Source organism: Triticum urartu, chromosome 2A (assembly GCF_056163025.1).
Source record: "Triticum urartu cultivar PI428250 chromosome 2A, HENAU_Tu73, whole genome shotgun sequence".
Taxonomy (NCBI): Eukaryota; Viridiplantae; Streptophyta; class Magnoliopsida; order Poales; family Poaceae; genus Triticum; species Triticum urartu.
Window position 1 is genome coordinate 670,509,908 of NC_141874.1, and position 72,089 is coordinate 670,581,996.

General features: G+C 48.5%; 2 protein-coding genes across 4 annotated transcripts; one reads left to right on the forward strand and one right to left on the reverse strand.

Moving 5' to 3' along the window:
• Nucleotides 1-26,581: 26,581 nt before the first annotated feature.
• On the forward strand, nucleotides 26,582-29,127 carry LOC125539617 (late embryogenesis abundant protein At5g17165). Its single transcript, XM_048703113.2, has 2 exons — nucleotides 26,582-26,793; nucleotides 28,585-29,127. Exons 1-2 carry the CDS (start codon nucleotides 26,705-26,707, stop codon nucleotides 28,853-28,855), a joined length of 360 nt encoding a protein of 119 aa, XP_048559070.2. The 5' UTR covers nucleotides 26,582-26,704; the 3' UTR covers nucleotides 28,856-29,127.
• Nucleotides 29,128-35,612: 6,485 nt separating this feature from the next.
• Nucleotides 35,613-42,335, reverse strand: LOC125539618 (uncharacterized). Of its 3 annotated transcripts, none has more exons than XM_087544829.1 (12): nucleotides 42,084-42,335; nucleotides 41,219-41,993; nucleotides 41,005-41,106; nucleotides 40,572-40,901; nucleotides 40,027-40,482; nucleotides 39,799-39,945; nucleotides 39,417-39,689; nucleotides 39,010-39,297; nucleotides 38,763-38,903; nucleotides 38,502-38,651; nucleotides 36,114-38,413; nucleotides 35,613-36,014 (listed from the first exon to the last, which is right to left on the reverse strand). In XM_087544829.1, exons 1-12 carry the CDS (start codon nucleotides 42,195-42,197, stop codon nucleotides 35,832-35,834), a joined length of 5,259 nt encoding a protein of 1,752 aa, XP_087400955.1. In that variant the 5' UTR covers nucleotides 42,198-42,335; the 3' UTR covers nucleotides 35,613-35,831. The 3 variants fall into 3 exon arrangements, with proteins under 3 accessions (XP_087400955.1, XP_048559071.2, XP_087400954.1); XM_048703114.2 differs by having other exon boundaries at nucleotides 39,010-39,294; nucleotides 39,799-39,948; nucleotides 42,084-42,333; XM_087544828.1 differs by having other exon boundaries at nucleotides 39,799-39,948; nucleotides 42,084-42,333.
• Nucleotides 42,336-72,089: the final 29,754 nt, after the last annotated feature.

Below are 72,089 nucleotides of genomic sequence, written 5' to 3' on the forward strand. Positions count from 1 at the left end.
GTGTTAAGCGCTCGACACTAAAGCAGTCTAGATCGTTGGATTGACATGATTTGATGGCCGAGATTAATTGGATTTGCCCCTTTGGGTCTTTTTATATTGGTATAGATATAGATGAGGCAATATTGTCTCAACTTTTAAAAACTGTTTTTGCCTTTCAAGAAACTGTATTTGACATTTTAAAAAATGTTCAGAGGTTTCATAAAAATATACATTTAATATTCATGTAATCTAAAATGAATATAGCATTAAAAAATATAGCATTAAATATGTATATTAGATGTTAGAAAATATTTTGAGATCTAAAAAAATATTCATGTAATTTGTAAAATTGTAGCAATCTAAAAATGTAAGTTACATTTTACAAAATGTTCACACGTTTCAAAGTAATGTTGAGACATTTTTTAAAATTTGTATATGATGTAAAAAATGTTTAACATGTATTTTAAAACACGTATTTACAAAATGTTAATAATATATTAAAAAATGTCAAGCATATATAAAAAGTAGATGTATGCATATGAAAAGAGTAGACGTCAGAACATGTATTGTAAAATATTAATCATGTTTTTGAAGTATTTTAAACATGTATTCTAAAAAAATGCTAAACATGTACTAAAAAGATTTCTGATGTACATAAAAAATGTACAATATATATTACAAAAAAGAAACAAGTAAACTCAATAAAAAAGAAAAGAACAAAGAAAACAGTGAAAATGCGATAAAAAGCACAGGAAAATAAGACACGCGCTCAGTTACAGTATTGGGCGGGCCTAATAACTCCGCTGTGTAAGGGAGACGTATTACATCTCGCTGTGAGCGATATATAGCGCAAGTACTGGGCGCATTAAGCGCCGAATAGTGATTTGCGTGTAATCTTGAATCGTTTTTTTGAAAGAAAGCTCCAGCCGAAGAACCTGGCAAGAAGTTCTAGAAAAATAACTAGAAATGTTTTCTCCACTAGAAAGAATTCTTTTTTTCCGGGCACACTAAAAAGATTTCAAATATGCATGCATGCAATCTTGAGCCCTTTTTTCGTAAGAAAAAATTTCACGGCTAGACGTGCAAGGCCTGGTCATGGACGGTGGCACCGTGGTGGCAGTAGTTGATCTTACCGTCCACACTCCAAGCCAGTAGTGGGTGGTCTTTCCTGCCTTCGTTTTCTTCGTGCGACCCAGAGCGTGGACAAAAGTGTCACCGATGACAGAGCGACAACTCACTCCCGTCGCCCATCTTTATCTTCTTCTCCGGGCCGCACTAGCTAGCTACACGATGCCTTGTGCTGGAGGCATCATCTACAACGATCCACGATGACAATGACGCATCGCCGTGAACCGTGCGTGGAATGGGACGGCACGGCGCGGCAGGACCGGCGGATTTTGCACTCCCCCGGCTGCGCACGGATGGAACGGGACTGGCCAGCGTCGTACGCTCGTGCTCCACTCGTAGGCTAGGCTAGGGTAGCCGTCGCGTTTTTACTTTCTGGTGGTCGGCCGAGCGCGCGATGGCTCCCATCGGAGATCGGAGGAACTCGATTCCCGCGAGCGGCGAAGGGCGTCCGCTTCCCGTCTCGCTTTCCACTGCAAGATCGAATCCGTTCTCGCGGACGGCCAAGGACGCTCGTACGTCCCGGGACAGGTTGTGCCGTACCGGATCAACGGTCCAATAATTCAGATTCGCTACGCCCGTGCCTTTTCTCTGTCGGCTCATTTGCCCTGTGGGCTGTGGTTCTTTGCTACACAAATTTCACTGGAGGGGCTGATGCACGTGTAAAGCGATCCGTGTTGCTGGTGTTTATTTTTGTTCGCTCGGAAAACCTCACTATGGGGAGATGCACGTTTATGTATTACGACACGAAACTGTTGATACAAAAACTTGTGATCAACTGTACGGGAGAAATGACTCTTAGAGGATGACTGTTGGGGGGAAGATTTCTCCTCAACACTCATTCATCATGTATATAAGTGGATCTATTACATTGCAATAAAATTAGAGAATTGTTGCGTATCCTAATTTGTCTTCTTTCTTTTCACCTATATTGCTATAACGCGTTATCAGCACGCTTGTAACCAAGAGTGACTTGGCCGCACAGGAAAAAAAATGGGCGTCTACAGTCTTATTGAGCCATCGGGCTCATTAGACTTTGCGGTTTATCCGCCAGCCTAGTTGTTTCCAGCAATTTAACCGTACAATTATCATCATTTGCATTTTGTGCCCTGGGTTTCATAGCAGATTGTGGAACAAATTATTGTCCATGTAAAATGGTCATGTTTATTTTGTATTACACCGGTACTGCTATTGCAAAGCAATATGTTACATCCATTGTTCACGCTGAATATCAAATTTGTTTTCAAATTTGGAAAACATAAGGTAGTGAAGTGTATGGCATTCTCTGACTATGCCGGACTATGGTTTCTCATATAAGGTTTTTAGTGAGACAATATAAATACAAGTGTGGATGTATGACATGTTGATTTCTCCTCCTTTTTTCCTGGTATATGATTTTTAATATGCGGTGAACATTTTCTAGACAGACATTGATATTTTTGAAATGTCATAAATATTTTTTAATGCACAAACATTCTTATAGCATTATGATTATGATGGAATTATACATATAATATATATTAATTAATTATATTTTTTTAACATTGTTTGGACATTTTGAAAAATATCATGAACACATTTTAAAATATGTGAACATTTCTTTATATGTCATGATTTTTTAAAATGTATGATCTTTTTTTATTAAACCACGAGATAATCCCTACTGAAGTCCGGTCTACGGTCAAGGAAATTACACATGGAAATCTGAACGGAAGGCGTCTGTCAGCGGGGGAACGGTGGACCGATCAGATGTTCTCTGAAGAAACTTGACCATCCATCAGTCATGGCCGGTGGCGCCGTGCCGATGGCTCCTCTTGCCGTCCAAACCCAGCCCGGTAGTCCATCTCTTCCTCTTGGTGCGACTCGGAGCGTGGCAAAATGGTCGCGGATGACAGTGCGACAACTCACTTATCTCTGTTCTCTGGGCCGCACTCCACAGTGCATCGTGCTGGGGGCAGCACCTACAACTAGTGCAAGGACAAGGACGCGTCGTCGTGAACCGAGCGTGGCACGGCAGGACCGCTGGTGGATGGACGCCCCGGCTGCGCACGGATGGAACGGGACTGGCCAGCGTCGTACCCTCTCTCTCGTATGGTAGCCGTCGTGTTTCCACCGGGATTTTCCAGTGGTCGGCTGAGCCTGAACGCGCCATGGTGACGCCGACGGCAGGAATCTGATTCTCGTGATGAGCGGCGGCGAAGGGTGTCCGCGTCCAGCCTTCCTTTCCACTAGAACTAGGAGGAGATCGAATCCGTTGTGGTGGACGGCCAAGGACGCTCGTACGCCCCGGAACGGGGCGGCCGTACCGGATCAACGGCCCAATAATTCAGATTCGCCCCTGCCCTGTGGTTCTTTGCTACAGAGATTTCACTGGAGAGACTGATGCACGTGTAAAGCGCTCCGTTCTTGTCGGTGTTTTTTTCTTGATCGCCTCATTGGCCCTGTGGTTCTTAGCTACGTACTACTGCTGTGATGCACGTGTAAAGGTTTTGTGTTTTACCACCCGAACCTAACGCGTCGACAGCCCTCTCCGGTCGTGGCGGATTAATTACTCATTTCCGGGAGGTGGCGTTCCATTCGCACCGGCCAGAAGCGACCTCTTCCAGCCCAGGCCTCGATCCGTCGTCAGCCGTGACCGACGATACGTTTAAACTAGTAAGCACGACCGGTCGACGGGCGGCCGGGCCGCATCCCGCACACGCCGCATCTGGTTCCGCTCCCATCATCATCTACCACATCGCACCGCACGCGGACACGTCGAGCGCGACCACGTCCGATCGGGCAAAGGCAACGAAACCCAACCAGAGAGCCAACCACCCAAACCGATTCGCTTCCATCATTCCTTCCTTCCTTCCCGTCAGAAAAACAGACCAGGCATGGGGCGCACGGCGAAGGTGTCACGCTGCAACATCTTTACTCCAGAGAGAGCATTTCTCGGGGTCGACACGACACGCCGTTGCGCCTGGAGCTTGCCCGGGACGCGTCGTCTCTCTGCACGAAAGAGACGACGCCTCCGTTTCCAACTGCTCCTGGCCTGACGCGACGAGGGAAATGGGCGTGTGCGTACTACGTACGTGACTCGCCCGGTGCCGGCGCGTATCATCTTTGGTCTTTGTTTTTTTTTTTGAAATCATCTTTGGTCTTTGTTTTGGGTGATGAAAGAAGCGTATGTATGCATCTTATCTTGGGTGGCATCACATCAGATGATCAGATTTGACGCGTCCGTGCAACCGGGGCAAAGTATGCGCGGACGAATTTCCAACCGAACCATGCCATAGGAACGAACGGCTGCTGCAGTTTCTTTCTTTATGGAATGGCTGCTACAGATAGAGATAGGGTGACGATGCCTCTCAAAGTCGCAAGGAGGCCTTACCCGCAGAAAAAAAAATCGCAAGGAGGCCAACGGGTGCCCTTTTGGCCCCCTTCTTCTTCATCACCAAAGCATCGGCAGACTCGCATGAAATGGGCCGGATGCGTACGTAAGTGACTTGCACCGGACGGGTGCCCGGTGTCGGCGCGTAGGCGTATCCATCTACTCCACTATTTGGTGCCATCATCCGCACCGCACTCGCAAAAGTAATGCCCAGACGCATCCCCACCGAGCCATACGGCCATACGAAGGGAACGTCTGCTGCAGATAGGGTGAGGATGCCTCGGGGGATACTTGGAGGCCAACACTTGACCATCATTTGGCCCTTTTCCTTGCCAAAACCACGTACGCCGGCCCCCAGGATACAACATCAGACGGTTGTTTGCAAGTTTGATCCAATCAATCAACTTGCTTAGGGCACGGAAACAAGAATATATATTCAGAAGAAGATCAAGTCCACCTGTCCATGAACGTGCCAGCAGACCGATCCGTTCTGTTCTTCATCCCCACTTCACGTGCCCCACGTTACACATGCACGCGTGTCGCTGTTATCCATGTCACCATGTGGCACGTCTCCCTTCCACACGCACCGGTGTCACTGTTATCCATGGCGCTCCGTACGCGCGCGCACGAGGGTTGGACCGGCGGCAGGTGAGGTACTGTACGTACCGACTGCAGTCTGCAAAAATACAGGCGGGATCGCACCTCGCATGCCGCAAGCATCAGATGGTTGATCCCATCCGGCGGTGCTTGCTCGATCCTAATCCGCATCTTGGCTCTTGGGAGACGGCATATTCCGATGCCAGCAGTATTATGCTGCCAGTGGGTGCCCCCACATAGGGCGTACAGGTACAACCCCAAGTACTGTTCGAGACAGCGGAGGAGACCAGATCTAGGGAAGGCTACTTGTCAGCTTGCCCATGTTGCTTGTTTTTCTAGAGAGACTTTGGCCTGGTCGTGGCATAAATAATACGTAGGGTTTATGGTTCTTAACAACCAATGCGAAAGGGACATTTGGAATAGCTAAAGTCTGTGCAAGCAGCAGTCAAGAAGAATAAGATGAATATACACGAGCAACTTGCTTAAACCGGTTTGCTTGCCTTGAGGAAAAAACTCCCTCGTGTCGCTCGAGGGCGACAACCCTAGGCTCCGCCTCCTCCTCCATGCCTCACCTCCTTTCTCGCAGCCACCAGCGGCATCCGTCAGGCAAGCCCGAGACGTTGCCAAGGAAGGCGGCGATTGGCCTCTGGCGCTTTGCCTCTCTTGCGAGGAGTACCGGTCTATGGGGTGGTGGCCTCGGCTAGTGAGGTGCCACCATTTCTTGCGGCGGGAGGTAGTGCCGGGCATGGTCTGGCGATCCTGGTTGCGCGCGCAACAAGCTCTCCGATGGATGAGGTCCATGATGCAGCAGCTGGCTGCATTTCCCCCCTTTGCCTCTCAGCGTGCTCCACCCATCCGGATCTAGGTAGGGTCGACGTGTGTTACTGGTTCCTAAGTTGGGTGGGGTGGAGCCATGACCGAAAGAAATCGTTGGCAGCGACGCCGATGGGCGCCGCTTCCCTCCTTGGACGCGTCATTCATGTACGTTTCTACCACTCGTGTCCCCCTAGCCTCACGGGTGAAAATGGAAGTTGTGTGGATTGGGCATTGCGGTGGTGTGATAGGATGGAGCAACAACAATAGCATGTCTCTTGCGGCGGCCCTGGCTTTGCAGGACCGATGGTTTTGGGTGCTCTACATGAAAGATGGCGTGAGTCTAGTCCGGCGTCTGCGCCTGGATGAGTGGGGATAGGGTTCCCCTTCTATGGAGGATACACGAGTGCTTGTAGTGAGGGAGTGAGCTTCATCCTTTGGCCCTGGCTCTGTCTCCTCATTTCTCGAAGCTTTCCCAGGGCTCTCTATTTCTGTATAGACGACAACTTTCATCTCTTTCATGGTTGTGTCCATGGGTAGCGGCAGTGCATCGCTTCTGGAGAAGTGTCTGCTTCATGAAGGGTTTGCTCTGATCCTTTCCCGTGGTTGCCTTTCAGTGACGTTCATCAATATTCTAGGGTGAACATCTGAAGTTGTCGATGGTGCGGTACCTTTCAAGCCATGCGAGGAGGAAATGGCCTTCTTTAGTGGTTGTAGTTGACGGTGTCGTCGTTCCAGGGCCATGGTGGTTTGGAGATGACATGCCCTCTCTTCGATGTTGGGCTCTTTCACGTGAGCCAGCATTCTCCTCTTTCTTGGTGGTCCTTTCATGGAAGAAGGCCTCAGCGTTGCTCTGGTTGTTCATGTTTTGTTTATCTTGTTAGCTTGTAATGTTCATGTCTTGTTTATCTTGATAGCGTGTAATGTTCGAGGTTTGTCTTGTTTATCTTGTTAACTTATCGTGTTTTCTTTTTCTTTGTTTGCTCGAGGTTGCAATGGTGTGCTGTAATCCTGGCCGGTTGATGACTCCGTTAGTTCAAAGTCGAGCTCTTCTCAAGCCTTCATTTTAAAACAATGATAATAATAGGGTCTTGTGCAATACGAGGTGCTTAATTAAGGGAAGTGCTTGAGTAGACGCTTAATTATAGGCACCCCTCTTGTATATATTTTTTGAGTTGGAGGTAGCCTTCTTATTCTGTTTTTGAGTTGGAGGCAGCCCTTGTATAGAGATAAGCATTAATGCTTAAGAAAAGATTATTTGTTTTACGTAGAGTTTTGGTGCTTTTTGCGTAGTTCCAATGATGTCTTTGCTGTTTGCTTTTGTTCATATTTTCGAGTTTTGTATCTATTGCAATTGCATTTTTAATGGCGCAACACCAACATAACCAAAAATTCCATAATGTAAAATTACTTGCACCATATAGAAAACATGACATTCTGCATGTAGGTTGTATGCCTTTTTTTCTTACACTTTCATGCAAAACTTTAATTGTTCAGTTTGATATCTTAGTCGTTGTGTAATTCTTTTCATTTTTTTTTTTTGGTTTGGTAAGGAAGCCAAACTCTAAAGGACCACTGAAAATGGAAACACAAATATCTTAAAATTAAGCAATGATGTGGTCTCATGAGAAGTCAGGAAAATTAGATAGTGGAGGGCTTCTATCTAGATATAGTAGATGCAACATTGTTAGGTTAAAACAACCGTTTCTTTTGACTACATTTTTGGAATTTGTAGCATTTTACTAACAGTCAAATCATATATTGTTGGATCACATGGTACATATGGTAAGATATCTCAAATAATACAAATATAGTTTAGGAAAAGATCATATATAGTTGGTGTCGGATTTCGGGTTCCGGCAAAACCCTTAAAGTTCAAACACTGGGGTGCGCGCGAAGATCTCTCCCTCGCCGATCACGCCCTCACACACTTCGCGATTTCTAGACTAGGCACACGAACTCACAACACGCGAGACACAAGATTTATACTGGTTCGGGTCACCGTTGGGGTGTAATACCCTACTCCAGTGTGGTGGTGGTGGATTGCCTTTTGGGCTGAGGATGAACAATACAAGGGGAAGAACAGCCTCCTGAGAGGAGGTGCTCTTGTGCTTGGTGAACTTGTGGTTGTGAGGATTTGGCTCCGATCCTAGATGAGGTCGATCCCCTAGCTATGGTGGTGGCTAGTCCTATTTATAGAGGCCCGGGTCCTCTCCCCAAATATTGAGCGGGAAGGGAGCCAACAACGGTCAAATTGAAAGGGGACAACTAGTACAACTTATCCTGACAAAAGTAGTCTTCGCCTGCCAAAGGCTCTGGTGGTGACGCCGCCTTGGGCTCCACGGTGACCTTCGTCCTGCCGTCCTGCTGGTCTTGGTCTCGTTGCACCGATATGGAAACCTTTGCTTGACGCCTCAGTACTCTTCGTCTGCGCTTGCCTCCTTAACACCAAAGAGAAAACAAGGACGCTGTGCGCGCTGGCGCCCACCTGGCCTTGGTCGTCATGGCTCACGTCACTGAAACCTCGCGAGGTTTGTCTTGCCTTGATCTCTCCGCCCCTCGCGAGCCAGCCTGGTGAGGCCGCTCCCGAGGAAGTCTTGTGTCGTCCGCCTCGCAAGGCTTGACCCCTCGCGAGGGTCTTGAGTCCTTGCTGTTGAAGATGGCCCGCACGGGCCCGCTCGCAGAGCCACGCCGTGGGAGTTGGGGATCGTAGCAGAAATTTAAAATTTTCTACGCATCACCAAGATCAATCTATGGAGTAATCTAGCAACGAGGGGAAGGAGAGTGCATCTACATACCCTTGTAGATCGCTAAGCGGAAGCGTTGCAAGAACGCGGATGAAGGAGTCGTACTCGCAGCGATTCAGATCGCGGTTGATTCCGATCTAGTGCCGAACGGACGGCGCCTCCGCGTTCAACACACGTACAGCCCGGGGACGTCTCCTCCTTCTTGATCCAGCAAGGGGAGAGGAGAAGTTGAGGGAGAACTCCAGCAGCACGACGACATGGTGGCAATGGAGCTCGTGGTTCTCCAGCAGGGCTTCGCCAAGCACTATGGAGGAGGAGGAGGTGTAGGAGGAGGGAGGGCTGCGCCAGGGAAGAGGTCACGGTTGCCCTCCCACCCCTCCACTATATATAGGGGCAAGGGGAGAGGGGGAGGCGTCCTAGGGTTTCCCCTAGGGGGCGGCGGCTAGGCAGATTGGATCTCCCTAGGGAAAATCTTAGGGAGACTTGCCCCCCAAGCCAAGCAGGTGGAGGCTTGCCTCCCAAGCCAGGTGGAGGCGCCCCAACCCCCCAAGTAACATGGGAAAGGATGTGGGGGGCGCACCACCCCTTAGTGGGCTGGTTCGCCCCTTCCCCTTTGGCCCATGAGGCCCTCCCACACTTGCCGGGGCTCCCGAAACACCTTTCGGTCATGCTGGCCATAGCATGATACCCCCGGAACACTTCCAGACTCCAATACCCTTTGTCCAATATACTGATCTTCACCTCCGGACCATTCCGGAGCTCCTCGTCATGTCCGGGATCTCATCCGGGACTCCGAACAACCTTCGGTAACCACATACTATTTCCCATAACAACTCTAGCGTCACCGAACCTTAAGTGTGTAGACCCTACGGGTTCGGGAACCATGCAGACATGACCGAGACAACTCTCCGGCCAATAACCAACAGCGGGATCTGGATACCCATGTTGGCTCCCACATGTTCCACGATGATCTCATCGGATGAACCACGATGTCGAGGATTCAATCAATCCCGTATACAATTCCCTTTGTCCAGCGGTATTGTACTTGCCCGAGATTCGATCGTCGGTATCCCGATACCTTGTTCAATCTCGTTACCGGCAAGTCTCTTTACTCGTTCCGTAACACATCATCCCATGATCAACTCCTTGGTCACATTGTGCACATTATGATGATGTCCTACCGAGTGGGCCCAGAGATACCTCTCCGTTTACACAGAGTGACAAATCCCAGTCTCGATTCGTGCCAACCCAACAGACACTTTCGGAGATACCTGTAGTGTACCTTTATAGCCACCCAGTTACGTTGTGACATTTGGCACACCCAAAGCACTCCTACGGTATCCGGGAGTTACACAATCTCATGGTCTAAGGAAATGATACTTGCCATTAGAAAAGCTTTAGCATACGAACTACACGATCTTTGTGCTAGGCTTAGGATTGGGTCTTATCCATCACATCATTCTCCTAATGATGTGATCCCGTTATCAACAACATCCAATGTCCATGGTCAGGAAACCGTAACCATCTATTGATCAACGAGCTAGTCAACTAGAGGCTTACTAGGGACATGGTGTTGTCTATGTATCCACACATGTATCTGAGTTTCCTATCAATACAATTCTAGCATGGATAATAAACGATTATCATGAACAAGGAAATATAATAATAACCAATTTATTATTGCCTCTAGGGCATATTTCCAACAGTGGGCCGCAGGCAGGCAAGTCTGGGGACCCCCGTTCCCAGAACGCCGACAGCAGCCCCCGGGCCCAAGGCGCGCTCGGGCTTGGCTTCGAGGCGAAGCCAAAGGCGAAGCCTAAGGGCAAGTGCGGAGCGCCATGGGCCCCAATAGCCTGTGGCCTTGGTCAACGTGTGGCGGTTGATTGGACGTGGGCGTCTTCGCTTCCCCATGCTGCCTTGATACCCGCCTGGCTAAGCGGCCACTGCGGTCTACACGGTTTCCCTCCCGTTGTTGCCGCACACTCTCCAATTCTTCCGCTTCCTCATAGCTCAGCCTCTTCCCCTGATTCAATCTGAGCTCAATCCTCCCATCTCCATGGCACCGGACCAGTCGAAGAAAGGGAAGAGTCCCCTGTCCTCCGCCGAGCTGCGCCCGACCGCTGAGCCTGCCATTGGTAGGTCGCTGGTGCTCAACCAGGAAGCCATGGACAAGGTGCGTCCCATGCTCGCTGTCGGTGTCAAAACCGGCGGATCTCGGGTAGGGGGTCCCGAACTGTGCGTCTAAGGTTGATGGTAACAGGAGACAGGGGACACGATGTTTACCCAGGTTCGGGCCCTCTCTACGGAGGTAATACCCTACTTCCTGCTTGATTGATATTGATGAATATGAGTATTACAAGAGTTGATCTACCACGAGATCGTAATGGCTAAACCCTAGAAGTCTAGCCTGTATGACTAAGGTATTGAGTATATCCTTTCCGGACTACACCCTCCGGTTTATATAGACATCGGGGGGATCTAGGGTTACATAGAGTCGGTTATATAAGATGGAATCTTCATAATTGTTCGCCAGGCTTGCCTTCCATGCCAAGGAGAGTCCCATTCGGACACGGGTACAGTCTTCGGTCTTCATATCCTCACAGCCCGTCAGTCCGGCCCATAGATAACAGGTCGGACGCCCGAGGACCCCTTAGTCCAGGACTCCCTTAGTAGCCCCTGAACCTGGCTTCAATGACAAGGTATCCGGCGTGTAGTGCTGTCTTCGGCATTGCAAGGCGGGTTCCTCCTTCCGAACTCCCGAACAGTCTCCAGACGAATTGATCGTCTCCGGACCTGTAACACAGACCGCACACAACCGCAAAGATAATATAATAACACACTAGTCCAATCTGCTGACAACTTTAGTAATGTGACATCACGCCTGTCCGGTCATAATTTCGAATAGTTTTTCGCCCCACGTTTCGAGACGAGGTTTTCATTGGAACGTCTTGTCAAAGCAGAGATCGTGTCCCCCTATTTCGGGATTCTCATCAATAGGAGCATGGGTAACCCAACTATGTCGTTTACACAGCCCTTGGGAGCAGGCGAATTTTAAGGCGAATGGGGGGGGGTGGGCGTTCGATATTCACCGCCCTTATAAGGAGATAAGATTCTCCTTTATTCTCCCACGCTTTCTTCCTGCCTCTCCGTCCTTGAGCTCCAACGCCCAAGTCCTCATTCGTTCTCATTCAAACAAACACCCAACCATGTCCGGATCCGGAGCCGACAGCGAGTGGATGGCCTCCTCTGTTAAGAGGAAAGATATAGAGGAGCTTTGAGAGGCCGGATACCTGGCCAAGGAGATCGTTCACCGACTTCTGGCCAAGGGACAGATCGTCCCCACCCCCGAACCTCATGAGAGAGTGGTGTTCCTCACGCATTTTGTCCGCAGGCTGGGATTCCCTCTCCACCCGTTTGTCCGCGGATTAATGTTTTATTATGGGCTAGACTTCCATGATCTAGCCCCCAACTTTATCCTCAACATCTCGGCATTTATAGTTGTGTGCGAGGCCTTTCTCCACATCCCACCTCATTTCAGCCTATGGCTGAAGACCTTCAATGTGAAGCCGAAGGTGGTGAGCGGTCAATAGGTAGAGTGCGGAGGAGCTATGTTGGGCAGGATGCCCAACGTCACCTGGCTCGAAGGTTCTTTCGTGGAAATGGTGAAGGGGTGGCAATCAGGGTGGTTCTACATCACCGAGCCGCACGACACCAACTAGACGGCGGCCCCCAAATTCCGATCCGGAGTTCCGATGCGGCTCACCTCCTGGCAAGAGAAGGGCCTAACCTGGGGCTCCTCGGGCGCTAACAGGGCTCCAGACGTGTGTCCAGAACATGATATCCAACAAGATCAAGCTTGTCAATGTGATCCAGGTTATGCTCATCCGCCAGATCCTCCCGTGCCAACGCCAGACTTGCTATTTGTGGGAATTCGATCCAGCCAAGCACCAGACGCTGCTAGAGCTCTTCGGCACAACACACGAGGATATCTGGAAAGTGCTCTTCAAGGCCGGCGAGACGCCACCGCCTACAACTGAGGATCGTGGGCTTAGCTCAAAGCGCCAAACCAATTCGGTAAGTTCTTTCATGCTCTCAAGGCATAATCTTTACTAGCGTATTGTGAGAAAGAAGTCTAAGCTCTCTTATCATTTTTTTCCTTTGGCCTGGACCGGCATAGCGAGGCGGATTAACTGTCCAGCCCCGCTACCCGAAGACAAAGAGACCCCACTCCTGACGAAGATGTTGTTCGTGGCGCCTTATAATGTGCCAAAGAAGAAGACCGAGAAGGCGGCCAAGGGGACCAGGAGTGGCCTTCGTCGGAAGGATACTTCGGACCTGTCGTCCGAAGACGAGACTGACCCTTCGGTCGCCGAAGGCGATGATGAGGAGGAGGAAGAATACAACTCCTCCCTGAGGGGGAAGGAAGAAAAGGGTGGCCTCCACGAACCTGGAGGCGAAGGCACCCAAGAGGGGGAAGGGCTCCCTCGCGGATAACTCCGCGTGGGATGTCGATAGCAGTCCGGAACGAATGCCCCGGACCAAGCCTCGGGCCGCTTCGTAAGTACCAAAGACCTTATGCTCGTCCAAATGTATGGCCCTTCCCCTTTGCGATATTAATATGTTTAATTTATGCTATTGCAGTCCGGCCCGCGACAGTTCTCCGCAATCCTCGACAGAGGGCTCGCTAGAATCAAAGGAGATGGCTAGCATGTCACCGCCACCTGCTCACTGGACCTCGCCCAAAGGCGATGACGAGGTGGTGTCCCAAAGGGCCTTTGCCGACCAAGGGGAGGCTCCGGAGATTGTCAGGGCGGCGTCCAAGGATGACTCCACGACCGCCGGACACATGGGGGAAGAAGCCCCCATGGGGCTGATGGTGGGGGCCGAGTTCCATTCGGCCCTCAGCCGGATATCATTCCGGAGACCTGCACGGCTCCGGAGTCCAGCGAACGGCCTTGCCCGAAAGGAGGGGGTGTGCCTGTTCCGCTGGTGACCTCTATCCAACTAGAGGCGCTTCCATTGTAGATGAACACCGTGTCCTCATGGGTACGGTGATAAAAAAGGTCCAGTCTGCCAAAAGCGGGTTGACCGAAGCCTGCACTAGCCTTTTAACAGGCTTTGAGGTAATAATAATTGTAGAAAGAATATCACAGCGTAGACAGTAGCCCCTGATGCTCTGTTCGGTGTTCGGAAAGAAAAGCCGAACAGAGGATCAAAACAATTTTTGCAGGAGTCTAACATATGATGTCTATGTAAATAAGAAGGCGTCGCTGCTGGCTGCTGCCGCTCATACTGCGAAGGTCTCCGAACTGAAAGCGGAGCCTGGAGCGGACCGAGGAAGCGCTCAGCCTTGTGAAGAAGTAGCTGGAGGACAGCCAAGGTATGCAATAACATGTGCGTGTATGTTAGGAAGGATGAATACTGCGTGCTGACTAAAGTGTCATGGACTATGCTAGGGGCCACGACCAAGGTGGCGACCCTCAAGAAGGCATTAGCCGAGGCCGAGGACAAAGCGGCCAAGGAACACGCTGTACGTGAAAATCATGAGGCCCGGGTCAGCGAAGTTCAGCAAGATCTTCAGGATGCCGTCAAGAAGTATGAGTCCCTGGAGCGTGATTCTAAGACGCAGGCGTCCGAACTTGCGGAGGCCCACCAGAGCGCACAAGAGGCTCGAGCCGAGGCCCAGAGCGCCCTTCAGGAACTCCAGGAGGCTAAAAAGATTGCGGCAGGTAAGGCTTTCATTATGCAAAGCAAGTCTGTGAAGGAAACACTCCTTTTACTTACCCGAGTTTCATGCTCTACAAGGGGTTTTACGGATTTGCCGTGCAGCGTATCCGATGCTGCTGAATTCTATCGAGCCGAGGAAGGGAGTTCGACGGAGAAACTGTTCTGGTCTCAATATCTTGGACCAGAACATCTGGTATCCTTCAGCGACCAGCTGAAACAGAACGGACAACGGACGGAACTGGGGGAACCCGGACGAATGCAAGTTTCGAAAACATGCAGATGCAATGTGTATGATGACATGGCAAGATGCAACACGCAAGCGAATGACATGGCAACGACGATGAATAACTGCAAGACACCTGGCACATCGGTCTCGGGGCGTCACATATTTATATAGGCCCGGGTCCTCTCCCCAAATATTGAGCGGGAAGGGAGCAAACAACTGTCAATTTGAAAGGGGACAACTAGTACAGCTTATCCTGACAAAAGTAGTATTCGCCTGCCAAAGGCTCTGGTGGTGACGCCGCCTTGGGCTCCACGGTGCCCTCCGTCCTGCCGTCCTGCTGGTCGTGATCTCGTTGCACCAATATGGAAATCTTTGCTTAACGCCTCGGTACTCTTCGTCTGCGCTTGCCTCCTTATCACCAAAGAGAAAACAAGGACGCTGTGCGCACTGGCGAGGCCACTCCTGAGGAAGTCTTGTGTCATCCGCCTCGCGAGGCTTGGCCCCTCACGAGGGTCTTGAGTCCTTGCTGACGAAGATGGGCCGCATGGGCCCGCTCGCAGAGCCACGCTGTGGACCGCAGGCAGGCAAGTCTGGGGACCCCCGTTCCCAGAACGCCGACAGTTGCCCCTCGTGAGATTTGTCTTGCCTTGATCTCTCCGCCCCTCGCGAGCCAGCCTGGCGAGGCCACTCCTGAGGAAGTCTTGTGTCGTCCGCCTCGCGAGGCTTGGCCCCTCACGAGGGTCTTGAGTCCTTGCTGGCGAAGATGGGCCGCATGGGCCCGCTCGCAGAGCCACGCCGTGGGCCGCAGGCAGGCAAGTCTAGGGACCCCCGTTCCCAGAACGCCGACAGTAGACCCCCGTCACTGGAACCTCGTGAGATTTGTCTTGCCTTGATCTCTCCGCCCCTCGCGAGCCAGCCTGGTGAGGCCGCTCCTGAAGAAGTCTTGTGTCGTCCGCCTCGCGAGGCTTGGCCCCTCACGAGGGTCTTGATTCCTTGCTGGCGAAGATGGGCCGCACGAGCCCGCTCGCAGAGCCACGCCGTGGGCCGCAGGCAGGAAAGTCTGGGGACCCCCATTGTAACATCCTCGATGCGACTATATCTCCCACGTGTCGAGGCACGACTTAGAGGCATAATCGCATTGAAGGCATATGTCGCAAGTGAGGTAATCTTCACACAACCCATGTAATACATAAGGGAAAGAGATACATAGTTGGCTTACAATCGCCACTTCACACAATTACATGAATAAACATTACATCAATCAAATACACTCATGGTCCGACTACGGAACCAAAATAAAAGAAGAACCCCAAATGCGACAAAGGTCCCCGATCGACCCCAACTGGGCTCCACTACTGATCGACTAGAACAAAACAACACAAAGGACAAGATCTTCATCGAGCTCCTCCTGAGCTGGGTTGCGTCATCTGCACGATCTCATCGGCACCTGCAAGCTGGTTTTGGAAGTATCTGTGAGCCACAGGGACTCAGCAATCTCGCACCCTCCCGATCAAGACTATTTAAGCTTATGGGTAAGGTAAAAGGTATGAGGTGGAGCTGCAGCAAGCGACTAGCATATATGGTGGCTAACATACGCAAATGAGAACGAGAAGAGAAGGCAAAGCACGGTCGATAAAAGTATGATCAAGATGTGATCCTAGACTACCTACGTCAAGCATAACTCCAACAACCGTGTTCGCTTCCCGGACTCTGCCGGAAAGAGACCATCACGGTTACACACGCTGTTGATTCATTTTAGATAAGGTCAAGTTCAGGTTTTCTACAACCGGACGTTAACAAATTCCCATCTGCCCATAACCGCGGGCACGGCTTTCGAAAGTTCAAATCCCTGCAGGAGTGTCCCAACTTAGCCCATGACAAGCTCTCACGGTCAACGAAGGAATAGACCTCCACCCGAGACGTTCCGATCAGACTCGGTATCCCGGTACAACAAGACATTTCGACAGGGTAAAACTAAACCAGCAACACCGCCCGAATGTGCCGACAAATCCCGATAGGAGCTGCACATATCTCTTTCTCAGGGCACACTCAGATGAGCCAGACGTCGGGTAAGCCAGCCCAGAGTTGCCCCTGGTAGCCTCGGACATCGCTCAGTTGGACCAACACTCAGAGGAGCACTGGCCCGGGGGGGGGGTAAAATAATGATGACCCTCAGGAGCGCGACTCCCAAGGGAAAAGAGAAGGCTAGGTGGCAAATGGTAAAACCAATGTTGGGCATTGCTGGAAGAGCTTTACTTAAGGCGAACTGTAAAGGGGTTCCCATTATAGCCCAACCGCGTAAGGGACGCAAAATCCGGGAACATAACACCGATATGACGGAAACTAGGGCGGCAAGAGTGGAACAAAACACCAGGCATAAGGCCGAGCCTTCCACCCTTTACCAAGTATATAGATGCATTAATTAAATAAGATATATAGTGGTATCCCAACAAGTACGTAAATGTTCCAACAAGGAACGGCCTCCAATCTTCACCTGCAACTAGCAACGCTATAAGAGGGGCTGAGCAAAGCGGTAACATAGCCAATCAATGGTTTGCTAGGACATGGTGGGTTAGAGGTTTGGCATGGCAACTTGGGAGGCTGACAAGCAAATGGTAGGCATCGTAGCATTGGCATAGCAAGAGCGAGCAAACTAGCATAGCAAAGATAGTAGTGATTTCAAGGGTATGATCATCTTGCCTGAGGTCCCGCAAGGAAGAAGAACGAGTCCATGAAGAAGACAAACGGACGTAGTCGAACGATTCCTCACAAACACGACGTTACCAGAACCAATCCGAAGAAGCAACACCGGAAAAGAAACACGCAACATAGTAAACAACCACGACAACAACATGGCACGATGCGCAAACAAGTATGATGCATGTCCGGTTTAATGAGGCATGGCATGGCAAAATGCACAAGCAATCCTACAAATTAAGTGGAGCTCAATATGCATCGGGATGCATCTTGACAAAACACCACATCAATTATTTAGTTCTCTCTCGTTTATGTACCCCAACAATATTAAATGTTGATTAACATGGCAAGAGGGGAAGCACAACAAAACTACCTATCTAGGCAATTTTAAATGAGGCCGGAAACAACGAACAACAATTCCGGAAACTCCTCATGAGCATAAATTAGGTTTGGTACTGTTCTGCCCTAAACAATATTTTAGAGTTGTTAAACATGCAAGATGATGCCACCACGTTAAACTAGGCATTTTTCTACCCCATTTACATATAAAGATTATTAAAAACGGAGCTACGGTTGTTTAGTTATGAATTGAATCATTTTAGCATGGCATAGGAGCAAATTAATGCAAACAACATTTAAATATTTTAAACATGGATGAAAGTTGGATATTATTAATCTACACAAAATTCTGAGCAAGTTTTATATATAACTTATTTTAATCCGATGCACGGTTTGTGAGATATTAAATGCATGAACTAGGGGGACTATACTGCAAAACTGCCAATGCACTGGATAATGAACAAATTCGCAGGACCCGAAGAAAAATACATATCGGGCTGAAACTGGAACAGGGCAGGCGCTGGGGCGGCTCACCCATGGACCTGGCCCGGTCGGAGGGAGAGGCAGGCCAGCTGGGCTGGCGCGGTGCGGAGGAGGTGGCCCGGCTGGGCCTGGAGCTGCGGCCCACGCGGCTGGCGAAGGGAGCTGGGGAGGAGGCCGAGCGAGGCCGGCGCTGGAGATGGGCCCGGGAGCGCGGCCCGAAATGAAGAGGAAGGAGGCCGGCAAGCTGGGGCAGACTCGGGCGTGGCCCACGTGGAGGCGCGGCGCGGTCAACGCAGATGGATCGGGCTCCTCCCGATCTGGCGCAGGGAGCGATGACTCCGGTGAAGCCGTGGACGGCGGCGCGGTTCCGGCGGAGATGTGCTCCGGCGAGGGGAGGCCGACCGTGAGCAGGAAGGGGCGGATCCCGGCGCGTGATGACCGGATCTGGCGACAGCGGCGCCGGACGGGGCTCCAAGTCGCAGGGCGGCGCGCTCCGGCGAAGGTTGCAGGCGAGGTCGCCGGCGGAGAGACGCTAGGCGGCGGAGGCGTGGATCGAGGGGCTCCTCCCCTCGACCGGCTACGGGAGCGAGGAGGCGCGGGGTGCCTGCGGGCGGCGGCGGAGATCCGGGCTCGCGCGGGCCCCGGATGGGCTCCGCGGGCCGGCGGCGAAGTGGGGCGACGCGGAAGCCGGCTGGGACAGGTGGCGGCCGCGGGTTGGAGGAGAGCGGCGGCGGGGCTGAGGTGGCGCGCTCCGATTGGCTGGAGTGAGGTGGCGCGCGGGGGCGGACATGTCTGGTGCAGCGCGGACGCGTCCGGTGGCGCGGGGAGGAGTGGATCTAGGGTTTAGACTGCGAAATGATCCGAAATTTCGGGGAGGGGTGCTCTTTTATAGGTAGAGGGAGCTAGGAAGCTCCAAATGAGGTGCAGTTTTCGGCCACGCGATCGTGATCGAACGACCGAGATGATGGAGCAGAGTTAGGTGGGTTTTGGGTAAAAATGGAAGGGTGTTGGGCTGCAACACACACGAGGCCTTCTCGGTCCCTTGGTTAACCGTTGGAGTATCAAACGAAGTCCAAATGGTACGAAACTTGACAGGCGGTCTACCGGTAGTAAACCAAGGCCGCTTGGCAAGACTCGGTCCAATCCGGAAATGTTTAATCCCCACACACAAAAGAAAGGTAGAAATGACCACAGGAGGAGAACGGAACGCCGGATTGCAAAACGGACAACGGGGAAAAAGCTCGGATGCATGAGACGAACATGTATGCAAATGAAATGCGCATGATGACATGATATGCAATGCATGACACGCAAGCAAAGACAACGCAACAACAGCGAATAACAGAACGACACCTGGCACATCGGTCTCGGGGCGTTACAACACTCCACCACTACGAGAGGATCTCGTCCCGAGATCTAGAATGGCACCGGAGGGACAAACGGAGGAGAAAGAGAAGAGGTAAACTAAGTTGCTTCTTTTACAAATGAGTGAAACCAAAGAACCTTGCAAGGTTGGACAAATTCGAGAAAAGAATACCACGAAGGTGAACTAGGTCGAAAACACTACGTTAGAAACGAGGGACAAAGAGCATTGCGAAACCTTGAGGTAGAAGGGAAGATATATATAGAAAACACTCCGGTTAAGGAAAAGGGATCAAGGAAGACCAAAATTCGGGCAGCACTCCAGTTGAGAAGGGATGCAAAATTTGATAAGATGAGAGAGCTCAAAAGAAAAACACGACACTCCGGTTGAAATGAAAATAATTGAATAAGAACTTGATAAGATGAGAATATACTTGATGACATCAGAATACGCTGCCTCCGTAACTATTGAATGAATTGAAACAAGGGGTAAGAAAGATCTCAGACAGCACTCCGGTTGAACAGAGATGAAAGGCTTGATAAGGCGAAAAGAACTTGAGCAGAATGGCACCACACTTCGGTTAAATGGATAGGCATGAAAAGAACATGATCTTTGACAAAAGGAGATGATGGGTTGAAAAGAACAACATGGCAATGCCTCCGGAACGAAAGAGTAGAGTAAAGATAATTGAGACAAACGAATGTAGAAGACAATGCCAACTTCTGCTACAAAAGAGCCTGAAAAGGCATCTCTAGGAGGAGGGTTGAGCGGAGTTGTTGGAAAACCAACAACGAAAAAAATAAGCTTGATATGGTCTTATGGAATACAACTCAAATTATGAGGTGACAACCTGCCACTCACGGGAAAAGAATTGGATTGGATTGAACAAGGAGACGAGAAGCTTATCACCGGAAGGATATATGAAGAACTTGGATCATTTATGAGCACCATATACAACAATCCTTAGGAAAGGCTTTGGTGAAATATAACCCAAGATAATTCCAATGACGAGATTGATGGATTTAAAAATGTCTCATCCTTGACAGCATGTGAATCATGAAAACATGAACTCAAATTATCAAGAATGACATAATACTACCTCGAATGATAAGATAGACAGAAATGCACTCCGGATAGCAAGATGAAGAATGCTTGAGTTCCTTAAAAGGAATCTCGATGAGAACTTCGAGAAGGAATTAAATCCTTGAAGAAACATCATGTAGAATCTTCATGAAGAACTCCGGTAAACAAAAGAATGATCAAACGGAAAGAAAGGGTAGTTGACAACACAAGGTGGGACCTTGTACAGATTTAGATAGATCTCCATGATGATATAATTGAGAGAAACTTGGCACTCCGGGAAAGAAAAAAGAGCACTTGAAACCAAGAATAAGTATGATGAACCACTCCGGAAAAACAGGAATTAAATAAACTCGATGATACAAGAATAAGAATTACATTATGCGTATCCTTCACCAATTTAATTGATGACAATCAACGGATTTGGCATACTACTTGTTCTCGTAGCAAGGATTAAGAGAGATATGACGCGAACTTGGGAAGGTCTTCAACGAACCACCGGTAGGATTGGAACAATGCAAGAATTGATATGATAACGAAGGAAGAGAAATCTTGAATGAACCACCGTAAGAATTAAAAACGATTGAAGTAAGATAAAGAAAACACCGGGAGGAATTAGCAAATGAACAAAGATGCTTGAGGGGATTTACATACAAGAGAACGAAGGGATCACAAAGTGATTAGAGATCACTTGAACGATGCACCGGTAAGATAGGAGAATGATAACTGACAGCTGAGAATGAATAAATCTGAATTGATTGACTCCGGATAACAAACTAAAAAGGCTCCTGAATTGCTCCGGATGGATAAAAAGAATTCTCACAATCGAACAATTATGAGAGGATGGTGACAAGCTGGAATCACGAATCTTGAAGAGGATGGACCAAGATTGAGAGAAAAATCTTCTTCGGTCTTCCAAAAATCTGAGAATAACGATGAGAAACACCACCATGAATTATTTAGGCACTCCGGAAGAATCAAAACGAAGAAGTTGAGCCAACGATGAAAAGAATTTGAGGATCTTGGAGAAATACATTTGACTGATGATCATTCATTCTCACGTCGAACTTTGACAAGAAATTTGAGAATACCTCCGGAAAATAAGAAGAGTCAGGTAAGATCCTGGGAAAAGACCTGTGGGTTAGGGCCCACTCAAAATAAGCACCGTTGAAAAGATTTACAAGAGAGGTTGCACCGGTTGAATTAAATGACTTGAATGAGATAACAACCTCAAGATATCTTGAGCACTCCGGGACAATAGAATAGCGAGAGGTGGATTATTATGAGGTGCAACGGTATGAGAAAAACATTGAAATACGGAAAAGAATATGATCAACACCGAAAGCTTGAATTGGTTCCACCGGAGAAGAAAAGAATGAAGAATGATGAACTAGAAACTTCGTTAGCATCTTCATGAGCATCACCGGATAAGAAAATTGACGAAAAAGAATGGGGAGACTTCACATGAATAAAAGGATACTTGAATAAGAAATCTGAATCCTGGGAGAAAACAAGGGAGGGAGGGTGGGAGAAAACAAAGACAATCTAGAATAGATGAAACGAACATCGTTAAGAAGAACTGATACTTGATCTTGCGGTTGTTGAAATGATCGGATCCACTTGAAGAGAAGTACACCGGTTGAGAAGAAATTGAAATGACAACTCGATTATCAAGAAGGATAAGTATTCGCATAGGAGTATGAGAATACCGCTTAGGAAAAGGTATGGAATCAACATTTGACTTCGAAGCAACTCGAATACCACAACTCAAAACAAAAACAAAGGGTTGGCTTGCAGAATAAGCCGGAACAAACATATGATAGAGATTTCGTCCGAAGTTTTCGTGGTGGGGCCTACACGGGCTCGATCGTACAGCACCATCATGTACAAGGCAGTGCACATGACATACGAAGCGTCCCCGAGTCGGCATAGCCAAGGACTCTTTAAGACACAACGAGACCACTGTAAAATCGACCGTGAATAGGCGAACCACTAGACGTCGAACCCCAATGTCATATCATAGATCTGTCGGAAAGAAATCCTAAGAGCTACTTGAATTCCCACCTATGAAACTCCCGAAATTTTCCGGTTATGCAATCAGGTGTTGGGGATACAGGGGAAGCATAATATCTCACCCAAACTAGCAAATCCTACATCCAGTTGTATCCATCCTTCAACACATAACCAAGAAACCTTCGGAAATCATCTACCTCAACCTTCGAAAAGCATCCGTTATACCAGTTATGGCGATACTCCCGAACTCCCGCCCCAGTACTGGGTGGCGTCGAGGTTATCTCACCAACGAACTGCATAAAAGAGATTTTCGATGTCGCGAACATATCTCAAGTATACCAGAATTGCAACGATAAAATTGTGACGACAACACCTCGGAGCTCAACTCCTCGGGACACTGCCACAACCCCAAAAGACAGGAGGCACCAAGAACAATGTTCTCGTCACAAAACCATCAGAACAAATCCAAGATACTCGCGTGATCCTAAATTTTTTTGTGAAATTTGAGAAGAGAAGAGTCAAAACTCTACGTCAGGATGCCTCACCAGAGCGACGAAGGGACTGGGGAGTAAAAGAATTCCTAAGCTCTCCGATATATAATTCCTAAGGACTCAAAACATTTTTCTAGACACAACTCGGCTGCTAAAAACGATCAAGCAATGGGGGCTCCTAAGGTCGGGGAAGGCTCTGATACCAACTTATAACACCCTCGATGCGACTATATCTCCCAAGTCGCAGGGCGGCGCGCTCCGGCGAAGGTTGCAGGCGAGGTCGCCGGCGGAGAGACGCTAGGCGGCGGAGGCGCGGATCGAGGGGCTCCTCCCCTCGACCGGCTACGGGAGCGAGGAGGCGCGGGGTGCCTGCGGGCGGCGGCGGAGATCCGGGCTCGCGCGGGCCCCGGATGGGCTCCGCGGGCCGGCGGCGAAGTGGGGCGACGCGGAAGCCGGCTGGGACAGGTGGCGGCGGAAATCGGTTGCATAATATCTCGATGATATTTGATTGTGTGAAATATAAATATCTTAATTAATACCGGGTGAACTAAAATTTGAAATACATATATTTATTGTATTTGATTATTTACAGTTTTAAAATAGTTACTGAACATAAAGTACAATAATAGAATGAAAAATATTTTCTCATGCATGGTTGCACATGATGGTGAGTCTTTTTTCCATGCATGCTTGCATGTTGAGGGGACCTTATCCCAAACATAATTGTGTGGTGATATGACATGCTTACAATGTTGAGATAAATAAGTTTATGATGATTATTCTCTTAGGTATATCAGGCTATAGTATGGGTTGCAAAAGTGATGAAGATGGCTTTGACTCTTGCCATGCAAACTCAACGATGATGTTGGAGCGGCAGGTCATGGATGCCGCATCATTTTGGTGTAGTTGCCTAGTTTGATCTTGTATTTTTGGATGAGTTGCTTTGTTTTTCCCTAACAGGTTATGACTATAAGTTATGTATTATGTTTCAGCGGTAGTAGATTTTCTCCCCACAGTAAGTGTTCCGATAAGTTCAAAAAAAAGTGTTCCAACGACGAGCATTTGTATGTGTTTCCTAGTAGTATCCCAACTCACTTCTCTCTCTTATCCGTCGTCCATTTGTTGTTTGTGTAAGATTGGATATTTCATCATGCAAGTATTAGAAACTAATACATTCATTTTGCATCAAATTATCTACTGTTATTTACGCAATTTCAATGTTATGTTCCACAATATGATGCAATTCTAATGCCTTAAATTGCAAGATATATCAAAGGAGGGAGATTACCAGCAGCTGAAAATCTGACCCGAAAAAGTGACAACAGACATAGCAATTCTCCGGAACTCAAACTGACGCGGATTTTTTGGATAATTATTTTAGAATATATTAAAACATTGGAGCAAAAAATATGCCTGAGGGGCCCCACCAGCCAGCAACATCGGCAGGTGGCGCGGCCACCCCCACTTGGCCATGTGGGGCACTGGTGGCTCCCCTCCCGACGTCCTTCTCCTATATGAAACCATTTACCCTAAAAGGAAAATAGAGAGAAGTCCATATAACAACCTCGAACTACCTTCAAAGTCTAAAACACAAATCTGAACTATGAGACCGTCTGATTTACAACTCTCAACTTTCAAAACCGAACAAATAACAACCTTGGGCTAGTTTTTGACATGTTGTAGGGGAAAAGAGCGTGGCAGCGGAGGAGAAGGTTGGAGGGGAAAAGGAGAATGGAGGAGGGCAGTGCAGGTACCGGGGCTCGCCGGCAAACGGCGGGATCCAACGGGCGTGGCGCGATGCTCGCGTGCTCGCGTCTTCCGCGAGGTTGGGTGACGCCTCGGGCTGCTGTTCATTATTTTTTTGCTTTGTTATTCATCTGACTAGGATGTTGATTTGTCAAAACCAGTCAAAAAATAGGTCAGGGGTGTTATTTGTCCAGGCTTGAAAGTTGAGGTTGTAAATTAGACGGTTTCGTAGTTCAGAGTTGTGTTTTAGACTTTAACGGTAGTTCGAGGTTGTAATATAGACTTCTCTAAAAAAATATAGAGAAGACTTTCAGGACCAGCCGCTGCCGTTTCGAGGCGAATACAGAGGTGGAGAACTTTTGCTCTCTGGCGGAGCGACTCTGCCGGGGAAACTTCCCTTCGAAAGTGGGAAAATCGAAGCCATCGTCATCACCAATGTTCCTCTCATCATGAGAGGCCTCGGCTTCATCAACATCTTCACTAACACTATCTCATCTAAAAACTTTAGTTTCTCTCTTGTGTTCTCAAACATCAGACTGGTACATGGGGTGCTAGTAGCGTTGATTACATCTATAGTTGATGCTAATATGTTTACTTGGTGGAAGATCATTATATTTAGATTTTTGATTGCATATTTATATCCATTGAACATTTGGCAAATCCGGCCAGGAAAGGAAAAAATGGACATACAACAAATTCTACTGTTTCGAAACTGGTAAACATATAGGCTTCCTTTGGTTCATAGGATTGAAAAATCATAGGAATAGGAAAGTCATAGGAAATGGGATGACATGCATCTCAAATCCTATGCATAGGAATAGAAAATGAGATGCCCTTTGATTCACATCATAGGATTTTTTCCATTGACTCTAGGCTAATGTTTATTTTCCTATGAAATGTGGAGGATAGGAAGAATTCCTCCATAGGAATAGGATTTCATTCCTACAAATCAAAGAGCTCTGAAGGAATTTTTCCTATAGAAATCCTATCCTATGAAAATCCTACAAAATTCCTCCAAACCAAAGGAGGCCATAGCAGTTTGGCTCTTCATAGGAAAAGAACAAGAAAAAGAGAATAAAAAAACAAGAAACCCCCTACGAAATCAAACGGTGAAACACAGCTGATGCGAATGGAATCCCCAAGGATGCAGTCCCATCATGGAGAGCGATGCGTTGGCCGCTGGCGGGCACACACAACCAGAGTCTCCACGCTGAGAGATGCATTTCATTGGTATGTAAAAAAACGTCTTATATTTGAAGTCGAAGGAGGTACTCCCTCCGTTCGGAATTACTTGTCTTGGATATGGATGTATCTAGAACTAAAATACATCTAGATACATCCATTTCTGCAACAAGTAATTTCGAATGGAGAGATTACATCCCAAAGTACAGATGACGATTGAATTAGTTGAGCTATGCCAAGATCAAGACCAAATCACTTTAAAAACAAGATTACTATCAAAACAATTATTTTTTGTTGTTGCGGAATACGATCGTCAAAACGACTAATCGCCGTGTGGTCTCTTTCGGCCGGTCATGACCGGCGTGTGATCCGGCGCGTACGCACACGATACGTGCATGACTACTCGCGGCATGGCTAGCACCCGCAAAAAAAATGATATTGTTAGACATTTTTTCTTTTTGAGAAAACGGCGTGCAGTTTGTTGGCCTGTGCCGATCGCAATTAGCAGCACACAGGGTTGCCGTCAGCACGGCTGCTCCCTGGCTAATCGCCCCTGGTATTCCTTGCTTGCCCCCTCGGCCGGGTGCCGCTATAAATACCCGGCAGAGCGGTGCGGAACTGAGGAGTCCATCCACACACACACACTCTCTTCGCTCAACCGTCTCGGAGCAGAGGCTCTCCCTTCACCTTCGTCTTCCTCCCTCTCGGCAGTTCGACCTTTGCATGGCAGCAGTGGCTAGCTCCAAGGGGCGGGTGATCGCTGGGAGCCTCGTGGCGCGCGTCCTCGCCGGCAAGGCCAACGCCTCCCCGAGGTATGCTCACATGCCTCCTGTGAGCCGCCCGTGAAAAACAGACTAGTACATGTTCCAAGTAAATCAGTTCTACTACTGCTACTCTAGCTGCAAGATCTTGTTCTTGTTCTCATGGAGATTCGTAGTAGTTACTAGTTCTTGTAGCGTGCTCTCGCCTGCCGCTGGTACTGCTTCTCACATAATTTTCCCCCACGCAAGTGTTATCTCGCTCTCTGAATGATTAGCCCCTGTTCTGTGAATCGGCGTTGGGGGGTATGCACCATGCTAAAACTTGCAAGACATTTTCCAACCCAAAGATAGAAAGATTGTGTGTCTTCTTCAGTTTCTTCTTTATAACGTCCTCGCCGCTCTGGAAATAATCATAAACCTCTTTATAAAGCAGGGCAGAAATGCCTTTTTCTCTCTCTAAAAAAAGTTTCAGTTTCACAAACTTGTTTAGTCCCTTGGAAACAGGATTCATCTCCTGCCCATACGCGTCAACGATCTGTGGCAGCACAGCCACAGGATGCCTAGATGAATCTGCCGCCCACGGGAGAGCTCCACCACACAAGGACACGGAGAAGGATGGATAGATCCATGGAGATATTTCCCCCTTGCCGGAGATGGATGGGAAAAAGGCCAAAACATCACCGGAGCCTCGGCGAGGAAGGGACGGTGGAAGGATATTTGTTGCTCCTTGTACTCCAGTAGTACTACTTGTTCACAGTGCGCGCAGCCAATGGGGCGCGTCGCTCTCGTCGGTGGTTTCTATCGGGGAGATTTTTTCACGGTGGCGAACGAATGGGAGGACGGGTTGGTGCGCGGTGGCTGTCCACCCGCCATCTGCCCTCCCTCCCTTGGTTTTTACTCCACGGGACGGGTGAGGTGGGGTGGGGCAGGGCAGGCGCGAGGAGAGCTTTTTTATTTTTCTTTTTGCCTTTTGCGATGGTGGTGGCGCCCACGGAGGTGCCGTCAGATCCAGGGGCAGATGAGCCAGCCCCTGTACGGTTCCGCTCCCTTTCGTTGCGGGTCGCCTTCTTCCGGAGAGGTTCCGGATCTGAACCATCCGGCGGGGGCCCGTCCGGCGACGCGTCGTCGATCGGGACGGCCTGGTCCTGGGGTGTACGGGGTGCTGGGTGCACGTACACGCTAGGGTGAGTAGGATGATGCCTCCGGTCTTATCCACACGACGAGACCCGCACCCACCGACGACGCCTCCTCCTGCCTTGGCCGTCGTGCCGCTCCACCTTCTCCCACCACCTCGCCATCACTTCTTTGCTGACCCCAGCCCCAGGTGGGCGTGGCCCGAACGGCATGCTTCCTGCCTTCATGCGCCATGGCCACGCTCTAGGTGCCCGGGACGAAAGGTTGTTGGAAGAAACGCATGCAAAGGGTACCACACTTTGTGGTCTGCGCTGCCCACGGAAGCAGAGGAAAATGGGAGGGGGAAAGAGTTAACTTAATGGCGAACGGACAGCGATCAGGCCAGGATATAAACTTTTTTTACAGAAAGAAAATCTTGACGCTCACTTGTTGGTTGCCCTATTGCTAGTCAATGCAATGGCTTCATCAGCCGATGCAGTGACGGTGTGATGTGTACGTGTATTGTTTCATTTCACCATTGTTCGTTCTTCGCATCATGATTAGATGTGGAACCCTAAGGTCCTGTTCATATGTTACTGTCAAGTCAACGTGGTACCATAATACACGCTCAGAAAAACAGGCACGCAAACGTGGTAGTACCGTTGTTACACAAGCAGCCCAACGACCTTCATTAACCAACGGTCCGGTTTTGGTGTTTGTGTTTCGCAGGAGGGCGGTGCACGCGTCGGCCTACGACAAGAACGTGGACGAGCAGGTGCGCCCGGCCTTCGTGCCGGACGATGTGATCGGCGGCGCCGGGAGCCCAGACAAGTACTGGGGCCCTCACCCAACCACCGGCGTCTTCGGCCCCGCCGCGGTCGACCCCAAGCTGGCCGCCAGCCTCGCGCCGGCCAGCGCCGCCAAGGGCGGCCCCTCCGTGCTGGACCAGAAGGTGTGGTTCCGCCCGCTCGAGGACGTCGAGAAGCCCCCCGTCGCCTGATCGCCGGCGACGACCAGTCGATCATAGCCCAGCTCGACATCTCTATCACTCCGCTTAGCTGGGCTCGACGACCTACCTAATTATAGTCTACAGTGGTGTGCTCGTGCTATAGTAAGTACAGACAATGGCAGGCACCGGAACCGGTAGTAGTAATGCGGTGTTGCTGCCCGGAATAAGAGCGAGCAGAAGATGTGTGATGGTGATGATGACAGTAATGTTGTTGGCTGTGATGTACCCCCGTCTTGAACCAGTACTATTGCAAGTGTTTGGTACCCGCTGCGTCTCTTGATGTTGCAAATTCTGCTCTTTTGGGGCCGTTCTCTGTCAGGCATTCAGCATGACAGTGACTTGAACGCCACCTTCTGGCCGAATTGCATCTGAATCAAGGAAAAAAAGTAGCGCGCTATACAAAATAGGTTCACCTCTGAAAATATGCTATTAACGAGACATTGCACACTGATTAATTTAGCGAGACAATTCTCTATACGTTGTGCTATTAGCAGCGCTATAGCTCGTTATTTTTTCTGGTGATCTGAACCGTGTTTGATCAACGTCTTTCACGCTGTGAATTGTCGTGCAGTCGAGACACGTCTGCTCGGCAGCCATTCCGAATAAAGATGGTGTTAATGGTTCAGCTGTGTGGGGCGCCTCGACGCCGACAGCCATGTGATTCATGTTCTTTCTCCGTGGGTATCCAGTGTTGAGATTCATTTTAGAAGGGCGTATGTTTTGCAGACACAAAAAAAGAGTTAGAAAGTAGTGGAAGAAGAGCCACATGAGTCAGTGAACCTTCTTTGCAGACACTAAAAAGGATTTTATTTGCTGATCAATTGTAAACGCTGACATGAATACACAATTGATTCAGTACTCCTGTTTGACACAGCCACAGACAACAACTAAAAAAGCAGTCATACATCAGCTATAAGCAACAGGTGATGATATCTGAATACATTGGGCAAATCAGCTACGAGTACTCTAGCACTCTAGAATGTGTCAAATTGGAGATATTGGCAATGTTTTCTTTTTGTAGGGGGGAGGGGTTTTTGAAAGGGACCTGAATTACATTTTGGCCCGTGTCTGATGAACGCGTCTCTGGTCTGAATCTTTAGTGGTCGAGACTAAGCCATCGCCAACTTTTCCCAATAATTACGGCGTTTCTACAACCATGTGGTATCCACTGCAACTGCAGAGATACAGTTTAGAATGTTCTAAATAACTAGGTCGGTGTTCCAAGCTTAGGTTCGGGAGGACACACAAGACTTGTTATGGCACCATCTCAGCACTCAGAAATCACAGCTAACACAACAGGCCATGGTACGAGAACCTTTCGTGCAAATCAGCTGCGAACATGTAACTGATAAAAGTTCAGAACAAGAACCAGCCAAAAAAAGAAAAAAAAAAGAGGGATGACGATGACAAATGGTGTTGGTGGCTGTGATGTACTCCCAGCCTTCGGGGGTTGGTTTTGGGGTGCAACTTGCAAGCAGTCTCCCTCAGGCATTCTGTATTGGTGTGGACCTGAATATAACGTGTCTGAACTTTATTTGGACGGTGTTTGATCGACGTGTTTGCTCATGCCATGAACTGTTTCTGTGGTTCAGACCCGTCTGCCGGGCAGCATTCCTGAATAAAGATGGCGTCCATGACCCAGCCGTGTGGCGCGCCTTCGACGGGGAGGGTCATGTGGATTCACACCTGCGTTGGTTGTGGTTCTTCCTAGACGACGTTCATGCTCTGTCAGGCATTCAGTGTTGATAGACAGGGACATGAACACAACGTGACTGAATTTTATCTGGGTGATGTTTGATCAACGTGTCTCTCATGATCTGAATTGTTTCCGTGGCCCGGACACATCTGCCGGTCAGAATTTCTGAATTAAGATGGTGTTCGTTCATGATTCAGCAGTGTGGGGGCGCCTCGACGTCGACGTTGGACAGTCATGTGGAATCCGGTGTTGAGATTCGATTCAGATGGGTGTCCAGTTTACTTTTGGGAATTTTGCGTGCAGACTTTTTGCCGAAAAAGAAAGATTCTGAATCCTTCCGTGATATCTGTTCTGAAGGTGGTAGTAGAAGAGCAGCAGTGAACCTGTCATTGCAGATACCAGAAAATACTTTATTTGCCAAGGCAATGTGGAGATGTCATGCTAATCAATTATAAAAACTGGCATTAATATGTAATTGATGGTTTGACACAGCGGCGGAGCACTAACAGAGCACCCATATAAAATCAGCTAAATGAAAGCGAACATATTGTCGGGCAGATCAGATAAAATACTTCTAATAGAAACTGAGCTTATTCCTGTAAACTGGAGATTTTCCATTTCAAAATTTTCCGATGATCTTGGTTTTGGTTTGCCAGGGACTTGAATACCTTGTCTCTAAACTGCGTTTGGCCGGTGTTTGACCAACGTGTCGCATGCTCTAAAATGTTGGATTGGACTGCGGGACATCGACATCGATGGCCATGCAGTTTCACAATTCTTTGGAGTGGCTCACGAATTTATGAGTTCAGTTTAGCTTGAGGAGGAGGCAGAAGCTTCTGAATCCAGCACCAGTGGTCTGTTCTGAATTAGTGGAGGAAGAACAGCTTTTCTTACAGAGCCATTGCTGATCCAAAACAAGTACTGAGTGATATGAAAGTGTGTCACTGGCACGAGGTCATAACACTAACAGATCACTTAGAAAGTCATAGTGCAAAATCAGCTACAAACACTGCTATTGGCACAAAGGTTTTATTTGCCACTAAAAAAAGTACTGTGCTAATCAGTTATGATCACACTGTCTGATACTCGCATCTGACAAGATGTCAGAACTCCAAGAAACCACTGCAAATCTGCTACAACCACCAGTCATGTCTGGTAGGTGTTTGATCAACGCGTCTCTGATGTGAATCGTTGTGTGGTCGAGAGCCTCGACGACCCTTCTGCCGGGCAGCATTTCTGAATAAAGATGTAGCTCATGCATGATTCAGCAGTGTGGGGACGCCTCGACATCGACAGACGACAGTCATGTGAATTCATACCTGGGTTTCCAGTATTCAGATTCTTTGGAGAGCACTTTCGCAAATTTGCCAGTTTGTCTTGCAGTTTTCAGAAGGGTTATTATTCACTATTCAGGAATGCGTGGCTTTCTGTTTAGTTTTGCGAGGACTTGCCTATCCACCCGGTAAAAATCTCCAGGCCATCAGAACTTCTGAATCCATCCCATTTCCGAAAGCAATCCCTATATAAACATTGAACTTCATTGCAAGATAGAAAAAAAAGTTTTTATTTGCCAATTATACAATGAGCAAGTGCCCTTTCTATTGCCGTGCACTTGACAGGTACTGAAGATCCTGACGAAACAAATTCAGAACAAAACACACAGATGAGACTATTTGTGGTACATTTGGAGCTTATAACTCGCCTCTCATGGACGGTGGCTATAGGGTACACTGCGTGAAGACATAGTTACTAGCTAAAGCAAAGCATGGTGAAAGTAAAGCGAGAAAACGACGTCCCTAGAAGGTAATTGAATATGGACTGAGGGTGGTTTCTTCAGTTAGTTACAGTTCAGTTTGACAGTTTCAGACTTCTCAGGGATCCATAGTATTGCTGGACCTGACATGAGCGAGCAAATTGGGGATGAACGACTCATACCCTCCGGTTGGCTAGGCCGACGCGGCGGTGGTGGCAGCATCCTGGGCGCTGTCGGTCATGGAGTCGATGCAGAGGCAGATGGAGAGGGGATGGATCAGGAGCAGTCGCGCCGAGACACTCCCTAAAAACCTTATCATTGTTTTCCTCGGCAGGATCTCGAACGACGGGGTTCCGAAGGCACCTGCTCTCCCGACCGACCGTGCATGTGATCGTCGGGATGGGATCGCCGGAAGCAACATAGTGAGAGGAACAGTAGATGACGGCTAGGGTTGTGCAAGGAGGGAGTGCGTAAGTTAGGGTTCACTCCATAGACCAGCGTCTCCTTATATAGGCCGTCGGATAGATGGGCTTGGGCTTAGGCCCACGACCGAGTCCGCGAACAACCCATGATCCAACGTCTCAGACAGTCGGCTCGGCTCATTCCTGCAACCCGCGGCGCGCGCGCGTCATTACTAGGCGTGACGAGGCGAGGCAGGCAGTGGAGGAGGAGGAGCGCGCGTGTACGACATCTCTTTCCAAGCTCTCAATGACAGGTGGTAGAGCAACCCTTATAATGGAGTTTCACTCTTACTATTGTGGCAGTATGGTACTAAACTTCCCATCACTTTCGATGCATCTAAATGGTTAGAAATTAATCAAGGATCATTGTCTTATATGAGCCGAAGTCCGTCTATAATCTAACCTACTCCTATTTCACGCAGCCACATATCACTAGCAAAGCGCTCATACATCAGCAAAACAACAAGAGATGAGATCTGAACAAACTGTGCAAATTGGCTACGTACTCTAATACTCTAGAATGAGTCTGCTGTGAGCCTGGTGTTGACATTGCTTTTTTTGGGGGTTGGTTTTGCCCTGTTGTGAGTCCGTGTCTGGAATTCTGCATTTGGCTTTTTTTGAACTGTGTGAATTTTGAGTGGTCGAGACTGATCTGTCGGCAGGCTCTTTCCCAATAAAGATGGCGTTTCGACAGCCATGTGGAATCATGCATCTTTTCGACGGGTATCCGGTGTAGAGATTCAGTTTAGAATGCTCTGAATAAATGCAACTGATACAAGAACGAGCAAAAAGAAATGTGGCCCTGATGTAGTCCCCATCCTTTGGGGGTTGGTTTCGGGGTGCAACTTGCAAGCAGCCTCCGTCGGGCATTCTGTATTGACGGGGACCTGAATATAATGTGACTGAATTTTATTTGGACGGTGTTTGATCAACGTGGCTCATGCCTCACGTAATGAACTGCTTGTGGTCCAGACCCGTCTGCCGGGCAGCATTTCCGAAAAATTATGGCTTGCATGATCCTTGGACGTCGAGAGTCATGTGGACTCGCACCAGCGTTGGTTGTGATTCATGTGGATTCATGCTCTATCAGGCATTCAGTGTTGACACAGACATGAACACAACGTGACTGAAGTTTTATCTGGGCGATGTTTGACAAACGTGTCTCTCATGCTCTGAATGGTTCCGTGGCCCAGACCCATCTGCCGGTCAGAATTTCTAAATAAGACGATGTTTTTCTTTTGAAACAGAGCAAAAGATTGGCCCCATGTATTAATTAAGAGAGAATAGAGTTTTGTTACATGGCCCGTGGCCCAAAACCAATTACATTAGGTCATTACTCTCCTGGCATGATCAACCCCAATTTTCTTGCCCCAGCGGCGACCCAAAGCTTTGTCTCACTCTTTATACCCTCGAGGAAGACCGTCGATGGAGTGCTCTTGTGGCGGAAGCCTCTTGTGTTTCTTTCATTCCATAAAGTCCAAGATGTGAGCATTATTAGCGAGCCCACGCACTTGCTATCTGGGATGGATTCATCGGACATGCCACCAATTCCTGATGTTTGGCTTTGGGTGCCATGTCGTAGTGTCCAAGTGATGAAGTTGTAACGAATCCTTGAGCAATCTCCAAATGCGAAGAGAGAACCGACATCTGAATAAGAGGTGGTCCGCCGATTCTTGCTCACGCTTGCATAGTGTGCACAGGCCACAATTTGGCCAACCTCTTTTGGCCAACCTATCTGTCGTCCATATCCGGTTTTGCATGGCCAACCACGTGAAGAACTTGACTTTTGGAGGGGCCCAAGCCTTCCAAGTCGTGTTCACCATCGGGGGTCTCACCGTACCCAGGAACTGCTATATGCGGATTCCGCCGAGTAGTGGCCACTAGCAGTGTGTTCCCACACAATGTCGTCATCCACATTTGCATTGAGTTGGAACCCATGGAGAAAGGCCCATAGCCAAACAAATTGCTGGAAGTGGTTGATGGTGAAGTTGGCCGAAAGTTTTATCTTGGAGACCCAAGCCTCGTCTTCCAAGGCTTCACGGACCTTTCAGTTTTTTCTTGTTGATTCCTCATAGATGAGGGGGGCAATGTCTTTTGGTTTCCGATCAAGAACCCAAGGGGAATCCAAAAAGGGGGCGTGCACCATCTCCAACAATGTCTTTTGGGTTCCAACTCAATGTATATACTCCCTCCTTTCCGGTTTATAGGGCTTATCTCAAAATTTTAGTTTTTCCATTTTATAAGCCTCAATTTGGTTGTTTCCCATCACATGTTCAGACTTCAAGGTGCATTAAATCATTGCATGCAAGTATTAAGAGAAAACTGACCAATGCATGCATTCGTAAACATAATTTTTTTAGGAAGACAAGAGCATTAATTGGGTGCTTTTGCAAACTATAAAAAATATTCCACCACTCATCATCTATCTTGGTTGGTGAGATTTTTAAATTGAGCCTTATAAACCAGAAAGGAGGGAGTATAGAATCTTATAAGTCAAGGTCCACATGGATTCCCCATCCCAACGAAAAGACATTGCCCCCCAGCAAATTCGAACCATGGCCATCGTAGACTGAGAGCCCTAGCAAATTTGTAACTACATCTGTACTAAGAATCTCATCAAGTTTGAAAAACCTTCAAACCGCTGAATAGGCTAATCTCACCAAGTATGTAGTGAACTGCAGCTAGGTCGCTGATTTAATCAAGGCACCTCTGGTGGCCATGTTATCAATCTTCCATTTTTTGAACTGAAAGTGGCCAGATACGTTGAGTTGAGTGACACAGATAAGCAACAAACACTCTGATATATGTAACTGTCACCACTTAGAAGTAAGCTAAAACAATCACTCTGATACAAGTTCAGAACACGACAAGAGTCGACTAAAAAATACAGCCAAATCTTCTCACGCTCTGCCGGCGAACGCGCAAAGTAACAGCACAAGAACGCACGCAGATAAGTTAGGATCAAGGGGGTTGGAGAAACCATGGTTTCTCAACCAAATCTTCTGACACGAAGTGCTGGAGTTCATTCAGTGAGCACCCAAGTTAGATAATCAATCATCAGCACGCGTTCTCGTCGAGCCTGCCAAGGCGCACCCTGCTCCGTTCTCTGTTCTGCGTTTTCGACGCCGAGTTCTGGTCCAGCCTGCCGAGGGGCACCCTGTTGTGCTCCCTCTTCTGCGACTTGGACGCCGAGTTCTCGTCCAGCCTGCCGAGGGGCGCCCTAGTTGTTGGCTCTCTGTTCTGCATTTCAAACGCCAAGATCGTCAGTACACAAAAACATACACTTGAGCATACATATTATTAGCACATATAGATAGATGGAGGCGATTTGGTGGTTACCTTCTGAGCATTGAGCTTCTCCTTGAGCTTCAGCCTGAGCCTCCTCAGGCTAAGCGTGTCCAGCGGCTTCTTCCCTTCCTTCACTTCAAATATTGGGTGGATGGAAAATTGATCCACTGGCTTCTTCTCCAGGTCTTGTGCCACTGCAGCCTTCTCCTTGAGCTGGACCCTAAGCTTCCTCAGGCTCAGGCTGCCCAATGCTTCAGATTCATTGCCCTCCTCCTTCACTTCCTTCTCTCTTTCCATCGCCACAGGCTCAGTAACGTTCTTCTCAGCGGCAGCTTCAGGCACCGTTGTTGCCTCCACGGTGACTGAGTCCATGGACAGGAACTTGGTGGCATCCTCGAACAGGCCTGCGAACAGCGGGGAAATGACCTGGCCGCTGCAGTCTCCGGCAGCGTCGAACACCGGCGAGCGGTCGCCGGCGAAAGCGCTCTCCTTGACTGCCCATTCGTCGTCTGTCACTGTGGCCTGCGAGAGGTAGTCGACGGTCACCACTTCCTTGGCAGCGTCGACCACCGGTGTGAGGTTACCGGTGGAAAAAGCACACTCCCTGGCTGCCCACTCGTCATCAGTCACCGTGGCCTGCGACAGGAGCACCTCCTCCACCTTCTCGTCCATGGTGGCCACCACTCTATCCTCTTCAACGGACACATCTGCAAGGCCGCCCTTGACTGCACCCTCATCGTCAGTTACCGTGGCTTGCGACAGGTACTCGACGGTGACCACCTGTACAGCGCCCTCAAACATTGTGGCTGAGCTGAGTGGCACGTCGTCGGCGGCCACCACGCCGCCGTCGTCCTCCTCGACGGGCACATTTGTCAGCTCACCGGTGATGCCACTCTCCTCTGTCACAGTGGCCTCAACACTCTCCATCTTTGGCTCCTCTTCAACAGGCTCTTCTGTGTCATCAACAATCAGACCTTCCCCCTTGATTTCATGGGCCTTGGCTGCTCTGTGAAGCAGCAGCCAAGCAGCCAAGGTTGTTCGGTCTTCATCGTTCTCCTCCTCTTCAACAGACTTGTTATGCTGCAACTCATCAACAGCCACATCTTCCTTCTCATTGGTCTTGGCTGCGCTCTCAAGGAGAGCACCAAAGGTTGTTTGTACTTCATTCTCCTCCTCTTCAACAGCCTCATCCATGTCATGCTGCGCCTCACCAGCAACCAGATGATGATCCTTGTTCTCGTTGCACTTGGCTGCGCTCTGAAACAGAGCACCTAAGAATGGCACCTCATTCTCCTCAACAGACTCATCAACAACCAGATGTTCCTTGTTCTCACTGGACTTGGCTGCGCTCTGAAACAGGGCACCAAAGACAGCCATATCTTCCTCATTCTCCTCCTCTGCAGCACACTCATCCATGTTATAGTGCACCTCATCAACAACCAGTTGTTGTTCCTTGTTCTCATTTGTTTTGGCTGCGCTCTGGAACAGAGCACCAAGGATTGACACATCATTGTCCTCTTCAACAGCCACATCTCCCTTGTTCTGATTGGCTTTGGCTGCGCTCTGGAACAGAGCACCAAGGACTGAAACTTCATTGTCATCCTCTGCAGTAGCCTCATCCATGTCGTGCTGCAACTCTTCAACATCCTTGTACTCACTGGTTTTGGCTGCGCTCTGGAAAAGAGCACCAAAGAGCACTTCACTCTCCTCCTCTTCAACAGCCAGGTCTTCCTTCTCCTCATTGGCTTTGGCTGCACTCTGAAGCACTTCACTCTTCTTCTCAATGGCGGTGTCTGCATGGCAGGTGAAACCAACCACCAGGTCCTCCACAGCAGCCTCCTGCGGCACCGGTGAGTCCACGGGCACCATTTCGGTCTCTTCACTCGACTGATGAATCTGCTCAGCTTTGTCAGCGGCCTGAGCCGCCGACTCGGCAACGGGCACCATTTCTGTCTCTTCACTGGACTGATGAATCTCCTCAGCTTCCTCAGCGGTCTCTTCCACGGGCACCATCATTTCAGTCTCTTCAGTGGACTGATGCTCCTCAGCTTCCTCAGTGGCCTCACCGGATTCCGGTGCCATTTCAGTCTCTTCAGTGAACTGATGATCCTCGGCTTCCTCAGCGGCCTCACCGCCATGATGAATCTCAACGTCCAGTGGCCCCTCGCTGGAGACAGTTTCAGCCGGAAAATGGCCTTCCTCGTTAACAACATTCACCGGAGACTGCTCACACTGCTGGACATCGTCCTGCTGCTCTTCCACAGACGAAACAACCGTGCTGCAATCTTCTGCCACTGGTGCTGCTGTTTCTTCCACTAGTTCGGGACTGGTTTGCATATCCGTGGCTAACCCTGCAATTTCAGATAGTCAGACAAATAATTCAACGCTACAGATATGATGTAAGAAGCATCAATTTCAGAGAGGAAACACTTGTCTCACCTTCTTCTTCCTTAGCTTGTTCCTCAACTAGCTCGTTTTGCACCTCGTTCTGAGGACCCATGGCCTCTTCTTCCATTTCTTCAGTACCATCATCACTTCCCTCGTCTGAGGAAACCGCATGCACAGCAGTTTCCATGTCAGGGACGCAACCTTGATTGCAAATAAAATTCTCATCAGTTTCTAGTTTCAATTCGGGACATTGCAGCCACAGAAAAACGTGAAACAAGTTGCTACTGCAATGAAGGGATCAACGTGTCTCACCTTCGTCTTCCTGGCTCTGTTCCTCAATTAGCTCGTTTGCGTCCTCTTTGTGAAGATCCATGTCCTCTTCTTTCATTTCTTCAGTACCGCTGCCTCCCTCGTCTGAAGAGACCGGTGCGTGCACAGCAGTTTCCACCACACCTGATTGCAAACAAAATCCTCATCAAATTCAGATTTCGGGACACTACCGGAAACATGGGAGACGACGTATTAATTTCAAGTTGCTACTGAAGTCTCTCTCTCTCACCTTCGTCTTCCTGGCTCTGCTCTTCTTCTATTTCTTCAGTATCATCATTTTCCTCGACAGAGGAAACCGATTCCACACCCTCCTCTTCTTCTATTTCTTCAGTATCACCATCTTCCTCGGCAGGGGAAACCGGCGCAGTTTCCATAGCAGGCACATGCACATCACCCGCTTCTTCCTGGCTCTGCTCCTCAACCAGTAGCTCCTTCTGCTCTTCGTTCTGATGATGCATGGCCTCGTCTGAGGAAACCGGTGCAGGTACAGCAGTTTCCATATCAGGGGCATCACCTGCTGGCAAACAACATTCTTATACATTTCAGATATGACAGTCAGACACATCAATTTCAAGTAACAGAAAATATGGGGCACGCATCAATTTAAACTTTCAATTTCCATATCAGGGACATTACCTGTCTCACGTTCCTCTTCCTGGCTCTGTTCCTCAACTAGTGGCTCCTTTTGCTCACCGTTCTCAGGATCCACGGCCTCTTCTTCTATCTCTTCAGTATCATCATCTTCCTTGTCAGAGGAAACGGGTGCTGTTTCCATACCAGCCACACCACCTGCATCTTCCTGACACTGGTCCTCAACCAGCTTGTTTTGCTCTTCGTTCTGAAGATCCATGGCCTCCTTTTCCATTTTTTCAGTGGGCACAGCAGGTACAGCAGTTTCCATATCATCACCTGATTGCAAACAAAATCATCATCAGTTTCAGATAGGACATTGCAGCTACAGAAGGATTTCAAATTCCATTTTTAGGGACACGCATCAATTTCAAGTTCCATGTCTCACCTGTCTCAAGTTCCTCTTGCTTGTTCTGCTCCTCAACTAGCTCGTTTTGCTCCTCAGTCTGAGGATCCATGGCTGCTTCCATTGCTGCAGCATCATCAGCTCCCTCGTCAGAGGAAACCGGCGCAGGGGCAACAGTTTCGACAACAGCTGCTGCAAACATAATTTGCGTCAGGAGATGAATCTAACAGAGCAAGCAAATTTGATTGGGCGCAAGCTAACTGTTCTTACCTTGCTGGCATTGCTCTTCTTCCTCGTCTTGCTGCCCACCAGTCTTCTTCGCCGGAGCCCTCCTTGACGCCCGTCTTGTCTTGGGCACGGCTTCCTCGGCCACCGGAACCACTGTGGTCTGGCTCCGAGCGCGACGAGTGGCCCGAGCCGGCACGGCCTCCGCGGGCGCCTCCTCTGTCACGGTCTTGCTTGTTGCGGCCCTTCTCCTCGTAGCCGGAGCTGCCACAGGCTCGGCCCGTGGGCGCCCGCGGGCACCACGCCGCCCCACGGCAACGGCAGGCGATTTCTCTTCGTTCTGGTCTTGCCCAACACCCTCCTCCTTCTCCACCAGTGCTTCTTCTTCCTCAACCTGGTCCTGCGGATTCGTGGCTTCTTCCTCCATTTCTGCAGCATCACCAGCTGCTTCGTCGGCGGAAACCGGTGCAGGCGCAGCAGCTTTCGCATCAGAGGCAACGGCTGGTCGCAAACAAAATTCGCATCAGGCGATAAATCCAACAAAATTCGCAAGCAAATTGATTTGATTGAGGAAATCAAGCTGTTCTCACCTTGCTGGCCTTCCTCTTCCTGCTGCGCAGCAGTCTTCCTCGACGTCCGTCTTCCCTTAGGCGCCTCCTCAGCCACCGTGCTCTGGCTCCGAGCGCCACGGGTGGCCCGAGCCGGCACGGCCTCGGCTGCCGGAGCGTCAACCCATGTCACGGTCTTCCTTGTTGCAGCCTTTTTCCTCGTGGCCGGAGACGCCACAGCCTCGGGCCGTGCGCGTCGTCTGGCACCTCGCCGCCCCCCGCCAACGGCAGGAGATTCTTGCCTACCGTCCTCCTCCTTCTCCACCGGTGGCTCTTCTTGCACCTGTGCTGGTGTATCCGCGACCACTACCTCTGCGATTACAGATCTGAGAATCAGACACATAGTTCGGGACAAAACCTGGGACACGCATCAGTTTCAAGTTGCTACTGAAGTGGAGGGATCCGGCCGTCTCACCTTCGCCGTCATGGCTCTGTTCCTCAACCTCGTTGCGCTCCTCGTTCTGAGTATTCGTGGCATCTTCTTCCATTTCCGCAGTTTCCATATCAGAGGCGACAGCTGAATCATCGAATTAGGCAAAAATTAAAGATTTGAAAATGGATTTGGAAAGAATTAGGCAAGAATTAAACAGAACCAGAGAATCGATTTGGAAAGATTTGAAGCAAATTACCTTGTGCCCCCTTTCCTTCTTCTTCCTGCTGCGGACCAGTCTTGGTCGCCGCGGTCCGCCTCGACGCCCGTCTTGTCTTGGGCGCCTCTTCCTCGGCCACGGGCGCCGCCGTCGTCTGGCTCCGAGCGCGAGTGGCACGGGCCGGCACGGCCTCCGCAGCGGCATCCTCTGTCTCGGTCTTGCTTGCCGCAGCCCTTTTCCTCGTAGCCGGAGCCGCCACAGGCTCCGCAGGTGCATCCTCCGTCGCGGTCTCGCTTGCCGCAGCCCTTCTCCTCGTAGCCGGAGCAGCCACAGGCTCGACCCGTGCGCGCCCGCCGGCACCGCGTCCTCGCCCTCTTCCGCGACCGCGACCACGACCGCGCCCGGCGGCTGGGGCTTTCTCTTCCCCCTCTTCCTCGCTGTCCACCAGTAAGATGACCTCCAGGGAGATCTCCTGCTTCTTCCTCTTCTTCTCTTTCTCCTCCTCCTCCTGCTTCTTCCTCTTCTTCTCTTTCTCCTCTTCCTCCTGCCTCCTTTTCTCTTCTTCCTCCTCCTGCCTCCTTTTCTCTTCCTCCTCCTCCTGCTTCCTTTTCTCCTCTTCCTCCTCCTGCTTCCTCTTCGCCTCCTCCGCCTCCTGCTTCCTCTTGGTCTCCTCCGCCTCAGCCTGCTTCTTCTTCTCCTCCGCCTCCTGCTTCTTCGTCTTCTTCTTCTTCACCTCCTCCACAACCGCCTGAACCGCCGGCTTGGCCACTTCGACAACGACCGGCTGCTCGACGTACTCCTCGATCCCGTCGACCTACAAGGGCAAAACCCGCGATTCAGTCAAATCCAGCCGACGCCGACCCAGATCTGACGCGAGACGGTGACTCGAATGCCAAGAACTTACAGCGGGGAGCGCGGCGAGGGCGTCGGCGATGGCGGCGTTGCTGAGGTTGGCACGGACGCCGTTGCGCTTGGCCAGCGCCTGGAGGTCGCGGCGGGGGAGCGCGAGGAAGTCCATGCTCGCCGGCGGCCGGGTCCGTCTCCTAGCTTTACCTACCTCTCCTCGTCGGCCTCGGTCTCTGAAATCTTTGCTGGAGCGGCTGCGCGGAGGTGCGATTGGGAAACCGGAGGAATGGAGCGTCGGGGCTGGATTTAAAGGCGAAAAGTTCGGATTTTGAATTCGGGGCAGCCGACCGTTGGGCGGGTTGGTGGAGCGTCTCTCGGCCTCTCGTCTCCTCTCGCTGCCGACCGTTGGGGGTTGGAGCGTCCCGCCGCCTCTCTCACCGGACTCTCTCGCTGCGGATATGGTAGGGTACTTTAGTTTAAAAAATAAAAAATGGGGAGATAAAGGTCGGGTCATCTTTTTGGATCACACGCTGCACGTTGATTGTAGGGTACTACTTACTTCAAATCGTCGCCTCGTTGTTTGCTTGCCTTTACTCTCCTCGCCCGCCTCGGAATTGATTGGTAGCTTGTGTTAATTCAAGAGCAAATCTTATGTTAAAGAGTATACGGAGGGGCAAAATTTCATGTTTTGATCCTTCTGGCATACAAATTCAGGATCTGATCCCGGTTGAATTTTTTTTTTGGGATTTGACTTGATAAATTGAAGAGCAGCTGGATAGGCACGAAGTCTTTTTCGAAAGTGAAATGTTTGTAATTTTCTTTTTTGAATTGTTTGGATTGCTTAACACATGTGTCACGTGTGAAACGTTTGTAATTAGTTGACCGGCTGAAACTCGACCGGTCGCATCACGTGCTGCTTTTTTTGTTGGTCGAGGACGCCCCCTATGGGCCCGCGCACACAACAGCCTTATCCCGTCGTCCTCGTCTTCTTCCTTTTTCAGCCGGACCGTGTGGACCTTGAGCTGCTAACCCGACGGCCATGGAGGTTACTGAGAAACCGAGCTTCTGACACCGGCTAGCCGATAGCCGCGTGCCAGGGCGACGCCATGGCCATGCGCCATCCATCCCGGTCGTCATCCTCGGCACGACGACACAATCGCCAAGTGCGCCTTCCACCCCGTCGTCCTCCTTGCGCATGGCAATGCCTTGGCCGTGCTACAAGCTTAGGCTGCCATGGTGGAACCGACGATGAGCCGTGGTGACGAGACGAGACACTATTTTTGCTACAAGTCCAGGGAGGCCCGTGCTAGAACCGGCAATGTGTCATACTGGCACCAGTGGAAAATTTTGTTGGAGCCGGCTACAAAATTTGTTGCGCACCTGCATGACCCCATGCATCCCCAGCGACGATTGCTACAGCCAACTCTCTGAATTGCTGGAACTGGTGAATGGTGATACTGGAACGGGAGAGTGAGAATGCTATAACAGTAGCACCCATGGCATCCCGCGGTGACAAATTGCTACAAACATTGTTCTGAAATCCCGGAACCGGAGAGTGGGAATGCTACCACAGCAACACCCATGGCATCCCGCCGGCGATGATTTTGCTACAACTGTTGTTCTGAATGCTGCAACCGGAGAGTGAGAATGCTACAACAACATCATTTGGGTTCCTGCGACGTAGGTGCGCCAGCGGCCGGTGTGTGAGATGCTGCAACTGGCGAGCTGAAATGCTGGAACCAGCAACAACGGGAGCTACGAAGGGTGGGGGCATGCCAACATTTTTACTGTGGCCAGTGATGCCAGCGAGCTACGGTGGTGGGGCCATGCTGGAACCATTGCTCAGCCGTGCTAGAATGGCGTGCCGGTGTTGTTGTGTCCCGAGGTGTCGCCGTGAGTGTTGCCGAGGATTGGGGCTGGCATTCTAGCGATTTCGGCGGTGCGAGCTACGAGCGGCGAGGTTCAAGCCGATGTTGTTGTGTCCCACGATGGGGGTGCGCGCCGGCGTCGCCGAAGTTTCTTTTGTAACCGTCACACGTGCCATGAGGGGGTGGATGGGGATTGGAAGTGGGGTGGTTGGGTAGATGAAGAAGGAAGAAGGGGGAGGCATGCGAGTCGAGGGGAGGGGCAGATCAGACGGCCCAGGTTTGATAAATCAGACGGCCGTGCGATGACCAACCGAAATTTCGGTCGGCTGACCGACGCCTATCACACATCTTTCTGAAAACCCCTCCCTCTCCTCTTGTAGGACCTTGAAGTAGATGTGTCTAGAGGGGGGGGGGGTGATTAGACACTTAATGCTAAAGTTGCAGTTTTTAAGCTTTTTTCGGTTTAAGTGAAGTTTAGGCACAATTTCAACATTCACAATACATATCAAGCAAGCATGCAAAGAGTATATAGGCAGCGGAAAGTAAAGCATGCAACTTGCAAGAATGTAAAGGGAAGGGTTTGGAGAATTCAAACGCAATTGGAGACACAGATGTTTTTCCCGTGGTTCGGATAGGTGGTGCTATCCTACATCCACGTTGATGGAGACTTCAACCCACGAAGGGTAACGGTTGCGCGAGTCCACGGAGGGCTCCACCCACGAAGGGTCCACGAAGAAGCAACCTTGTCTATCCCACCATGGCCATCGCCCATGAAGGACTTGCCTCACTAGCGGTAGATCTTCACGAAGTAGGCGATCTCCTTGCCCTTACAAACTCCTTGGTTCAACTCCACAATCTTGTCGGAGGCTCCCAAGTGACACCTAGCCAATCTAGGAGACACCACTCTCCAAGAAGTAACAAATGGTGTGTTGATGATGAACTCCTTGCTCTTGTGCTTCAAATGGTAGTCTCCCCAACACTCAACTCTCTCTCACAGGATTTGGATTTGGTGGAAAGAAGATTTGAGTGGAAAGCAACTTGGGGAAGGCTAGAGATCAAGATTCATATGGTAGGAATGGAATATCTTGGCCTCAACACATGAGTAGGTGGTTCTTTCTCAGAACATATGAGTTGGAAGTGTAGATGTGTTTTGATGGCTCTCTCAATGAGTGAAGAGGAGGTGGAGGGGTATATATAGCCTCCACACAAAATCCAACCGTTACACACAATTTACCAATCTCGGTGGGACCGAATCAACAAACTCGGTCGGACCGAAATAGTAAACCTAGTGACCGTTAGAGATTTTCGGTGGGACTGACATGCAACTCGGTAGGACCGATATGGTTAGGGTTAGGGCATAACGTAATCTCGGTGAGACCGATTACACAAACTCGGTGAGACCAATTTGGTAATAAGCTAACCAGAGGGTTGGTCAGGCAAACTCGGTGGGACCGATTCGCTCTTCTCGGTGAGACCGAAATGTTACGAAAAGGAAACAGTGAGTTTACATTGCAATCTCGGTGGGACTGATCCGCTATTTCGGTGAGACCGAAAAGTTATGAAAAGGAAACAGAGAAATCGCAATCCCATGTCGGTGAGACCGAGATCCCTATCGGTAGAACCGATTTGCTAGGGTTTGGCAATGGCTATGACAAGTGAAACTCGGTGGCGCCGGATAGAAATAATCGGTAGGTTCGAGTTTGGCTTGGGTTTAGGTCATATGTGGAAGTGGGAAAGTAGCTGAGGATTTTGGAGCATATCATTAAGCACTTGAAGCAAGAGGCTCATTAAGCAACACCTCATCCCTCCTTGATAGTATTGGCTTTTCCTATGGACTCAATGTGATCTTGGATCACTAAAATGTAAAATGAAGAGTCTTGAGCTTTAAGCTTTAGCCAATCCTTTGTCCTTAGCATCTTGGAGAATTTCCCACAACCTTTAGTCCATGCCACTCCATTGTTGAACTTATCTGAAACATACTAGATAGAAACGTTAGTCCAACAAGAGATATGTTGTCATTAATTACCAAAACCACCTAGGGAGCACTTGTGCTTTCACCTCTGGCAGTGACAACAAAGGCGATTAGGGTTTTGAGTGAACACCAAGGAGCTTGCTGTTTCTCAACGTCGGGGCGCAGTGCATCGGCGAAGAAGGCATGAATCACTCCTCTTCTGGCGCCAGGAAGGGAACCGCTGAATGATCATCCAGCTCCACGCGAGTGGAGATGGAGGTGACGATGGGAAAGATGGATATAACCGAGGAGGAGGCTACCCCATAGTGATTGATGATGCTCCTATTGGAGTGAAGACCAAGTGGTTGGTTGCGGGGAAGATCTTGTACCGTAATCTATTTCATATACAAACGACCTCCAACGCACTCCACCCGGCTTGGGGAAACCCTAGGGGCCTTGTGGTCCACCCGCTGGGAGAAAACATTTTCGTGGCCGAATTTGAAAGCCAGCAGGACAGAGATAGGGTCTTGGATGGATCTCCATGGCATGTGAGCAAACATGCGGTGATACTGGAGCAATTTGAAGAGTGTATGCACCCATCATACCCAAATTTGATAAATTGTAGTTATGTGCAAGACTTATAAATCTTCCCTACAACGCAAGAAACGATACCTGGGGTCTTTCCATAACATGGCAAATTGATAAGGAGGCCAAAGTGGTGCCGATTGATCCTATTGGCAGCTTCCTGAGGGCTCGAGTTACAGTTGACGTGAGGAAACCCTTGAGGAGATGGATTGTAATTGACTCAACACTGAGAAATAACAGGGGATTTGTATGACATTCACTACTAGCATGCTCCTCACTTTTGTTTCTCATGTGGCAGGCTAGGGCACTCTGATCTAGTTTTCCCTACCCCGGGTACTAGAGATGAGAAAGGCAATCTTCCATTCAAAAGCAGTCTGAGGGCACCAGAAGAATGGAAGAAACGAGTTTTGGAGACAGTTCTACATGTGATCAGCATAATACACACCAAAGTAGGCATGAGGCTAAGTCGGCGAACTCCCAGAATAGTGCTAACGCTGAGGTTACGTCCCCCCAGAAGAGGAACCAACATCAAAACAAACACAAGGGTGGGCCTCAACAGACACATGTTTATAGGAGAGTAGAAGCACCCCGATGATAATGGATGGTGCAATTACTTTGCCTAATGAGAATGATGAGTCTCAGCCTGATGGGAACGGGTCTGATCATGATCCAAAGAAGAAGAAACCGAACCCCCTTCTAAATATTCAGCAGCATCTACGGAGCAGCCCTGCCAGTCATATTGAGTTGCTTAAGATGGAAACGTCGAGGGATTGGGAACCCATCGATAGTTCGCGAGCTTCGCAAAATTATGAAGCAAGAAGGTCCCACCACTGGTACCGTTACGTGCTATACAAACGCTTTTTAACCCCTTTCCCTGACGTCATTTTAAACCGTCACCTGGTCAGTGTGTGCGATAGGGGGGTCCTTCTCACACGACCCAGAAATCGTCGGGGATAGGCGAGCGGCTACTGATGATTGCCATAGAATAAACGTATGAGAAGTCGCGCTTGTCCTATGTCTCGACATTACGTTTCTGATCCCAGAGACACCCGAAATGATAACGCTGCTATAGTTGTGTGGAAAAGGTCGATATCACAAACATTTAATTTACCGATGTGTTTGCAATTGGTATGTTATTGCACACAATTCAAAAATGTAATATGTGTGTGCCTCTACTATCGCCAACGTGTCCATTTTAATCACTGTGTGCGATAGGTATTCCTATCACACACGGGCTCCATATATGCACCGTCTTTTTTGTCCAATATTACACATGCATATAGGTTTGAAACGTTTGCCGTATTACCATGAATAGCACACTCATATGAGACAAAACCGTGTGTGCGTCCGTCGAGCATCGCAAACGTTTCACGTCAAAGAACCGTCTATTCTATATTTTCCATCGCACACGCTGTTTTCTTTCTAACCATGTGTACATTATTTTATTCACTCCTGTTTAATTTTATTCTTCCCTGTAATTTATTATTCAAAATGGAAATTTTGAAATATGAAACATGGAATTCAAATTCTCAACACAATGGTTCAACAACCAATCCATAAATTAAATTTTCAGTACAATATGTTCAGTAATTACATGATTAGATAGCAATTAACTATGATGAATCACAATATTTAGAGGCGGTAAAGGTGAAGAGAGAAGTGTAAATCATTTTGGCCGCCGATGGTGTTGAAAAAGCGGAATGCCCATAATGTGCCCTCGTGCATACCATAGGCGCGAACAACTTTTGTCCAACCCCTTGTGACGATTTCCCTTGTAGGATCGAAAGTAGATCTAGATGGGGGGGGGGTGATTAGACTAATTGACCAAATAAAAACCTAAGCATTTTCCAATTTTAAGTCTTGGCAGATTTTAACAACTTATTACAAGTCAAGCAATCAACCTACACATGCAATTCTAAGAGTATAGCAGCGGAATGTAAAATATTGCATATGAAGGTAAATGGAGGGGTTTGGAAAGGCAAACACAATGTAGACACGGAGATTTTTAGCGTGGTTCTGATAGATGGTGCTATCGTACATCCACGTTGATGAAGACTTCAACCCACGAAGGGTAACGGTTGCGCGAGTCCACGGAGGGCTCCACCCACGAAGGGTCCACGAAGAAGCAACCTTGTCTATCCCACCATGGCCATCGCCCACGAAGGACTTGCCTCACTTGGGTAGATCTTCACGAAGTAGGCGATCTCCTTGCCCTTACAAACTCCTTGGTTCAACTCCACAATCTTGACTGAGGCTCCCAAGTGACACCTAACGAATCTAGGAGACACCACTCTCCAAAAGGTAATAGATGGTGTGTTGACGATGAACTCCTTGCTCTTGTGCTTCAAATGATAGTCTCCCCAACACTCAACTCTCTCCCACAAATTTGGCTATGGTGGAAAGATGATTTGAGTGGAAAGCAACTTGGGGAAGGCTAGAGATCAAGATTCTTGTGGTTGGATTAAAATGTCTTGGTCTCAATACATGAGTAGGTGGTTCTCTCTCAGAAAATGAATGCTGGAAGTGTAGGCACGTTCTGATGGCTCTCTCACACATGGAGAGGAGGGTGGAGGGGTATATATAGCCTCCACACAAAATCTAACCGGTACACACAAAAGAGCCAACTCGGCTAGACCGAATGTATAAACTCAGTGAGACCGATTCAGTTCAAAATGTGAACGTTAGGCTTTTCGGTGGGACCAACATGATCAACTTGGTGGGAATGATGAGCTAGGGTTAGGGAAAAACTTGATCTTGGTTTGACCGATGACTTCAACTCGGTGAGACCGATTTCAGTAACAAGAAAACAGAGAGTTGGTCAGGCAAACTCGGCAGGACCGATCGCTCCTTTTGGTAATACCGAAACATTAGGAAAGAGAAACAGAGTTTGCACTGCGAACTCGGTGGGACTGATTGCTCATTTTGGTGAGACCAAAATGTTGCGAAGGGAAACACAGAGTTTGCAATTCCATCTCGGTGAGACCGAGATCCCTATCGGTGAGACCGAACTGATTAGGGTTTCTGGCTATGGCTATGTCAAGTGAACTCAGTGGCGCCAGATGAATCAAATTGGTGGTGCTGAGTTTGACTTTAGGTTTAGGACATATTTGGATTTGAGGAAATGGTTGAGGGCTTTGGAGCATATCACTAAGAATTTTGAATAAGTAGACCATTAAGCAACATGTCGTGGTTTCGTCACGGCAGATGTCCTAGAGAAAGGACTTAGTCATGGAGCCATCGCGACGGGTTAGCTTGAAGGGGTTAAAGCGGACACAGGGACGCAAGAGAGTTTATACTAGTTCGGCCCCTTCGATGAAGGTAAAAGCCTACGTCTAGTTGTGATGGAATTGATGGGGTTTCGATGACTAGGGAGCAAACAAGCTTCGCCTATGTCTCGAGTTGTTGTTTGTCGTCCTTGAACCGCCGCTGGGTCGTCCCCTTATATACACGGGTGACGCCCGTCGGTTCACAGAGTCCCAACACCGGTCGATATTCGTATCCGGGTTGGCCTCTCCTTATTCCTAACTTACAATACAAGTTTATATACAAATACCGGTTTACAGCTACAAGTCTTGAACCGACTATGGGCCTTAGGCCCTCATCTGCCTTCTTGGGCTTTAGCACTCTTGAACTACTGATGAAGTTGACCCGGCCCAGATAGGCCGGTTTACACCCAGCAGTAATATCCCCAACATTAGGCCCCAGATTGATTTGAACGGGTTCATGTCAATCCTTTAACAAAAGCTTCATCTTCAACATCTTCTCATAAATTGGTAAACTGCCATGATGTCATCTTCTCTGATTGCTGTAAACCGGAGTGACGTCACCTGTCATAACGAAGCTATCCATTATGCTTCTTTGTTTAATAGATCTGCGGAAATCGAGGCGACAGCTCCGTTTCGTGGCCCCTTGATTGTCGTGCCTGACACATGTCCTTTTGCCTTATAAATAGGACCGAAGGGTCATTTCCTTTCTCTTTCCATTTGTCCCCTTCTGCTTCGTCTTCCTCGCATCGCCCAGCTTCAGAGCTCCGCCGCCACCATCGACCTCTGCCTCAACCTTGGCCGCTGCATCAACCTGGGCGCACCAGAGCATCGCGGCAACCTTCCGCGTCTTCCTCAGCTCCGGTAAATCTTCTATCCTTTCCCCCGCAGATCGGCTCTAGGGTTTCACAGTTCTTCAGTGTTCATCGTCTGCCTCTTGCTCATACGATAGATCTTTAGATGAATCCGCAAATCTTTATTCTGTGCAATGGTAGTTGTTTAACCTTCGCCTTCACTTATGCATCTCAAAACCATAGATCTATATGTACGTTTTGCTCATTGATTCGGTACTGCTCCTTTTGAACCTCTGAATATTTATCTCTTTTCTGAACTTGCTTCAGATCCAACGCTGTAGAGAAATCTTGTGAAATCTGTTTCTGCATACTTATCCATCCGCAATCTCAGCTGTTTCAATGCTTAGATCAGGCGGTTTAACCTTGTAGAAAAATTTGCCAAACCGGTATATACCATTAGTCCCCTTGTTGAACCGCCAGATGTTGTTGCTTCATAAAACTCCGGTTCAGATAGATCTGTCTCCGGGTTAACATTGCACATACCAATGTACCTTGATCAATGCATTTTTGAACCGGGATTTTCTACCTTGTAGATTTCATCATGGCCAAGCAAGTATATGAGTGCAATTGGGTTCCTTCTCACGTCACAGAGGCTCAGCTGGATGATTTAGTCCTGATCGGCGCTTTAGGCAGCAAAGATACCATCCATCGGAGGGCTCCTGGCAAAGAATGCCCTCCCACACCTCAAGAAGGAGAGGTCGTTGTTTTCGTAGATCACTTAGCCTGGGGCTTCAAGCCGCTGGTTCTAAATTTTACCGGGATGTTTTAGCCGATTTCCAAATCCATCCACAAGACACTGGCCCCAACTCTGTTACAAATATGTGTCACTTCCAAGTGCTCTGTGAGGCGTTCTTTCAAGAGGAGCCCACAGTGGAATTGTTCAGAGACCTTTTCCATCTAAAACGCCGTACTGAGTTTACTGACGGCTCCAATACGGAGTTGGGTGGCATGGCGATCCAGAAAAGGAAAGAGGTCACATACCCTCACGCCAAACTGCACAGCCACCCCAAAGAGTGGAATCAGACATGGTTCTATTGCAAAGACACCTCCCCTGCTGGTGAGAATCCCTTGCCTGGCTTTCGTCCGGAGCGGCTCAGCAATACACACCCTTTTCCGCAAAGATTGACTGCCTAGGAGAGAAGCAAATATGCTCCTCAACTGTCGAAGCTCAGAGCCTTTATGGCCAACAGTTTAACAGGGGTTGATCTCGCTCACTGTTGGATATCATGGAGCATACTGCCCCTTAGTCAGCGCTCCGGTTTGATGTGCGAGTATATTGGCAGTGTTGATGACCCACTGCGACATTCCAAAATCCAGCTCACTGATGAAGAAATCACCGAGGCTATGAATAAGATGCTGAATGAACCGGAACACATCTGTGCTAAAAGCGGCCTGCTTCCCTTCTGTGCCACCAACAAACCGCCAGTTGTAAGACTTTGATTTTTCTTTTTGCTGAATCTGTTATTGATATATCTGGTCATTGTTTAATATCAGTGTCTGTGTAATCAGGGCAATGATCCGTTTTGGAGCAAGAAACTGCTGTAGGAGAAACCAGAAAAACCAGACAAACCAGAAAGAGCAACCCGGCAAAAGACTAAAGCTGTGAAGAAGACTGCCCACAGGAAAAGAACCACTGCATCCTCTAATCCGGCCCCTGATGATGATGTGGATAATCCGGACCTTGAGGTAGAGCTTGACTCACTTGGCTTATTTTTCATGCGTCTTATTGATGATGATATTTGTCAGGATGATGCCGAAGCCAGCCACGCTGATGCTGCAGAGGTAATTATTCTCTCTTCCGATTCAGAACCTTTGCCTTCACTAAAAATCCGTCAGGCAAACCGGAAAGTTAAATTTTCTCATCCTCTTGCTTATTTGGATCCCAAATTTCTTATGAAGACCCAACAGCACGAAGCTCGTCGCACAACCCGGCACAGCGGCCAGGTAGTTACCTCCGCCGGTTTACCGAACAGTCCGGTTCGGAAACGCCGTTCAGAGGTCTCTAATTTGCTTGTCAGTGCTTGTCCTAAAGCGGGCTGCTTTCGTCAACCTCTTAATCCATCTGACTCCGATTACCAGGTTACTTCCCACTCATCTTCTGGCGAGTCATCGGCTACTCAGCTGCCACCACTCAAAATGGTGCTTGGGTAAGCTATACTTATCATAATATTTGCAGCACATCACCTTGGAACATATGCTGTATTTGATTTTGTTATTCCTTTCAGGGCCAAACCTAGGCCAAGCAAGAAGGCTCGCCTGGACAAAGCGGCCGAAGAAGATGCCGTCCTTGAACCGGGCAAGACACCAGATCTTGAAGCGGCTATTCCTGAGGATATACCCAATGATCCACCGCAGCAAGACGATGATCTAATTGCTGAAGAGAGACCTATTGATGCCTCAAGTCCTGTCAATCAGCCCACAAGCTCCATTCGGATTGAGAAATCCACCGGTCTAGCAAAGCCTACTGACAAGCCAATAGCCCCAGTGCAAACCGGCGATACCAAGGATGATGAGGTTGTCATTACTGGCACTGGCCATACCGAGCCAAGCAATCCTGTCGCTTTGTCCAAACATTCTGCCAAGGAAGAATTTGCTGCCTTTGGCAAAGGCAAGTGGAATGCTGATCTGACGACTTACGTCGCTCTGAACGCCCAAGATATCCATTCCGGCTACCTGAACCGGCTGTATACCAGTCGTGACTATGAAGCCGGTCTGGTTAATATGATGAAAGATAAATATGAGGTAACTTCCATATGCTCTTTCCTGCTTGTATGCTTCAATTCTTGCTGACTCTCCTAGCCCCCAAGGGCCGGTTTGTAATCTTCTTTCAAACCGGGACTTACTAATATAAATCTTAATGCTTTGAAATTCGCTGATGTAGCCCCCAAGGGCCGGTTCAACTTAGCGTAGTTAAACCGGTACTTTAAGTAATTGAGATTGCCGCATCAGAATATATACGAGCAAATAGCCATTAGCCCCCAAGTGCCAAGTTGAATACTTGTATTGATCTTGGGACTTTGTAAGTAATTGAAAGATGAAGATCGAATATGCATTAGCCCCCAAGTGCCAAGCATATAACTGTCTGCATGCAGGCTGTTACGCCCTCGATGCGGCTATATCTCCCACGTGTCGAAGCACGACTTAGAGGCATAACTGCATTGAAAGCAATGTCACAAGTGAGGTAATCATCACACAACCCATGTAATACATAAGCGAAAGAGATACATAGTTGGCTTTCAATCGCCACTTCACACAATTACATGAATAAAGCATTACATCATCCAAATACAATCAAGGTCCGACTACAGAACCAAAATAAAAGAAGAACCCCAAATGCGACACGGTCCCCGATCGACCCCAACTGGGCTCCACTACTGATCAACTAGAACGAAACAACACAAAGGATAAGATCTTCATCGAGCTCCTCTGTGAGCTTGGTTGCGTCATCTGCATGGTTCAACGGCACCTGCAAGCTGGTTCGGAAGTATCTGTGAGTCACGGGGACTCAGCAATCTCGCACCCTCGCGATCAAGACTATTTAAGCTTATGGGTAAGGTAAAAGGTATGAGGTGGAGCTGCAACAAGCGACTAGCATATATGGTGGCTAACATACGCAAATGAGAGCGAGAAGAGAAGGCAAAGCACGGTCGATAAAAGTATGATAAAGAAGTAATCCTAGAACAACCTACGTCAATCATAACTCCAACACCGTGTTCACTTCCCGGACTCCGCCGGAAAGGGACCATCATGGTTACACACGCAGTTGATTCATTTTAATTAAGTTAAGGTTCAAGTTATCTACAACCGGACATTAACAAATTCCCATCTTCCCATAACCGCGGGCACGGCTTTCGAAAGTTCAAATCCCTGCAGGGGTGTCCCAACTTAGCCCATGACAAGCTCTCACGGTCAACGAAGGAATAGACCTCCTCCCGAGACATTCCGATCAGACTCGGTATCCCAGTTCTACAAGACATCCTCGACAATGGTAAAACAAGTCCAGCAAGACCACCCGCTGTGCCGACAAATCCCGATAGGAGCTGCACATATCTCGTTCTCAGGGCACACCGGATAAGCTAAGCGTATAAGAGCCGACGTAACCCAAGTTGCCAAGGGATGGCCCTGCATGGTGCTCTGGGTTGGACCAACACTCAGAGGAGCACTGGCCTGGGGGGGTTAAAATAAGATGACCCTTGGGCTGGCCTAACCCAAGGGAAAAAGAGGCTAGGTGGCAAATGGTAAAACCAAGGTTGGGCCTTGCTGGAGGAGTTTTATTCAAAGCGAACTGTCAAGGGGTTCCCATTATAACCCAACCGCGTAAGGAACGCAAAATCCGGGAACATAACACCGATATGACGGAAACTAGGGCGGCAAGAGTGGAACAAAACACTAGGCATAAGGCCGAGCCTTCCACCCTTTACCAAGTATATAGATGCATTAATTAAATAAGATATATTGTGATATCCCAACAAGTAAACATGTTCCAACAAGGAACAACATCTCCATGTTCCAACAAGGAACAAACTTCAATCTTCACCTACAACTAACAACGCTATAAGAGGGGCTGAGCAAAGCGGTAACATAGCCAAAAAACGGTTTGCTAGGACAAGGTGGGTTTGAGGCTTGGTTCAACAATATGGGAGGCATGATAAGCAAGTGGTAGGTATCGCAGCATAGGCATAGCAAAAGAGTGAGCAACTAAGCAAGCAAAGATAGAAGTGATTTCGAGGGTATGATCATCTTGCCTGAGATCCCGCAAGGAAGAAGAACGAGTCCATGAAGAAGACAAACGGACGTAGTCGAACGAATCCTCACAACACGACGTTATCGGAACCAACCCGAAGAAGCAACACCGGAAAGAAGCAAACAATCATGGTGAACAAACATCACATAAGCATGGCACGATGCGCAAACAAGTATGATGCATGTCCGGTTTAATGATAAATGGCATGGCAAAATGCACAAGCAATACTACAAGTTAAGTGGAGCTCAATATGCAACTCCGTTGCATATTGACGAAACACCACGTGACTTATTAAGTTCGATCTTGTTTATGTACCCAACAATATTAAATGTTGTTAAACATGGCAAGAGGGTGAAGCAAAGAAAACTACCTATCTAGTCAAGTTTAAATGAGGCCGGAAACAACGAACAACAATTTCCGGAAACTCCTCATATGCATATATTAGGTTCGGTACTGTTCTGCCCTAAACACAATTTTAGGGTTGTTAAACATGCAAAGAGATGCCACCATGTTAAACTATGCAAAATTCTACCCCATTTACATATAAAGATTATTAAATTCTGAGTTACAGTTATTTAGTTATGAATTAAGTCATTTTAGCATGGCATAGGGGCAAATTAAAACAAACAACATTTTAAACATTTTAAACATGGATGGAAATGACATATTATGAAAATACACAAAATTCTAAGAAACTTTCATATATAAATAATTTTATTCCGGTGCATAGATGATGAGTTATTATATGCATGAAATAGGAGGGTTTTTCTATAAAAACTGCTGACTCTGGAAAAAATAGAAAAATTGCAGAACTGAAAAAAAACAGAGGCGGGCCGAAACACAGAAGGCTGGCCTAACCGGAGGGAAAAGAAAAAAAACAAAAGAGGGGCGCGGGCGCCCTCACCATGGGCTGAGGCCCGGTTCGGAGGGGAAGCAGGCCGAATCTTGGCGTTGGATGCGGCCCACGCGGCCTGCACGCCTGTCATCGTCCTTCTCCTCGATCCAGAGGGGGTCAAGGGAAAACAGGGGCGGCGCCATCTTCGGTAACCGGCGAGGCGAAGGCATGGCGTCATGCGGCGAGGCCAGGGACGGGTGGATCCGGGGCAGGGCGGCGTTCTCCGGCGGAAGGGGCGCAGGGGCTTGCGGCTCGGCGCGGGGCTCACCCATCCATGGCGGTGGCGTCCTGGAGGATTCCTGTAGAGAGAGGCGAGAGGGAGTTGAGATGAGGGGACCGGAGGAAAGAGAGAACGGGAACCAGGGCGACACTCAACTGAGGCGGCGAGGGTGGAGATGCTCGGGGCACATCTCGAGTAGAGGAGGAAGAGGCGAGGACGAAGACCATGGTCCTGTTGCTGCTGCTCGCGGGATGGTGAAGGCGATGGAAAATGGGCACGAGGGCCTTGCTCCTTTGGGCGATGGATGGCAGAGGAAGATCTCCTCCCTTGGATCGTGCGCGCAAGGCAGAGCGCTCTGGCTCGGTAGAGCGAAGGGATCGAGGGAAGGATGGATTATTGTTGGCTGGTCCGATGAAGAAAACGAGGGGGATATTTTGGATCGGGGAGGATCCCGATGTGGATTCAGTGGAGTGTGGCGGCGGCTGAGGGGGAACAAAAGACCTAGATTTTAGGGTTTGTCCCAAAAGACTAGGAGTGGAGTATATGTACATCACAGATTAGGTTAGGGGCTACCTCGTCCCTCCGATCAAAAATCGGACGGTGAGGAAAAATAGGCTAGGGAGCCTAAATAAGAAAAACGGAGATGTTTTGTAGACGTTTGGGGATGATCCGGATCCAACGGTGACGATTGTCCGGGTCGGGTCCGGGACAACTTTCGGACGCGCGCGCGAGGAGGGCTTCGGGCTGACGGGAGAGGTTAGGTTGGACCTGGCGGTAGGTAGTGAGCTGTGTAGATGATCTCGAGCTGAGAGAAGAGAAGAGAGGGAGGCCCGGCGACTGTTTCCGGAGACCGAAAACGTCCGACGTTAGACCGGCTATAATGCCGCTATAGTTTAACGGTTGGGCTATCAATCGAACTCCGAATGTGATGAAACTTGACAGGAGGTCTATCTACACTATAATAAGACCGCACGCCAACTTTCAACCCATTCCGAGAACATTTTCCGGCCACTTATAAAATAATATTTCGGACATGCCGCGGGCGCATGCAAGTGTGTCTGGGCTCAGAACGGACAACGGACGGAACGAGGAGACCGGGATGGATGCAAGTTTCGAAAACATGATGATGCAATGCACATGATGACATGACAAGATGCAACACGCAAGCAAAAGACATGGCTACAACAACGAATAGCTGGACGGCACCTGGCACATCTGTCTCGGGGCGTTACAACACTCCACCACTACGAGAGGATCTCGTCCCGAGATCTAGAATGGCACCGGGGAAAACGGAAAAGAAAGAGAAGAGGTAAAACTAAGTTACTCCTTTGACAAACGAGTGAGACCAAAGAACCTTGAAAAGGTTAAGTCATTTCGAGAAAAGAATACAACGGAGGTGAACGAACTTGAAAACACTCCGTTAGAAAAGAGGAACAAGGAAGAACAAATTCAGGCAGCACTCCGGTTGAAAGGAGATGCAAGGCTTGATAAGGCGAAAAGAACTTGAGCAAAAAGGCACAACACTTTGGTTAAATGAATAAACCAAGAAAAGAACACGATCCTAACAAAACAAGAAGATGGGTTGAAGAGAGCAACATCACAATGCCTCCGGAACAAAAGTAAGAATGAAATAGAATGAACGAAGGGGAACACGATCTTGAGAGAGCACACTTACAACAAATACTAGACCAGAGTTGTTGGAAAACCAACAATGAAAAGAATAAGATTGATATGGACTTATAGAAGACATCTCAAAAATTATGAGGTGAAATTCTGCCACTAACGGAAAACAATGGATTGGATTGATATCAACAAGAATACGAGAAGCTATATCACCGGGAGGATAAAAGAAGAAGTTGGGTCATTTATAAGCACCATAATTAGCAACAATCCTTAGGGAAAGCTTTAGGTGAAATATAATCCAAGATAACTTCAATGAAGAGGTTGATGGATCGAGAAGAGCTCATGCTCGAAGGACTTGATGGGTTTAAACTATCTCATACTTGACAACTTGCGAATCATGAAACATGAAGGGACATTGTCAAGAAAGACATAACACCATCTCAAAAGATAAGGGGGAACAATTGCACTCCGGATTGCAAGATGAAGAATGCTTGAGCTCCTTAGAAAAGAATCTTGATGAAAACTTCGAGATGGAATTAAATCCTTTATGAAACATCATGTAGAGCCTCCATGAAGAACTCCGGTAACAAAGGGTAACGACAAGAAAGAGAAGTTGAAAACACAAGGTGAAACCTTGCGATGATTGGAAGAGCTCTGCGACGAGATAAGTTGAAACTTGGAGCTCCAGAAAAGAAAAGATGAATCAAGTGAAACCGAGAATTTGATGAGCCTCCGTAATAAATAATTGAATATACTCGATGAAACAAGAATAAAAATTACATTATGCTTATCCTTCACCCATTAAATTGATGACAAGCAATGGATTTGGCATACTACTTATTCTCGTAGAAAGGATTAAAAGAGATATATCAAAACTTGAGAAGGTCTTCCACGAACCACCGGTAGAATTGAAATAACGAATAAATTGATGAGGAAGAGAAGTCTTGAACGAACCACCGTAAGAATTAAAATGAACGGAGAAAAGATAAGGACAACACCGGGAAGAATTAGCAAATGAATGAAGAAGCTTGAGAGAATTTAGATACATGAGAATGAAGGGATCAGGAACTGATTAGAGATCACTTGAACGAAGCACCGGTAAAATTTGGAGTATGAGAGATGAAAGCTGGAATGAATAATTCTGATATGATGGCCTCCAGAGAATCAAACTGAAAAGACTCCTGAATTGCTCCGGATAGGTGAAAAGAAATCTCACATTTGAAAACAATTATGAGAGGATGGTCTCGAACTAGAACCACGAATCCCTGAGAGAACGGATAAGATATGGAGGAAAAACTCTTCTTCGGTCTTCAAATGTTGAGAATGACGACGAGAAACACCACCAAGAATTATTTAAACCCTCCGGAAGAATCAAAAGTGAAGAGGTTGAACCAATGATGGAAAGAATTTGAAAGATCTTGGAGAAATACATTTGACTGATGATAATTCATTCTTACGTCAAACTTTGACAAGAAATTTGAGGATATCTCCGGGAAATAAGAAGAGTCAGGTAAGATCCTGGGAAAAGACCTGTGGGTTAGGGCCCACTCAAAAGAAACATTGTTGAAGTATTTAAAAGATAGATTGCACCAGTTGAATTACATAGCTCAAAAGAGATAACATCCTCGAAAGAGCTTGAATGAAAGCAGAGTGGAAACACGATTCTTCTAGATATCTTGAGCACTCCAGAACAATTGAGTAGCGAGCGGTGAAAGATTATTAGGTGTACCGTTATGAGAAGGCATTTGAAACGAGGAAAAAGATATGACCAACACCGAAAGCTTGAATTGGTTCCACCGGAGAAGAAAACGAGTGATGAGAGACGAACTTGAAGCTCCGTTAGAATCTTCATGAGAATCACCGGATAAGAATATTGATAGAAAAAGAATGGAGAGGCTTCACATCAATAAGATGGATACTCGATTAAGAGATCTGAATCCTTGGAGAAAAACAAAGGGAGGAAGGGTGGGAAAAACAAAGACAATTTGAAATGGATGAAACGAACATCATTGAGAAGAACTGATACTAGATCTTGCGAATGTTGAAATGATCGGATCCACTTGAAGAGAAACACACCGATTGAAAAGGATTGACATGACAATCTCAATTATCGAGAAGGATTAGTATTCACATCGGAGTATGAGAACACCGTTTGGGAAAGGGTATGGAATCAACATTTGACTTCGAAGCAACTCGAATACCACATCTCAAAACAAAACAAGGATTGGCTTGCAGAATAAGCCGGAACAAACATATGATAGATATTTCGTCCGAAGTTTTCATGGTGGGGCCTACACGGGCTCGATCGTACAGCACCATCATGTACAAGGCAGTGCACATGACATACGAAGCGTCCCCAAGTCGGCATAGCCAAGGATTCTTTAAGACACAACGAGACCACTGTAAAACCGACCGTGGATAGGCGGACCACTAGACGTCGAACCCCAATTTCATATCATACATCTGTCGGAAAGATATCCTAAGAGCTACTTGAATTCCCACTTATAAACTCCCGAAATTTTCCCGGTTATGCAATCAGGTGTTGGGGATACAGGGGAAGCATAATATCTCACCCAAAACTAGCAAACCCTACATCCAGCTGTATCCATCCTTCAACACATAACCAAGAAACCTTCGGAAATCGTCTACCTCCACCTTCGAAAAGCATCCGTTCTACAAGTTATGGCAATACTCCCGAACTCCCGCCCCAGTACTGGGTGGCGTCGAGGTTATCTCACCAACAACTGCATAAAGGAGATTTTCGATGTCGGCGAACTAAACTCAGGTATTCCAGAACTGCAACGATAAAATTGTGACGACAACACCTCGGAGCTCAACTCCCCGGGACACTGCCACAACCCCTAAATGACAGGAGGCACCAAGAACAATGTTCTCGTCACAAATCGATCAGAACGATTCCAAGATACCCGCGTGATCCTAAATTTTTTTTAGTGAAATTTGAGAAGAGAAGAGTCAAAACTCTACGTCAGGATGCCTTACCAGAGCGATGAAGGTACTGTGGAGTAAAAAGAATTCCTAAACTCTCCGATATATAATTCCTAAATGACTCAAAACATTTTTCTAGACTCAACAACGGCCGCTAAAAACGATCAAGCAGTGGGGGCTCCTAAGGTCGGGGAATGCTCTGATTACCAACTTGTTACGCCCTTGATGCGGCTATATCTCCCATGTGTCGAAGCACGACTTAGAGGCATAACCGCATTGAAAGCAATGTCGCAAGTGAGGTAATCATCACACAACCCATGTAATACATAAGGGAAAGAGATACATAGTTGGCTTACAATCGCCACTTCACACAATTACATGAATAAAGCATTACATCATCCAAATACAATCAAGGTCCGACTACGGAACCAAAATAAAAGAAGAACCCCAAATGCGACACGGTCCCCGATCGACCCCAACTGGGCTCCACTACTGATCAACTAGAACGAAACAACACAAAGGACAAGATCTTCATCGACCTCCTCTGTGAGCTTGGTTGCATCATCTGCACGGTTCAACAGCACCTGCAAGCTGGTTTGGAAGTATCTGTGAGTCACGGGGACTCAGCAATCTCGCACCCTCGCGATCAAGACTATTTAAGCTTATGGGTAAGGTAAAAGGTATGAGGTGGAGCTGCAAAAAGCGACTAGCATATATGGTGGCTAACATACGCAAATGAGAGCGAGAAGAGAAGGCAAAGCACGGTCGATAAAAGTATGATCAAGAAGTGATCCTAGAACAACCTACGTCAAGCATAACTCCAACACCGTGTTCACTTCCCGGACTCCGCCGGAAAGAGACCATCACGGTTACACACGCAGTTGATTCATTTTAATTAAGTTATCTACAACCGGACATTAACAAATTCCCATCTGCCCATAACCGCGGGCACGGCTTTCGAAAGTTCAAATCCCTGCAGGGGTGTCCCAACTTAGCCCATGACAAGCTCTCACGGTCAACGAAGGAATAGACCTCCTCCCGAGACATTCCGATCAGACTCGGTATCCCGGTTCTACAAGACATCATCGACAATGGTAAAACAAGTCCAGCAAGACCACCCGCTGTGCCGACAAATCCCGATAGGAGCTGCACATATCTCGTTCTCAGGGCACACCGGATAAGCTAAGCGTACAGGAGCCGACGTAACCCAAGTTGCCAAGGGATGGCCCTGCACGGTGCTCTGGGTTGGACCAACACTCAGAGGAGCACTGGCCCGGGGGGGTTAAAATAAGATGACCCTTGGGCTGGCCTAACCCAAGGGAAAAAGAGGCTAGGTGGCAAATGGTAAAACCAAGGTTGGGCCTTGCTGGAGGATTTTTATTCAAAGCGAACTGTCAAGGGGTTCCCATTATAACCCAACCGCGTAAGGAACGCAAAATCCGGGAACATAACACCGATATGACGGAAACTAGGGCGGCAAGAGTGGAACAAAACACTAGGCATAAGGCCGAGCCTTCCACCCTTTACCAAGTATATAGATGCATTAATTAAATAAGATATATTGTGATATCCCAACAAGTAAACATGTTCCAACAAGGAACAACATCTCCATGTTCCAACAAGGAACAAACTTCAATCTTCACCTGCAACTAAAACCGCTATAAGAGGGGCTGAGCAAAGCGGTAACATAGCCAAACAACGGTTTGCTAGGACAAGGTGGGTTTGAGGCTTGGTTCAACAATATGGGAGGCATGATAAGCAAGTGGTAGGTATCGCAGCATAGGCATAGCAAAAGAGCGAGCAACTAAGCAAGCAAAGATAGAAGTGATTTCGAGGGTATGATCATCTTGCCTGAGATCTCGCAAGGAAGAAGAACGAGTCCATGAAGAAGACAAACGGACGTAGTCGAATGAATCCTCACAACACGACATTATCGGAACCAACCCGAAGAAGCAACACCGGAAAGAAGCAAACAATCATGGTGAACAAACATCACATAAGCATGGCACGATGCGCAAACAAGTATGATGCATGTCCAGTTTAATGATAAATGGCATGGCAAAATGCACACAATACTACAAATTAAGTGGAGCTCAATATGCAACTCCGTTGCATATTGACGAAACACCACGTGACTTATTAAGTTCGATCTTGTTTATGTACCCAACAATATTAAATGTTGTTAAACATGGCAAGAGGGTGAAGCAAAGAAAACTACCTATCTAGTCAAGTTTAAATGAGGCCGGAAACAATGAACAACAATTTCCGGAAACTCCTCATATGCATATATTAGGTTCGGTACTGTTCTGCCCTAAACACAATTTTAGGGTTGTTAAACATGTAAAGAGATGCCACCATGTTAAACTATGCAAAATTCTACCGCATTTACATATAAAGATTATTAAATTCTGAGTTACGGTTATTTAGTTATGAATTAAGTCATTTTAGCATGGCATAGGGGCAAATTAAAACAAACAACATTTTAAACATTTTAAACATGGATGGAAATTACATATTATGAAACTACACAAAATTCTAAGAAACTTTCATATATAAATAATTTTATTCCGGTGCATAGATGATGAGTTATTATATGCATGAAATAGGAGGGTTTTTCTGTAAAAACTGCTGACTCTTGAAAAAATAGACAAATTGCAGAACTGAAAAAAACAGAGGCGGGCCGAAACACAGAAGGCTGGCCCAACCGGAGGGAAAAGAAAAAAAAACAAAAGAGGGGCGCGGGTGCCCTCACCATGGGCTGAGGCCCGGTTCGGAGGGGAAGCAGGCCGAATCTTGGCGTTGGATGCGGCCCACGCGGCCTGCACGCCTGTCATCGTCCTTCTCCTCGATCCAGAGGGGGTCAAGGGAAAACAGGGGCGGCGCGATCTTCGGTAACCGGCGAGGCGAAGGCATGGCGTCATGCGGCGAGGCCAGGGACGGGTGGATCCGGGGCAGGGCGGCGTTCTCCGGCGGAAGGGGCGCAGGGGCTTGCGGCTCGGCGCGGGGCTCACCCATCCATGGTGGTGGCGTCCTGGAGGATTCCTGTAGAGAGAGGCGAGAGGGAGTTGAGATGAGGGGACCGGAGGAAGGAGAGAACGGGAACCAGGGCGACACTCAACTGAGGCGGCGAGGGTGGAGATGCTCGGGGCGCGTCTCGAGCAGAGGAGGAAGAGGCGAGGACGAAGACCATGGTCCTGTTGCTGCTGCTCGCGGGATGGTGAAGGCGATGGAAAATGGGCACGAGGGCCTTGCTCCTTTGGGCGATGGATGGCAGAGGAAGATCTCCTCCCTTGGATCGTGCACGCAAGGCAGAGCGCTCCGGCTTAGTAGAGCGAAGGGATCGAGGGAAGGATGGATTATTGTTGGCTGGTCCGATGAAGAAAATGTGGGGGATATTTTGGATCGGGGAGGATCCCGATGTGGATTCAGTGGAGTGTGGCGGCGGCTGAGGGGGAACAAAAGACCTAGATTTTAGGGTTTGTCCCAAAAGACTAGGAGTGGAGTATATATACATCACAGATTAGGTTAGGGGCTACCTCGTCCCTCCGATCAAAAATCGGACGGTGAGGAAAAATAGGCTAGGGAGCCTAAATAAGAAAAACGGAGATGTTTTGTAGACGTTTGGGGATGATCCGGATCCAATGGTGACGACTGTCCGGTTCGGGTCCGGGACAACTTTCGGACGCGCGCATGAGGAGGGCTGCGGGCTGACGGGAGAGGTTAGGTTGGACCTGGCGGTAGGTAGTGAGCTGTGTAGATGGTCTCAAGCTGAGAGAAGAGAAGAGAGGGAGGCCCAGCGATTGTTTCCGGAGACCGAAAATGTCCGACGTTAGGCCGGCTATAATGCCGCTATAGTTTAACGGTTGGGCTATCAAACGAACTCCGAATGTGATGAAACTTGACAGGCGGTCTATCTACACTATAATAAGACCGCACGCCAACTTTCTTCCCATTCCAAGAACATTTTCCGGCCACTTATAAAATAATATTTCGGACATGCCGCGGGCGCATGCAAGTGTGTCTGGGCTCAGAACGGACAACGGACGGAACGAGGAGACCGGGACGGATGCAAGTTTCGAAAACATGATGATGCAATGCACATGATGACATGACAAGATGCAACACGCAAGCAAAAGACATGGCAACAACAGCGAATAACTGGACGACACCTGGCACATCGGTCTCGGGGCGTTACACAGGCTGAGCTGAAAACGAAAGAAAGCCAAGTCGCCGATCTCCAAGAAAACCTGAAAACCCAACAAGCTGAAACCTCCAAAGCAAAAGAGGAATTAGCCAGCGCTTTAAGCGCCATGGAACAGCTTAAGGAGAGCTTCAAGAAGAAGCGGGCGGATTGGGCCACTGAAAAGTCCGCTTTAATCAAACGAGCAGAGGATGCCGAGGCTGCACTAAAACCGGTGGCGGATGAACTGACCAGCATAAAGCGGCACGTGCATGCCATGACCACTGCTATCTTTGGTAAGCCAGTTTGACTTCTGAATTAACTCGGCCTTCTTACAGAGCTTCTGGTTTAACCCTTTATGATATTTCAGGGACACGCATTGGTCACTTGGGGTCAGATGTGCGGAAGAAGTTGAAAGCCGCCTATACGTTGGTCGAACAACTGTACACTGGCGCATAGTGGATCATCTGTACCGCATCCCACAACAAACCGGCACCCACTTTGATTCAAGACACTCTGATGAAACTGTCGGTGCTTCCTGCTCGGGTTGAAGAGCTGAAGAAATCTGCTGCTCGAACCGGTGCGATCAATGCCTTGATCCGGGCAAAAGCCTGGGTGCCAGATTTTGATCCTATTGAAGCGGCTCAGGGCTATCCCAGCTTGAAGTAAGACGGGTCAGAGTTTGGTGAAGCGGATCTGCGAGCAATAAACCGGGAGGTGCGTCCGCTAGCTTGTCAATTGGGCTCCCGATATTGACCCATCATTGCTGATCCATGATGAAGTTGTTTTTCAAGCATTAATGGGAATCGATTGGACAACTGTTGATTTCCAGCCGCTGGGTAGAGAAACTGAAGCTGAAGCAGCGCAGGATGACCCACAACCATCAGGCCAGGCTGGTGACCAAGCTTGAACCGGAAGCTGGTTTAAAACTGCTTCTCCTTTGCAAAAAACAATGATCTTATTGTGGGCACCGTTTTGCCTTGTAATAGGCTAGCTGATACTATTGATGTTGATATGCCTTCGTGCATAATTTGCTCTTCCTTTGGGTGATGAACTTGCCAAAGTACTTTCTGCAATAAAAAATCTTCAAGTGCCACCGCGGTTGTACCGTCAGGCGGAATATGATGTCTGCATACATGAAATCAAAACATCCGAATTTTTTAAGTATATGACCAAATTTTTGAGATACATAATACCTGCCATCATTGAGCGTGAAGTTGGCTCGGCCAATCTTGAAGCGGAGTTTTATAAACCCACACTATTGGAGGAGATAGCAGCTCCCATATATATATGACGCCGGTTTACCATGTAAACCGTACCGGGTTATAATAAACACCGTGTTACTCCATAAGAGGATGTTAACAAAAAAGATCAAACCGGGCAAATAGTCTCCGGATTGAAGTGAACCATGTTCCGTCAATTGACAGTATGAACCGGTTGAAAACTTTGTCGGTTTAAAGAACACAATAAAAAGAAAAAAGTATCTTGCAAAGAAAAGTGTGAAGCAAATGCAATGACAGAACCGTTTGCAAAAAAGGTTTATTTGAGCTGATCAGATGGCGTTACCATGGCTGAACACGACCAAGCTCCCGTTAGGTGTAACTATGGTTCTAGTCAGCCAGGTCCCCAAATGAAACCGTGGCATTTATGCCGATTAAGTGGCATGGCAATGGTTCGGGTTCGACCAAGCCCCCAAGTGATTCTGTGGCCTTAGGCCGATCAAGAGGCATGACTGGTTCAGACGTGACCAAGTCCCCAAGTGATCTGGTGGCTCTCGCCTATCAAGAGGTATGGTATTGGTTCGGACACGACCAAACCCCCAAGTGATATAACATGATGCTTTTAAAAAGCTAACTCAAGGGGTAAACCGGAGGCCGCTTTAGAACAACTCCGTGTAACCACACATGATGTAAAAGAACAGATACCCCGCTTTAGCTGAGGTTCCGGTTTATTATATTTAATCATAATATATACATCGTCGTAATATGTACATAAGTAGAGCCAATGGCTCAGGTGTAGTAAGGCCGAAGATGAGCTATGTTCCATGACCTGTTGGTCTCCTCCTCTGATGTACGTGAGTCCTTATGCTCTCGAATATCGATCAAATAGTATGACCCGTTGTGCAGATTCTTGCTGACCACGAAAGGCCCCTCCCAAGGTGGGGATAGCTTATGCATATCAGTCTGATCTTGGATGAGCTGAAGCACCAAATCTCCTTCCTGAAAGGTTCTGGTTCTGACTCGGCGACTGTGATAACGACGAAGATCCTGTTGGTAAATCGCCGATCGGGCGGCTGCTATGTCACGCTCTTCATCCAACCGGTCCAAAGCATCTTGCCGTGCTGTCTCGTTGTCCGCTTCAATATAAGCCATCACACGAGGTGAATCATGACGGATATCACTGGGGAGAGCCGCCTCCGCTCCATAAACCATGAAGAATGGTGTGTATCATGTTGATCTATTGGGTGTTGTATTGATGCTCCATAACACAGATGGTAATTCTTCTACCTAACAACCCGGCGTTCTCTGCAAAGGAACCATGAGCCGGGGCTTGATGCCTCTCAAGATCTCTTGATTAGCCCTTTCTGCTTGACCATTGGACTGTGGGTGTGCCACTAATGAAACATCGAGCCGGATATGCCCCCGTTCGCAGAACTCCTTCATGGCACCTTTGGACAAATTGGTACCATTATATGTGATGATACTGTGTGGAAAGCCAAACCGGAAAATCACTTTTTTGATGAACTGAACCGCCGTGGCCGCATCGCACTTACTAACAGGTTCTGCCTCCACCCACTTTGTAAACTTGTCAACCGCCACCAGGAGGTGGGTCTTCTTATCTTTGGACCTTTTAAAAGGCCCAACCATATCCAGCCCCCAAGTCGCAAACGGCCAAGTAATTGGAATCATTCTCAATTCTTGAGCCGGTACATGAGCACGTCTTGAAAACCTTTGGCAACCATCACATCATCTGACCAGATCCCCTGCATCAGCATGAGCAGTTAACTAATAGAAGCCGTGGCGAAACGCTTTAGCCACCAGAGACTTTGAACCGGCGTGGTGACCACAATCTCCTTCGTGGATCTCACGCAGAATTTCATGGCCTTCTTCAGGAGACACACAGCGTTGAAATGCTCCTGACACACTGCAATGATACAACTGGCCGTTGATAATAGTCATGGACTTGGATCGCCGGATTATCTGTCGGGCCAGAGTCTCATCCTCTGGTAACTCGCCCCGGTTCTTGTATGCCAGGTAAGGAAGCGTCCAATCCGGAATAACATGAAGAGCTGCCACCAATTGAGCCTCCGGATCAGGAATAGCCAAATCCACTTCACCAGGGATCTTGACCGACGGGTTGTGCAGCACATCCAGAAAAATATTGGGCGGGACCGGTTTGCGCTGAGAGCCCAGCCGGCTTAAAGCGTCCGTCATTTTTTCGCCGGTCCACGTGGTCCACCTGATAGCCTTTAAAATGACCTGCAACAATATCCACCTCACGACGATATGCTGCCATGAGTGGGTCCTTGGAGTCCCAAGTACCGGACACATGCTGAGCCACGAGGTCCGAGTCACCGAAACACTTAACTCGACCTAGATTCATCTCCTTAGCCATCCGGAGACCATGGAGCAAGGCTTCATACTCAGCTGCATTGTTAGTACAAGGGAACATTAAACGGAGAATGTAACAAAACTTATCACCTCGTGGGGAAGTTAATACGACTCCAGCCCCCGAGCCTTCCAATTGCCCGGATCCGTCAAAATGGATGGTCCAATATGTGTGATCCGGCTTTTCTTTAGGTGCTTGCATTTCCATCCAATCATTGGTAAAATCAACAAGTGCTTGAGACTTAACCGCCATCCGAGGCACATAATTCAAATCATGCGGCCCAAGCTCTATAGCCCACTTGGCAATCCGGCCAGTTGCTTCCCGGTTCTGGATGATATCCCCCAAAGGAGCAGAACTGACCACTGTAATTGGATGCCCTTGGAAGTATTGTTTAAGCTTCCAGCTTGCCATAAAAACTCCATACACCAGCTTCTGCCAATGCGGATACCTTTGCTTGGACTCAATGAGTACCTCGCTGATATAATAGACCGGACGTTGAACCGGATGCTCCTTACCTGCCTCCTTTCGCTCCACCACAATAGCCACGCTGACCGCCCGAGCATTAGCAGCAACATATAGCAGTAACAGCTCCTTGTCAATGGGAGCGGCGAGCATAGGCGGATTGGCCAATTGCCGCTTTAAGTCCTCAAATGCTTCATTAGCAGCAGAACTCCAAATAAACTGATCCGTCTTCTTCAACATCTGATACAAAGGGATTGCCTTCTCACCAAGACGACTGATAAACCGGCTTAACGCAGCAATCCGGCCTGCCAGGCGTTGAACATCATTGATACACTTCGGTTTAGCCAGGGAGGTGATGGCTGTGATCTTCTCCGGATTAGCCTCAATTCCCCTATTGGACACCAGAAAGCCCAATAACTTGCCCGCCGGTACACCAAAGACGCACTTGTCCGGATTAAGCATCATCTTGTATGTCCTCAGGTTATCAAAGGTTTCCTTGAAATCACCAATCAGAGTCTCCTTCTCCTTGGATTTAACCACGATATCATCCACGTAAGCATGTACATTACGGCCAATCTGTTTGTGTAGACAATTTTGCACACAACGTTGATAAGTTGCGTGGGCACTCTTGAGCCCAAAGGGCATAGACACATAGCAGAAAGCTCCAAAGGGAGTTATGAATGCCGTCTTCTCCTCGTCCTTAACTGCCATTTTGATCTGATGATAGCCAGAATATGCATTCAAAAAACTTAAACGCTCACAACCCGCCGTAGCATCAATAATTTGATCAATACGGGGAGGGCAAAAGGATCTGCTGGACAAGCTTTATTAAGATCTGTGTAACCCACACACATGCGCCAGGTGCCGTTTTTCTTAAGGACCAGCACCGGATTGGCAAGGCACTCAGGGTGAAAAACTTCAATAATAAAGCCAGCTGCTAAGAGCCTGGCTACCTCTTCTCCAATTGCCTTGCGTCTTTCTTCGTTAAACCAGCGGAGGAACTGTTTCACCGGTTTGTATTTAGGATCCACATTAAGGGTGTGCTCAGCGAGTTGCCTCGGTACACCTGGCATGTCAGAGGGCTTCCATGCAAAAATGTCCCAATTCTCACGGATGAACTCGATGAGCGCGCTTTCCTATTTCGGATCCAAATTAGCACTGATGCTGAACTGCTTGGACGAATCGCCAGGTACAAAGTCAACAAGCTTAGTTTCTGCTGCCGATTTGAACTTCAGGGCCGGATCATGCTCCGTAGTTGGCTTCTTTAATGGAGTCATGTCCGCTAGATCAACATTGTCCTTATAATACTTCAGCTCCTCGGTGGCACAAACCGACTCTGCATAGGCCACATCTCCTTCCTCGCACTCCAAAGCGATTTTGCGGCTTCCGTGAACTGTTATTGTCCCCTTGTGACCCGGCATCTTGAGCTGCAAATACACATAATAGGGCCGTGCCATAAACTTGGCGTAGGCCGGTCGCCCAAACAGGGCGTGATATGGACTTTGGATTTTCACCACTTCAAACGTCAATGTCTCTGACCTGGAATCATGATCATCCCCAAAGGCCACTTCCAGAGCTATCTTACTAACAGGATATGCTGATCTGCCGGCTACTACACCGTGGAACACCGTATTAGACGGTTTGAGATTTTTATCTGTTAGTCCCATACGACGGAAGGTCTCATAGTACAAGATATTAATGCTGCTCCCTCCATCCATGAGCACCTTGGTGAACTTGTAACCTCCCACCTGAGGCGCCACCACCAGAGCCAACTGACCCGGATTATCAACCTGGGGAGGGTGATCCTCTCTGCTCCATATGATTGGCTGTTCAGACCAACGTAGATAACGGGGTATGGCCGGTTCAACAGAGTTGACCGCCCGCCTCTGAACCTTCCGGTCTCGCTTGTCCAAGCTAGTGGTGAAGACATGGTACTGCCCACCACTCAACTGCTTTGGGTTGCTCTGGTAACCTGACTGTTGCTGTTGTTGGTTGTAACCACCCTGGTTGTTCTGACTATTTTGACCATTATGTCCGCCCGGATTACCATTAAATCCTGAACCGAAATTTCCTCCACCGTAACCCGGCCCGGATCCTGAGCCACCGCCGGAGCCGTGATCATACCGGAAAGCATTAGAATTCTTGAACTCCTGCATAATGAAGCAATCCTTCCAAAGGTGGTTTGCTGGCGCCTCCTTCGTCCCATGTCTTGGACAGGGCTGGCTTAGCAGATAGTTTAGGCGGTCCGGGTTAGGGTTGGGTGCCCCATTGCAATTTTTCGGTTTACCCTTGCGTCGCTGGCCATTGTCCTGCGTGTTGGTATTAGCCACAAAGTCCATGTTACCATCCGCTTTACGCTTGCCTCCACCACCATTGCCTGTCCAGTGATGCTGCTGACCCTTGGAGTTGCTGTTCCTCTTTCCCTTCCCTGTCTTGTCATCATCAGATTCGGGATCCTTGGTACTATCAGAATCAGCATATTTCACCAAAGCGGCCATGAGGGTCCCCATGTCAGTGCAATGATGCTTCATCCGTCCCAACTTCAGCTTTAGGGGCCTAAATCGGCAGTTGCCTTCTAGGGTCAATACTGCGGTGTCAGCGTTGATGCGGTCTGATGAGTGCAACACTTGTGAAACCCGACGCACCCAATGAGTCGTTGATTCTCCTTCCTCCTGGACGCAGGCAGCTAAGTCCACTATCGACATAGGCTGTTTACATGTATCCTTGAAATTGCTGATAAACCGGGCTCGTAATTGGGCCCATGAATTGATAGAATTAGCCGGCAAGCTTTTTAACCAAGTACGGGCCGTTCCTTCAAGCATCATGGTGAAGTATTTCGCACACGCCGCGTCATCCACATCAAG

Coding starts and splice junctions, on each gene's coding strand:
- LOC125539618 (XM_087544828.1), bottom strand. CDS start 42,197: ATGGACTTCCTCGCGCTCCCCCGCCGCGACCTCCAGGCGCTGGCCAAG. Junction 41,994..42,083: donor CCCTCGCCGCGCTCCCCGCT/GTAAGTTCTTGG, acceptor TTGCCCTTGTAG/GTCGACGGGATCGAGGAGTA. Junction 38,904..39,009: donor GCAGAGCCAGGAAGACGAAG/GTGAGAGAGAGA, acceptor GTTTGCAATCAG/GTGTGGTGGAAACTGCTGTG.
- LOC125539617 (XM_048703113.2), top strand. CDS start 26,705: ATGGCAGCAGTGGCTAGCTCCAAGGGGCGGGTGATCGCTGGGAGCCTC. Junction 26,794..28,584: donor AAGGCCAACGCCTCCCCGAG/GTATGCTCACAT, acceptor TGTGTTTCGCAG/GAGGGCGGTGCACGCGTCGG.